Source organism: Bidens hawaiensis, unplaced genomic scaffold, assembly GCF_021521415.1.
Source record: "Bidens hawaiensis isolate Kalapana, Puna unplaced genomic scaffold, B.hawaiensis_p1.1 tig00009343_1, whole genome shotgun sequence".
Classification (NCBI taxonomy): domain Eukaryota; kingdom Viridiplantae; phylum Streptophyta; class Magnoliopsida; order Asterales; family Asteraceae; genus Bidens; species Bidens hawaiensis.
In genome coordinates, this window is record NW_027491689.1 from 831484 (window position 1) to 903572 (window position 72089).

The 72089-nt window shown below is 33.9% G+C and overlaps 5 protein-coding genes across 5 annotated transcripts; 4 read left to right on the forward strand and 1 right to left on the reverse strand.

Moving 5' to 3' along the window:
• Positions 1–5611: 5611 nt before the first annotated feature.
• On the forward strand, positions 5612–6558 carry LOC143532107 (histone acetyltransferase HAC4-like; the record flags this gene model as incomplete). Its single annotated transcript, XM_077027251.1, has 3 exons — positions 5612–5754; positions 6048–6327; positions 6414–6558. Coding segments are annotated over 3 exons (567 nt in total), but the record flags the coding sequence as incomplete, so codon positions are not given.
• A 3369-nt stretch (positions 6559–9927) lies between these two features.
• LOC143532066 (transmembrane ascorbate ferrireductase 2-like) lies at positions 9928–12721 on the forward strand. Its single transcript, XM_077027211.1, has 5 exons — positions 9928–10113; positions 11687–11735; positions 11848–12047; positions 12140–12441; positions 12548–12721. The coding sequence occupies exons 1-5, from the start codon at positions 9970–9972 to the stop codon at positions 12603–12605; spliced, it is 753 nt and encodes a 250-aa protein (XP_076883326.1). The 5' UTR covers positions 9928–9969; the 3' UTR covers positions 12606–12721.
• A 5363-nt stretch (positions 12722–18084) lies between these two features.
• Positions 18085–19035, reverse strand: LOC143532067 (uncharacterized). Its single transcript, XM_077027212.1, has one exon. It carries the CDS (start codon positions 19021–19023, stop codon positions 18091–18093), a length of 933 nt encoding a protein of 310 aa, XP_076883327.1. The 5' UTR covers positions 19024–19035; the 3' UTR covers positions 18085–18090.
• Positions 19036–38433: 19398 nt separating this feature from the next.
• Positions 38434–39849, forward strand: LOC143532068 (uncharacterized). Its single transcript, XM_077027213.1, has 2 exons — positions 38434–38544; positions 39010–39849. Exon 2 carries the CDS (start codon positions 39042–39044, stop codon positions 39693–39695), a length of 654 nt encoding a protein of 217 aa, XP_076883328.1. The 5' UTR covers positions 38434–38544; positions 39010–39041; the 3' UTR covers positions 39696–39849.
• A 16755-nt stretch (positions 39850–56604) lies between these two features.
• LOC143532094 (BEL1-like homeodomain protein 2) lies at positions 56605–65024 on the forward strand. Its single transcript, XM_077027243.1, has 5 exons — positions 56605–56744; positions 56973–58032; positions 58775–59157; positions 59245–59305; positions 63929–65024. Exons 2-5 carry the CDS (start codon positions 57085–57087, stop codon positions 64430–64432), a joined length of 1896 nt encoding a protein of 631 aa, XP_076883358.1. The 5' UTR covers positions 56605–56744; positions 56973–57084; the 3' UTR covers positions 64433–65024.
• The last annotated feature ends 7065 nt before the right edge of the window (positions 65025–72089 follow it).

A 72089-nucleotide genomic window follows, 5' to 3' on the forward strand; every position in this document is an offset into this window, starting at 1 on the left:
ACAGACAAAACACAAGATACTGAACTATTGACATCATGCATCAACATACCGCCAATTCGATATCTATGCCTACTAATTAAATACAACTTTTGCTATTAAAAATAAATAGATCAAAATTTTTTGTTGTGCACGGAATTATGTAAAATCAATTGTAACATTTGTTTTGTTATATTTGTTAAATACTATATACTTAAATAAAGATTAAACTTATTCTGAAAAGTTGTTACAATATTAATTTGGAACCGATTTATCAGATAAACTAATCATGATAAAAATTTGAATAATTTTAAGGCTAGATAATTAAGAGTAATAATAAATAATAACTATCTTTTACTAAAAAAATCAATGTTGTAAAAGTCGCTAGACGGTCCCTAAGCGGCCTACCCCCTTGGAGGGAGTACTCGGAGTACTCGGGGAGTAATCGGAGAGTACTCAGATATGGTAAATATAAAGAAAATTAATATTTCGTTATTATATATATGTCAAATATCATAAGTTTATTAATATTTATAACAAAGTAGGTGAATATCAATATAAATAAAAAAAATACATTTTTAAATATAAAATATTATAAAATTTACTAATCATTAATTAAAAAAATGATATTTGTTCTTTAATATTATTGAAATAACAATTATGTTTTATTTTTTTGAGTCAAAATCGTTCCAAGTTCGCTGATAAGATGTGATTCTGTCTGAGGTTGACCACATTTGACCGATTCTTAGTAACTAGGCGGATTTACAGAAACTCACCTCGGTGACATACCTTGTAGCGAGTACTCGGAGAGTACTCGGCCTTGTAATCCTACTTTTATAATATTGAAAAAATTTTATCTAATAGTAATTCGTTATATCCTGCCCTTTTACTATTATTAATAATGTAAACTTTTAGTTATCATACAACGTTTTATATTATTATACTTAGTCATGTAACAGGCAATTGCTAATTGATTAGATTTATTTTATTTCTTGAGTTTTCTTAAATTTATGGTTCAAAATCTTTTAGATAGTTTATGTAATAAATAGTCTAAATTCATATTTCATATCAATAGATTGTTTCAATCTATCATATCAAATGGTAGTTTCTTTACTTAAGCATTCAAGACACTATGAAATATTTTAGTTTTACTCTACACTTCAACCTATAATAACACTACTAAAATATTATAACATTTGTAGAGTAACCAATTGTCATAACATATGCAAGTAGCTAGACTAGACAAAAACATACACACCCGGTTACAAATTGTGAATTCACTTAATCTAAACTGACTATTTTCACGCTATTCTTAACCCAAAAGAATATGAACCTCTTAATGTCTTCTTTGAGCTGATTGATCGAAACTCGTCTATTATTAAAAATCGCCTCACTCCTTACTTTTCACAAGCACCAACATATAGTAAGGATCACTTCTTGTATTGCTCGCTTTTATATCTTCAAGTACCTGCCTTCTACATAATGCATCTGATGTTGCTATTTTCCCCATTTTCCGCCTTCCACCCAAAATAGATTAACTTTAAATAATACCCACTTGGTCAAACCCAATCCATAACAAGGGTACCCGCCTTCACCTAAGAAACCACCAAACCGCCATCCAGTACAAACCTACCCATAGCCAAGCTGTATGTAGGGTTAGAGAAGGATGACATATAGACATACCGTACCACAATCAATAGAGATTTGCTTCCGATAAAACCCCCAAATTCCAAAACCCATATATGTACAAATTGCTTTAACCCACAAAAGTTTAATCATATTCACTCATTCTTAATAAACAACACACAAACTATCTTTCCACCAAACAATTCATAGACAGTTCACTAACTTCATTTACGCGCTTATAACTCATCACTAGAGGTGGGCAATAAACTGGATTGTAATTTTCTCCACCAAAACCGGTTTCAAACTGTTTAACCGAACCGAAACCGGGCAAATAAACCGGTTAACCGAACCAACCCGAAAACCGAACTAAACCGAACCAGTTTGAAACAGATTATGTAGAAATCAGTTTGGAGCGGATTGAAACCGTAAGTTTGAAACTGGTTTGTAATTTTTCCACCAACACAGGTTCCAAACCGTTTAACCAAACCGAACCGGTCAAAACCGGACAAAAACCGGCCAAAACCCAAACCGAAGGTCCGAAACTAATCAAAAACCGAACCGAAACCGATCGACACTGTTCATGAACCTGTTTCAACCCGAACCGAACCGAAACCGATCATAAACTGGTTTTGATTTTTATTAACCAACCCGAACCGGTTTAAGTTTTTAAACCGGTTTATGCACCTCTAACTTTTTCAACCCATCATCAACTAAATGGGTCTACATAGTTTGAAACCAGTTAACTTTATTATTATACTTCATAGTTATTATTGTTCGAACCCAAGTCAATAAATGTCAATGGAGTTCACCTAGTGGGTCCCACACCCACAAATCCAAAAACCTATAAAAACCCAAAACCCTTGGAGGCCAAGGCTTTTACACCCTCTTCTTCGAATCACTAATTTTTCCTTAATAATAATAATAATAATAATAATACTAGGGTTTTAATCCTAATGTTGTGTTCGTCAAAACCCTCTTCGTTCTTGATCTTCTTGATCATAATTTCACTGTAACATGAATCATAATTCACCTTTTCTTGTCGGTAATCGTCACGGGTCCATCTATAACTTGTTAGTCTTCAATCTTGTCACATCTTTTTTAAAAAAAAAATAAAAATTTATAAACTTTATGTTTTTATGTTTAATGTTAATAAACTTTTTTTTTTGCAGGGATGATATTTGTGAAACTCATCCAATGGTATGACTTATTTTCTTTTACTTTATATAATTCTTGACTTGTATTATTTTATATTATTTTTATATAATTCTTGACCTGTATTATTTTATATAATTTTATATTATTTTTATATAATTCTTGATTTGTATATTAACTTGTTTTTTTTAATATTTTATTAGGGATATGTTACTTATCATAATCCAATGATATCTAATGGAGTTAATCCGGTAAATCTCGGTTACACTGGTTTCAGTTACGGCTCGCTGCCTATTAACATGACAAATCAGCAGTTTTTTGGAGGTTTGTTTATTGTGATCTTTATAATCTTTATAATATAAGTTGTGATTTTTATTTTTATTTTTTATTTTTTTTGGGTATGAATATTAAGGTGCATAATTAATTTCTACAGGTTCTTCGATCAATAATGTTGTTGGTACAAACATGTTTAATAATACAACAGTGACACCTGGGAGTTATCTGCAGTCGGTTGGTCGGTCGAATAATATGGGCTTTTCAATGTCAGCTAATAATGTGCAGCCAAACATTTTGGGAGCTATGTATAATAATCAGGGTGCATATTGTGAGACGTATGTGGGTCCACGAGCTTATGTTGCGGGCCAGTGGGTGAGTCAGCGTTCAGATCAGTCAAACGGGCTCAGTTTAAATAATAACTGTAGTGATTTGAATTATGGTGTTTACGGGCCCGCTGGTTTTGGGATGATGCCGAGAAAAAGAAAGAATAATTTCGGGCCCGTTAATAATGAGTCATTGAGTTATTCGTTTGGGCACGTTAACGGGCTAATGGAATCTAAGAGGCAAAAATATGACACGGGCCCGATAAGTAATTATGAATCTTGGGTTGATAGAGGTACTCTAATGGATGTAGTGATCAACGCTTGTCTGCCTTTTAACCTGCCTGCATTGGAACAATGGCCCAAGAGTGGTGAACTCTCGGGCCCGCTTGAGATGGGAAACGGGCCTGATAGAAAGGAGGTGTTAAGTCAACTACTGGACGCAGATGTAAGTTCTGGTGATCTTATGGATGTTTACAATAGGTTCATGAAATTTTCGGCTGCTAAAAAGGATACCGGGCCCAATAATGAGGATGCATTGTGCTCGGATGTTAACACGGTACCAGATGCATCGGGCCCAAAAGTGATATGCGAGTTAAATGCAGCTGTAGATGATTATGTGGCTGTTTTGGAGTCAATTCTGTTAATGAAACCGACTGTTTCGGAATCTGAGAAAATAACGGGCCCGATTACACCTGTTGAAGAAAACGGGCCCGAGGTGGAGCCCGCTAATGTTTTGAAACCGAATGTCTGTTTGACTGATACTTTTCAAGATAACGAGCCGGAGGTGGAGCCCGCTAATGTTATGAAACCGAGTGTCTGTTTGACTGATTCTTTTCAAGATAACGGGCCAGAGTTACCAAGTGCTGCTTTGGCTGATTCTTTTCAAGATAACGGGCCAGAACCGGAGGCTGCTAATATTAAGAAACCGAGTGCCTCGTTGGCTGACGCTTTCACTGCGGGTCAAATGAAAGAATATTTGTCAAGTTTTATCCAACCTACAAATGACACATCAGCAAACACGACGTCTTCAGAAGGTCAAAAGCCGTGCCAGTTATGCTCCAACTACAAGCTTTTACTCGCTCCCACACCCGTATACTGCTCATCGTGTGACTTGCGCGTCAAAAGAAACGTTAAATATTATCGGTCAACTGAGAACAACACACAGCATTGCATTTGTATGTGCTGCTTTAGAGGCTATCGCGGGTCAACCATCATGACACGTGTCGGTTCGGTTTCAAAAGCCAATCTTCACATTGTAAAAAATGATGAGGAAATCGAAGACTCGGTATGTTAAATAACCTTATGATTTCCATTCAAATATTTACTCATTTCATAATTTTTTGTAATTTTTTAAATTTTTTTTTTTTTTTTTGCAGTGGGTGCAATGTGATACATGTCAAAACTGGCAGCATAGGATATGTGGCTTATACAATAACGAAACCGATTTAGAAGGGAAATCGGAATACGTGTGCCCGAAATGTTACTTAAAAGAAATGGAAAACGGGAAACGAATCCCGTTACCAAACAACGTCACGGGAGCCAAATATTTGCCACGAACGAATCTCAGTGATCACATCGAGCAACGCCTTTTTACACGAATGAAGCAAGAGCGAGAAGAAAGTGCAGCATTTTACGGAACACCATCAGAAAAAGTAAAAAAAAATAAAAAAATTCTATGTATTTTTTTTAAAAATAGTTTATATAAAAAATATATGGTTATTGATATATTTTTATTTTTTAAAATGTTACAGGTACCAGTAGCAGAAGGTCTTGTTGTTAGAGTGGTGGTATCAGTTGACAAAGAGTTGGAAGTGAAAAAAGAATTTAGAGATATATTTAATGGACAATATTATCCAGAAAAAATGGAATATAGATCAAAAGTAAGTTTATTTATATAGACATATTATTACTAAATATGTTAGTGTAATTTAACATCTAACATTTTTTTCATTTTCTTTTGCAAACAGTTAATACTTTTGTTCCAGAAAATAGGAGGTGTGGATGTATGCTTGTTTGGAATGTATGTTCAAGAATTTGGGTCCGAGTGTAACGGGCCGAACAACCGATGCGTTTACATCTCGTACATTGACTCGGTCAAATACTTTCAGCCCGAAAGAAAAACCGCTAGTGGCGAGCCTCTTCGCACCTTCGTTTACCATGAAATATTGGTATAATATTTTTCCTTTACTTTTTTTAGTCTGTTTAATCCGTTTAACTAATTATTATCGTTGTCTGCGATAACTTATTTTTCTTTTTAGATCGGGTACCTTGAGCATTGCAAAAAACGAGGTTTTGCATCGTGTTACATATGGTCGTGTCCGCTTATTAAAGGCGAAGATTATATTTTTTATTGCCATCCCAAAACTCAAAAGACACCCGAGAAGACTAAGCTACGACAATGGTACGTTAATTTATTATTATTATCGTTATTTTAAATTTTTTTTAATAACTATGAGAACCTGTTACAGAAAACTTATATTAAATATATTTTTTTATTTTAAATTTTTAGTAACTATGAGAACCTGTTACTAGAAAAGTTATATTAAATATATATTTTTTTTATTTTACATTTTTTAATAACTATGAGAACCTGTTACGGAAAACTTATATTAAACATATTTTTTTTTTTTAAATTTTTTAATAACTATGAGATCCTGTTACGGAAAACATATATTAAATATGTTTTTTTTGAAGGTACAAGTTAATGATCAAGAAAGCGATGAAAGACGGGATTGCAGTCGACCAGACTAATTTATACAACGAATTCTTTATCCCATCGAATGCTAAAGTAAGTGCATCACGTCTGCCATATTTTCTTGGCGATTGTTGGTCGGATGCGGCTGAAAACATAAGCAAGAAACTTGATGAAGAAGAAAAGTCTGGTGAAAACTTGTTTGCCAAGTCACGAACTAAACGAATCTTGATGGCAAATGGACAAGAACATGTTACAAAGGAGGCTTTAGTGATGCACAGAGTAAATATTACATACTTAATATTAATCTCTTTATGTTTTATACTTTGTAGTACAATATTTATTAATTTTGTTTATTTATGTTGCAGCTTGGTGAAGTAATTATGCCGGATAAAGAAAATTATATGATCGTTCGGTTACAACATGTTTGCACATCCTGCAATGAAGTAATATTATCAGGAAGTAGATGGTTTTGTAAACAATGTAACAAGGTTCAGTTATGTTCAAGGTGAGTATATATATTATATATGTTTTATAAAAAAATTTGTATGTTAATGTTATTTGAGTGTAGTTTTATCACTTTTAATATCTATATATACGATTACAGTTATGAAAATTAGTTTTTACACATATCTAAACTTTTTTTTAATGTATTTATAAATTTGATATTACATAAATTTTTACACATATGTAAACTTATGATTTATATATGTAACAAAAAAATTATATATAAAATATAGTAAAACTAGTCTCAAACAATTTTAATATATATATATATATATATATATATGTATATTCATTTTTATTAACATTAATATTGTTTTAGACTTGAATAATAATCTTTATAACTTTTTTTTTTTTGCAGATGTGTTTGCAGAGTGCACAAATGTGGTTCTTGTGAAGATACTCCACTCTCTAAGGATATAGTGAGTGATATAGCGGTTGATACGAAGGATCATGACGACGTGCTCGTTAACAAGTTCTTCGACACTCGAGATGATTTCTTGAACAAGTGCCAGAATTCTCGATACCAGTTTGATACACTCGGGCACGCTAAATATTCCTCCATGATGATTTTATATCATTTTAAACATAATCTTGTCGTCCAACCAAAAGCTGACACCTGTCCCACCGCAGTTAAAGAGGCCCGAAAAATACCAGTTCAGAGTAAAAACGCAAACACGGTAAGAATTATAACTTTTTTTTTTGTATATAAAATTTAGCTATGCTAACTTTTTTTTTAATAAAATTTAATTTTTTTGTGATGGGCAGTTAAAGAGGCTATTGAATGCTTTAGCGCACGCGAGTGAATGCGAAAGCATGGACGGGTGCTACCCGGATTGTAAAACGGTCAAGATGCTTCTTCAACATTGTTCTAAATGTACTATGGGTAAGCGAAGCGATTGCCAAAAGTGTCGAGGAGCAAAATGGATGTTAAAGAACCACATAAACACATGTACAAAACAAAAGTGTATCGTACCTTACTGCTTGTGAGTCATCTTCTCTTATTATTATTATTATTATTGTACATTTAATTTGAATATTAATAATATTATTTTTTTTGCATTTGTTATTTACTAGGGACATGAAGAAGAAGAAGAAAACAACACATGCTAGAGATAAGATGTCTGCAAAGTAACCAGTTTATATTGTTATATAAAGTAAAGGGCTAACTATATATGAAGAAGAAGTATATTATTAACTTTTTTTTAGCTATGTGAGCGTTATATTTGCATTTTATGGTTTTTGTCTAAATGACCCCCTAAAACGCGAATATGACCGTGGGATTTTGATGGTATAACATGTTTAGTTGCAATAAAAAGATTGTTTTTAATGGTTGGTGTTCATGCTTATAATTTGGTTTTTTAAAGCTAATAATTGTATGCATCATCACTCATCAGAAGTTTTAACGAATCGAGTTCATCTTTCATCAAGGCTCGGGTTCGGGCTCGGGCTCAGCCTCAGGCTCATACTGTCTTCCATGTGTTACAGTTATATTCTCTAAAATGTGACAATCTGTTAATTTGATAAAATGATGTTTGGTTATAAAAAGTTATGGCATAGTGTTTCTGTTGTCTTTTTGTTATTATTATTATCATTTTTTTTACTTTTGTCCTTTTAGCAAGTTTTTAAATTTCATCTTCTATTTGAAAGTTTATTTAATTTAATTTAATTTTTTTTATTTCTTTATTCGACTTTTTTGTTTTATTTTGTTAACAAATCTTCACCATCTAGTTTTATAAACCACAATAAAGTTGCGGCGGGTTTTGTGTAATTTAAAAAACTCATTTTCAACAAATTTCCAACAGTCTTCTCACAAATAATCAATCGGTTGAACCAATAAAACTTCCGATAATAATCGTGTCAAGTTAGAGATTTTACAATAGCTCGAAACTCACTTAAAAGAAAAAACTTACAAAAGCACTCACATAAGTTTTTACCCAAACATAAAAAAAGTATAAAGAATAAATTAAAATTTACCTTGCATTATTTTTGAATGTCATTTATTACATTAGTTTAATATTTACCCTGCTGACATGGCTTTTTTTGCATTTGTTATTTACCATGGGCATAGGCTAAGAGCAACACGTGGCAGGGACCATATGGATGAAGATTTGATGCTTTTTAGTGCAGTTTATATAATAATAATAATAATAATAATAATAATAATAATAAAAAAAGATCTAAGTAATTGTGTGTTATGTTAATTGTTATGGGATTTAGTTATTGGATGTTAACATGTTAACATTCATGTTCATGTTTAGTTGTTATAAAAGTTTGTTTTAATGGTTGGTGTTTGATTGCAAATAGGTAAAGTTTGATGTTTTCTTGTCTATTAAGATTGCGTAACAAACCGAGCTTGATTTCAAAAAAACACGCGTCTTTCAAACCAAGCTCGAGTATCACAAGTCATCATAATATATTAACCAAACGAGCTTGAGTATCAAATGTATCATCACTCGTTTTTCAATTCAATTAACGAAAACTGGATATTGGTTATATATGTACCCTTGATTAACCGAAACCAAAACATTTATATTTTTATATATTTATTTCATGTTTTATACTACAATTTAATTAACTTACACCTTCATTTCATGGATAATTGCATATAGTTAATTCATATATTTTTAATGAAAATTTTAGCCTAGGGAACTAACCGGACCAAATTTTGGTCTAATGGTAGGAAGACTTGGGTGCTCCAATGAAGACCAAAGTTCGATTCTCATTTGTGTCATTTTGGGTAGATATCAGCAATAAAGGATTTGAGCTAGGCCATATAAGGTTGTTCGTTCAAATCCCGAGCCCATCCGGGTTTTCGTCTCACTGTGTGTTACACCAAAGAATCTGCTCTTGTGGTGGCATAACTGTCAAGTAACAACTTGCGATATGGTTTCCTGAGAGAACACCCAAGCCAAACTCTGAATTCAACGTGATCCCGGTTAAGACAACGTAGCCTGGTCATAGTGGGTAACAGAGTTCTCCAAATTGAAAAGTACGGTGACCTAAACACAAAAAAAAAGTCATCGTTCTAAATTAAAAAAAAAAAGAGAAAATTATTATTTTAGTCCCCGTAATTTTTAGGCGGAGTCACTTTTAGTCCCTAAACAAAAAAAATGAACTGTTTAAAGTTTAAACCCCCGTGGTTTAAATTCAACGTATTCGTTCCCCGTTAAACAGTTCATTTGTTCAGGGACTAAAAGTGATTCCGCCTAAAAATCGCGGAGACTAAAACAATAATTTTCTCTTAAAAAAACTAACGTAAGCAAACCGAAAAGTTAACCGAATAAACTGATTAACAGATAACCGAAAACCTATTAATTTAGTTGGCTGTAATAATAATAATAATAACACACTCCTCGTTTCCCGTCATTAAAACTCCGATAACCGTAATTCGAACAAACCCTCAGTCGCCGGCGTAAGATGATCGTTCCGGCGGTCAAATTTCCGACATACTTATGCGTACGGAGCTTAGGAGTATTAATTACTATCTTAGTTCTCATCTGGAACGTCCATTACAGAGGCGGATTAGCTTTATTCTCCGATAACAAAAGCCTACTCTTCAATGTAATAATCATTCTTCTCATTATTATTATTATTATTATTATTATTATTATTTGTGTAATACTCTTCAATTAGGGCTCCGATTTCATTAGCTACTTAATTACCAATCTAGTTTGTTATAGAAATATACCTGATTAATAATAATCAACTGTTTGTTATTACTCTAATTGAGATCGGATCGGTAAAAAGCTCGAAACTAGTCAAGCTTTAACGAGCTCGAGAGTCTCGAATAAAGCTCATTTAGTTATCGAGCCTTGTATTGGAAGCTCGTTTAGGCTCGTTGAGGTTTAGTGATTCTTACTTATGTGTATTAGTTTCACACCGCACAGCTGAGCTTTGACTCGTTTAAAGTTTCTCAAACTATATGAAAATAATTAAAAATGTATATTAATTAAGTGATAAATAATAAACGAGCTTGAAAAAAGGACTCACGAACTGAGCTCTAGCTTTAGAAAAAGAGCTCGAATTGAGCCTAGATCGAGCCTAGTTGAGCTTGGGCTCGGCTCGGCTCAGCTTGGTTCGTTTCTAAGCAGTTAATGCGGAAAAATATCGGATATCGCCATATCGGTCAAGGACTGACATTTGAGATATTAGTAATTTTAATATTATGTAAAATTCATATATTTATATAATTATATATAGCAATTTAACACTAATAATTCAGTACAAATTAACGAGTAGGGCTGTAAACAGACGTAACCGAACCGGACGAGACCTTGTCCGTGTTCGTTCGTTAAGCTTTTGTCGGACAAACGGAAAGTTCACAAATTCTCTACCGAACAAAAATTTGTGGCCGTGTCCGCCCGTTAAGGAATTGAGTTTGCCCGTGTCTGTTTGTTAATATTGTAAACGGACTCTAATGGACAACGAACACTAAGGGACCCTAATGGACACTAATGGGCAAACGAACACACATGCACTAAAAAGCGCTAATGGACAAACAAACGAACGCTAAATGAACAGACGAGCTTTAACGAGCCTGCATGGGAAGCTTGTTTAGGCTCGTTGAGCTTTAACGAGTCTTGTGTATTGGTCTTATATGTATTAGTTTCACACTGCACAGCGAGCTTTGACTCGTTTTATGGTCCTACACGAACTTGTGACGAGCTTAGGCTCGTTTAAGGCTTATCTTAAAATATATAAATTAAAAGCGTACATAAATTAATAAGTAATAACCGAGCCGAGACCGAGCTTGAAAAGAGCTGAAAACGAGCCTAGCTTTCTATCGATCTGATCTAGCTCGATTTGTTTGTAGAAAATGTTTATCGGAAACGTTTCTAGGTAAACACCTGCATCTAGAAATTGGTAACCAAAAACCGAAACTTCGATTTGTGAATTTTTTCAAAACCGTTCAGTTTCGGTTCGTTTTCGGTTTTTTTGGTTTTGCCATTTGAGCTTGGGCTTTTTTGGCCCAAATGATGGAAATTTAGGCCTATATCATTCTGTTAATTAATAACTAATTGATTAATATACATTTAGCTTAAATATTTGATTTACGTATCTATAAAATTCTTAGCTTGGGCTCGGCTTGGCTCGTTTACACACCTCATATTCAACAAAGCTGTGTTTTCTGCAGGTTCATCCTGTTCTGATGGTAATAGGTCTTCTTCTGCTGAATGGTGAAGGTAAACTGACTCTATAATCGGACTTTATATCGTTTCTGCATCAATTATCAAAATTATAATTCATTTTACATTGAAATCTGTTTGTTTATCCACATTTTGGATGGATCAACAGCTATGCTAGCATACAAGACTGCATCAGGAACGAAAAATTATAAAAAGCTGCTTCATCTCACACTCCAATTCTTAGCATTAATATTAGGATTAATCGGTTTATGGGCCGCTTGGAAGTTTCATAATGATAGAGGTATCGACAACTTTTACAGCCTGCATTCATGGCTCGGTTTAGCCTGCTTATTCCTATTCACCATTCAGGTTCTTGATTTGCCCTCTTTTTTTATTCCATAAATTAAAATTTTATTACCAAATAATTAAATATTAAACTTTATAATATTTTTAAACTGTAGTGGGGGGTGGGATTTGCAACATTTTGGTACCTGGGTGGTTCGATACAAAACCGAGCTTCACTGATGCCATGGCATGTGTTACTTGGAGTGTACATATACGCACTTTCGTTAGCTTCTTGCATCACTGGTGTTTTAGAGAAAGTAACATTTCTTCAAACGCATAAAATAATATCACATTATTCGAATGAAGCAATGCTGGTGAATGTTTTGGGTGTGATGATTGTGTTATTGGGCGGTTTTGTTATATTTGGCGTTGTATCTCCATCCAATGGGAAAGGAGACGTTATTCGAGGATCAATCGAGTAAGCGGGAGTTACAAGTTTGATTTAATCTAGATACATTGTTAACAAGTTTAATATTGTAAGTTGTGACATGTGAGTGAAGTTTTTGTTTGGTTTGGTGATTCAGGATGGTAGAAGAACAACCTATGGTATGTTATGATGTTGGAACTACCGACTCGAGTTGATACAATACAAAGCAATGAAATTGAATGATTTTGTTATACATAAATGTAATCAAGTGTTGCAGGGGATTTGAATGTGGTGAGTATAGAAACCGAATAAGCGAACTATGGACAACGACTAAATCAAACGAGAACCTAATTGTTTGGTTACAATTATGGTTTTATAATCGATGTGTATGGTTCGGTAATGGTTATAGTAACAAATGTTGATTATGATTAAAGGTTTTGCCAGTTTTAGGAAATCTGAGCATAGGGTTTACTATTTTTCTTTATAAGTATTTTACAAATTTAACTTTCATTGGTTTTATCATTAGAAAACATAATATTTCTCGTTTCATACTTAAATAATTCCTAACATGTTAAGATATTTGGTTGAGTGCTAAAGAACTCGTAGGAGAATAAACTCACGAAATAAGCTCTTGCGTTTTTGAAAACTCAAGTGTATAAACTAATTGATGCATAAGCAGTGGCGAACCAAGGAATTTTTTATTTTTTTTTGGGAAGGGGGGGGGGGAGGCAATTGGGATTTTTAATTAGGATTGTCATAACATGGGACACGGTACGGTAAGACATGATGATATGTGGTACTAAACACAAACACAATACGATAACTAATTGTGTCATTTTTTTCCAAACACGAACATGTTAACATGTTAAGACATGTTTAAAGACACAAGTAATACACGTGTAATAAACAAAAAGGTTCAAAACGAACTTAAAGGTCTCGATTAATACATAATTCATAATATACCTTAAAAACCCACTAAATTCATAACATAGTTGAAACAAAAGAGCATTCAATCAAATCATAACATCCATTTAAAATATAATATCGGGTTCTGACGGACATGAGTGAAACCTCGTATCTAGGTATGACTTTAGGTTTAGAAGTTAGAACTTTATGAACGTATATTATTATTTTTAATTAAAAATCTTAATATTGGTTAACAGATCTTTAACTTGTTAAGACGCGAATTTAAACATGTCTTAAACAGATCGACATGTTTAAGATATAGGACATATGAAGCTCAAACTCACAGATCGACATGCTTAAGATATAGGACACATGAAGCGCAAACTCAATCCTGTTAAAATCTGTATCGTGTCGTGTTAACATGTTCGTGTTAGAAATATGATAGTTTTTAATATTATATTCACAACTTTTTAAAAGTCACATCACAAGGAACAAAGTTTTTAATTCATGATTCATGATGATACACCTATGTAAACAAATAATATATACCATGCACTTTTACTTCTATCATGAATGCTATAAATTTTACCTTTAAAAAAATGCAAATGCCATAAGACCACTGACCACCTAACGTTTTTGCTATATATTGAAGGTTTGCTTGTAGGCTAAGTCAACTATCTTAATATAAAATTACAATTTTGGACTTTGATGCATTTGAATAATATATTTATAAGAAACTATAAAACTATTTTAAATATGACACATCAATATGCCAATGGTGGTGCCGAAGATCAACCATTGCCTAATGCCTATTTAACACGCATACCACAAATGTATATTAAGTCACACATCAATGTATTGACTTCATAACACTACCGTTTTTCTTTTTTTCAAATCTATAACTTTAACTTTCTTTGCACATAGATTTTCATGTTTTAAAACATTTCGTTTAAAAACAAATATTCATGTGAAACTTAAGATCTTTTGCATAGCCATTCAGACGAGAATTATGGAAATCTCATGCAATTGTTCACACGAAAGTTTAAATTCGTTCGATAATATCACACCTTCGCCTAACCTGTCCTTTCGCGTGAACACCTTGTAGAGCCAAATTATGACTTGCGATATCAATGTGATGAAACGGGTTATATATATATTTGGTTAAATAAATGATTAAAGTGGGAGTGGTTTCCGGATCCTAGATGCAGCTTCGACGCACGTTTAACTTCAACGGGAAAGCTTCTATATTATGTGTGAGCCTATAAATAGAGACTTGTGTTTGTTTAATTATGTGTGTGTTTTGTATGGTGAAATCACCCACCCAATTAAGAGGAGCTCACCTTGGGTGGGATCGGTGTTCTTTAATATTATGAAATCATTTTAAACCGATTTTGAGATCGATCATTTTATATTTTATCTTTATATTATTCGTTCGGTCGTTTAATTTCACACACCCGTCTTGATCGTTCATCAAGAACAAAATCCGTTCGTTTATGTCGGATCCGACATTAGGGGACCTACACACCTTTTCATGTAAAAAAACCCTTTTAATTGAATCCATGTCACTTTGATCATAATTTGTATACGTGATAATACAGTTTAGGATGCTCACATATTTATATTTTGGATTTGGCGTCGTTGTCGTACGAATTTGAATGATATCGACTGAATTTATAAAAAATGAAAATTGTTTGCTAATTTGGTATTTGCTTTATTTAGTATGTTAATTTATTTTATTATAAGCTATAGGATGTCACTACAAATTTTTACGTCAATAACCAACCAAATCCATGCTAATGCACCGCAAGAAGAATGGTAAAAAAAACTATACACATCTTGATATCTTAATATCATAATTTGAAATTTTGTCTTTACGTACCGTGCCATTTTCTTGAAAACGATATTTTTATAACTTTACCTTTTTAGGTCTATATGTGAAGACAAATAAAATAATATAGGGCGATATTCTAACACATGTTTCTTAGGGTTTCATGACTTTTATCATGTATCTAAAGCAAAAAAAAATTGACTTTTGAATCTAGCTTGGTTGCTTTTTTGGAAGATATAATCAGAATATTATATATATAGATTGTGTTTATGAGGTTCCGGTGGACATAGTACCCAGGTTACCCACCACCTTACCTACAAAGAGAAGTGACATCAGTTGGAGTCTTAATATATCACCATACTTTCTCTGCAACTCCTTCACGCAACAGATATCTATCTATGAATCCTATGAAAATAAAATATTCCATTCTCTCATAACATGGCTCATATACATACATATATCTATATCTATATATAATATATATAGACACACATATCGCCCTGCTTGCGGTGCGCGCATATAATGTATTTGTGAACCCTCGGGTGGGAAAAAGTGAAATTGCACTAAATTTGACGTTATTTTACTAATCTCGTGAAAATAACGTTAAAAGTGGCGGAAGGTTAATCAGGCATCATGTGGTGGCGTTGATAGCAGAAAGAGAAGGGTACATGCACCAATCAGTTGTTGATAGATGGTTGAGTGATATGCGCCTTATGCCTAAGGCTTGATGCAAAACTATTATTGAGTCGGGGTCTCACCGGAAGTAGCCTCTCTATTCCTAAATGGTAGAGGTAAGGTTGTCTACATCTTACTCTCTTCAGACCATACCATAGCCTTGCTATTGGTGAGATATACTGAGTACGATAATGATGATGATGATATAGACATACATATAGGGATGTTCAATTAATTCAAAAAACCAGTTTTAAGTAATTAAGAACTCAAGACGCGGATAAATACCCGAACAATTTGCTATAAATGTGATACATAAGTCGGTTATATATATAATGTCTTAATTCACTCGCTATTTTTTAAACTTGTTATGTCTACCATACCATTAATTAGAAGCAACGAATTGTGTGATTCTTGTAGTTCTCTAAACAGTCTCATGTATTTAACGCATTGCATGTGTCGGCATACGTGTATATATGCGTGGACACTATTATTTCAAAAACAATTATACGTTTAGAAAAGAATCGTCACATTTTGTGTAGAAATAATACCGCACAAGAGAAAGTGTGACAGTTACGAAACTATCTCATGTATCACATTCCAAGCACGTTGCGCATACTATACACAACAATAAATGTTCACCCTCACGACTCTCTCAAGTTCCTTTTTGCTCATACGTGGTGATATATGTAGAGACGCCACTCTTACAATATCGATATGTTCTTGATGGTTTAATCGTTTACTTTTGGAAGAATTCTCTCATAAAGAACACAAGAGTTTCTTAATCAAAAGAGATCATATATTTTTATAAAGATTTGAACATTTATGAAACATATATTACAAGTGCAGACAAAAGAAATAAAAATGCTTACAATAGATCTATCTACCGAGATGAATGATGTCTGCATAGTTGATATCATTTTAACAAAAAATAAGGATTGTATCAAGGTGTCAGTACCTAATACCAGATGATGTTCGGCATTCAAATTCAAAGGGTTACATTGTAATTAATGCATGCTGGCAAAAAAATTATTCTACTGTTCATGAAACATCTTGGACCTACTCATATTTAAGATGATATTGGCTTAATTACTTATTTTAGATCACCCAAAAAGACCTAATTTTGGCTTCTAACTTTGCTTATACATAAAGAGCCACATATAACAAAATAATGTGTTCTTGTTATAGGGTTTAATTAATTTGTTTGGTTGAGGTTTACTCTTGCACACCAAGTGTTTTTGCTCATTTTTGAATTATTGTTTTTATAATTACACATAGCAATATCTGAAAAGAAACTAAAACCACCACAATTAGAGCCTAAATGGTGTGGGGCAAACCTAGCTTGTTGTATCGTGGCGATACCGGATTTGAGAAAAAGAATGAGCCTGCTCAAGAACTCATTTTTGAGCTATTGTTTTTATAATTACACGTAGCAATATCTGAAAAGAAACTAAAACCACCACAATTATAGCCTAATTGGTGTGGGGCTAACCTAGCTTGTTGTATCATTGCGATACCGGATTTGAGAAAAAGAGAGCAAAAAACACACAGAAAAAATCTCCTAATTTAGTAAAAATTTTGTAAGAAATTAGATATGAATATAAATCCATATAATGAAATTACATTATGCAAGTAGTTCTTAAAAAACATTTCATGATAAGTATATATAAACATTGTGATAAAGAGCATTGATATTGAATGTACTAGTTTTAAAAATTTTAGCATTAAATCCAAACTCAATGTAATGGTAGTAGTTAATTAAAAAAAGTGCTTAATTTGGGAATTCTTTATCATCTTCAGAAACACATCTATGGAAAGATCATGATAACTATAGCTAATATCAATGTCCACACAAAAGGAAAGTTGTAACATCAACACGAACATCGACCGGTTACATCCATCGCTATATCTAAGAAAACTTCTAAATAAACGATTCGAAACCAAGACAAAAAGGATTATTTCAAAAGTTCATCTCACAAGTATTATATATATCTAGATCGATAGATCGAATTCACGAATCATTACAAACACTCACAACCATAAAATTTATAATCAAATGGATTAATTAACTAAATTAACAAAAATTATAACAAGAATTATGGACTTACATCCTTACTATTATAGATATCACTCCAGCATCCATCAAGTATATATCTTGCACTCATCACTGGATCTAGCTGCTTGTGATGGCTAATATTCAAGAACACATGATTTAATCCTGCCATTAAATTATTATTATTATTTCATTAATCAACTAAAACATATTATGATGGCTAATATAACAATGTACCTTTTTAACAAGTACTGTTCTTAAGCTGAGATCTTGAGTCTTTTGAGTCAACAAAGTTGTGCTGGGAGTTATACAACAAAGAGTAAGGCTTTGGAAGCTTATGAGTCAATGATTCCCCAATTTTCACTTCATGATTACTTTGTGATTGAATCTGGTTCCCACAGTTTGATTGAAGTCCATAGTAATCACCAACAACATTATTCTTGGCATCGTTTTCGAGCTTCTTAAACCGCAGTTTTTCGAGTGTTCGTTCCCTTGCTCTCAATCTTGCTTCAGCCCTTAGCTGACTTCTAGCTTCAAGATTCACATGAACTCCAGATTTATGTTTTTGTGATGTAATTTTCTTCTTCCTTTTGCCACCCTTAGCAACCACCACTTGCTTCTTCTTTCTTCCATTTTTTTCAAGATTATTATTATTATCACTTTTCTCCATGAAAACCTCTTCACATTGATCAGAAAGAGTTGAAGATGAAGTGTGCTTCATTTCTTCAACTAAATCTTTAATAGCAGCCTTGGATCTTGTGAACAACCAATCAAGGGTTTTGCTTGCTTTATCAAACCCTAGCAAATCTTGAAGACCAAAAAACTTTTTTGAAATGTCAATTGACAATCTTACCCTCCTATCTCTTGGACCTTTGGCTGTGAAGATCTTACTATGCCTATCTTTCTTTGAAGCTGCCACTCTCTTTCTTGAGGGAGATATCAATGAATCTGAAAGCTTCAAGTTATTATTATTATTATTATTATTATTATTTTCAGGGTTTTGTAACCCTGAATCTTTAACAGGAGGAGGTGGAGGATGATCAAAAGAATAATATTCTCCAGTGAAAAACTGATGGTGGTTAAAGAAAACACCATCTTCTTCTTGACCAAGAAAAATACTAGAAGGAGGGAGGCCATGGATGGAAGAAGGAAAAGGGTTAGAAGAACTAAACATATTTAGAAACAAATTTAAACTCAAAAAAAAAATTCAAAATTTTTAACTAAATATTCATCTAGTTATATAGATGAAAAGAAACCCTTTTAATGCATCATCTTGAGAGCCATAAATCTTGATCTTTTGAGGCAAAGAATCTAGATTATTAAATAAATATTCATCTAGTTATAAAGATGAAAGAAACCCTTAAATTTCTTCCAAAGGATTTAATGCATCATCTTCAGAGAGAGTCACAAATCTTGATATTTGAGGGTAAAGCATCTAGATTATTTAACCTGGGAAACAAATGCTCATCTTTTAGGGCATAATTAAGTAAACTAGTGGCACTTCCTAAAAAAGAACATTATTTTTCTTCAAAAGATGGAGTGAGTGTGTACCTTCACATGAGATATAGCTAGAAAATAGATACCATTTTAATTTCTTTTAAAATGGGAAAAAAGAAATTATAATGGAGGAAACAGACAAATCCAAATATGGATTATTTGTGGGGAAATCTAATCAGATACAATCATTTGATTTTTTTATTTTCTCCTGGTCATTGGTCAAAGCCAAAGGTGTATTTGTATGAAGAAAATCGTGCATCTAGGGTTATCAATGTGGCATTTTATAGACAGGGATACTTGTACGTGCATGTATTACATATATTATTCAAATTTTATTTGTACATTGATAAATCCTGAAGTGTTTTTAATTCCCTACCAAATATTATCTTAAATATACTACCAATCCAATCCAATCCAATCCAATCCAATCCAAATCATTATGATCATTACTCTATTTATAATATTACAGGAATAATTAATAAGTATATTTTGAAGTAATTTCAAGAGATTATTGATGCAAATCTAATTATGCATTGGGAAAATGTTGTACCAGACTATAATTTATAAGCTAGCTCCATGAACTATTCTTTTTACCATGAATCGATTTTAAAATGAGAGCATGTATGGGTTTATATATATGCGTATTCCATTTTCTCACATTTTAGCTAGTGAGATCGTTGGTTTGATAAGTTGTTTGGCCAGTGTTAGGTTTGAAGTTGAGAAAGCCGAAGTAAAACAATGGAAAACCTGAAAACGACCTGTATATTAACCCATGCAAAGGCATCAATCATATCCTGGAAAGTCTATAGCTTAAACTTGTAATCCGACATAACCCGTGTAACCATTTACTTAAACATGTCAAACGGGTTACCAAATTGTATTGCTCTAGTTACAATAAAGTTGTGATCGAGTTGAACTTAAAAACTATCTATATACATACATTTTTATTTTTTTATACTTTCAAAGAAATTGTAGGGTCAACCAGTTGAATTTTAATACAAGCCAAACAAGATCCGTTTGATTTAAAACAAATTAAACATATGTATAAGTATATGAACCTTAATTTCATTCTGTCTTGTGTTGTGTTTATACTCTATGTTGTGTTAGGGTTTGAAATGTTTAAATGACACCCAATATTTGTTTTCTGTTTAAATCTTAGCTAAAGTAACTTATGCCAATGCATTTAATTCTAATCAAATAGCAGAGTTCTTTAAGTAATGTGATCTATTCTAAAATTTATTTGTTTGGAACATATTGTCACACCCTCAAATTTCGTCTAACGGAGTTTAACTGCAAGGCGTGTGACATACCAGGATCTTGCTCATTTGTTATACCGAATATCGAATTTTAAAATATTCAAAACATTATTTAAGTCTTTTTGAATATTTTGAATTGGATGTTTGGTTTGTTTTTTGTTTTTTCATGTTTGAATGAGACTTAAATAATGTTTTGAATATTTTGAATTGGATGTTCGGTATAACAAATGAGCTAGATTCTGATATATCACACGCATCACGGTTAAACTTCGTTAGTCGAAATTTGATGGTGTGCCAGATGAGTATAACAAATGAGCTAGATCTTGGTATGTCACACGGCTCGCGGTTAAACTCTATTAGTCGAAATTTGAGGATGTGACACATATAATATTGCACACCTAATTTTACTTGTAAATTTTCACATTTGTGCAACATCGGATTAAAACCCTCAACTATTTAGAAAGAGACATACGTAAATATATGGATACCGTTATGCTACTAACCTTTAAATATTTAATTTGTTACAAGGCATATTTTATAATTAGAGGATGGAGAAAATATAGTTAGATTACATCATTTCAAAAGTGGCAAAAGATTTTAATGTACTATAAAGTGTTCATTAAATAGAAAGTAGAAACTTGACAAATATTTTATAATTTGTTTATGTTATAGATTTATTAAAACTGAGAAATAATACTAACTACCAGTACTATATTAATTAAATAAGATTAGTTTCTTAAAATTCAAATCCTAGAGGCTATGTTTATGAGTACTATCTATTTGGTAAAGGAGGTGACAGCCAATTGCCCACCTGAGGCTAAGGGGTGTGGGGCTTCAGCGGGGGCGCGAGAGCCCATCCGCTCGCGCCCTGGGGCGCGAGCACCACACCACCGAGGCGCGAGAGGGGCGCGAGAGGGGCGCGAGCGCGGAATTCAAAGCAGGCGCAAGGCCGGTAGCGGGAGAAAGGTGGCGTAAAGGAGCATTGGGGTGCGTGAAGGAGCCGTTGGGATGAATAAAAGAGCCGTTGGGCTCTTTAATTTTATTAAAAAAAAATCTGTTTTTCCTATATATAAATCTAAACCAATTACCACACCCAAAATCACATACCACACCCAAAATCACATAAAACAATTACCACAACTTCAAAAAAAACCCAAAATCAACCCATCTTCCAAACCTTTTTTTTAAAACATGGCTGGAAATTGGTACCCAAACCTAGATTCAGGTTATAGTTACGATGATTTATGGTCGTCACCAGACCAATCGATGTTTTTTTCGGGGTCGCAAGAAACATCCGGCTTTCAACCATCCAACATACAACCATCTCCTAACTTTGTTGTTCCGGAGACACAAGAATCACAAGGTGATGCTACGGGAGTCGGTGGTCCGAAATCAGAAAATTTGTCGGCTTGTTTACTAATCTTTTCAACAGGAACGCCGGTCGTATGAGACCAAGTGGCAGTGATGATTTGGCGGTTTACAATTTCACTGTCGAATAGTGGAAGCAGGAGTGTCTGCGGAGGTATGGGACGGTGAAGACGTGGGACGATGTAAAGTTGTGGGAGAGGTTGAAAAGGTGTTCCAAGTGGGTTGAGCTGGTGGCGCCGGACCATGATGCGGAAGTAGGGCCGAAACGGACTAAAACTAGTTCGTCTGGAGCGTATAGCACTTCTGCCGCGTCGGATTGCCGCGTTGGATTCAACCTAAACATTGCGGGGGAGGAAACGTCTTCACCGCCGAGGAGGCGGCCATTGGGACGGGACGCCAAGGGGAAAAACCGGCTGAGGGGGGAGCCGTAAACATCGTCGATCTTGTTGAATCCCTCAATAAATTCAACAAAACCATGGAGGTGGTCTCTAATGACAAAAAGGAAAAAAGTCGAATGAGAGATTTGGACTTCCTTACAAGAGACTTCAGTAACCTAAATCCGGTCGATCAAATGCTGATGGAAAAGCAAAAGGAACGTATCCGAAAGAGGTTGATCGAAGAAGACCAAGCCGAAGAATAAGAATAATGTTTTTTTAGTACTTTAATTTTTATTTTATTTTTAGATATTAATGTTTTTTTTAATGTGTGTTTTTTTTAATAATTTATGAGTTTTTTTTAATAATACGTTTTTTGAATATATTTATAAAAAAATAATAAAAAAAATCCGCTGGAGCCCCTGCTCGCGCCCCTCCACACCAGGGCCAGGGGCTCCAGCGGGGGCTCCAACACCCATCTTATCCAGTTTCTCTCTCTGCCACACGTCACAATATTATTGGCTGGAGCCCCCACTCGCGCCCCCGTTAGAGCCCCCCACACCCCTCAGCCTGACAGACCAATACACCCCCAAATGCAAAGCAATTTTTAGGTCTGGCTGTGCTTTTCGGATTATCTGCTAATAGAACAATTTTCATTATAAAATTTATAAGACTTTATTTACACTTTTTAATATAAGTATTATGCATACAAATTATTCTTTTTTATTATAATATGGGTTATTCATCTCCCTGGGAGCTTCCTTCGAGATGTAAACTTTTCTTAATCTTTTCCATCGTACTTCAATTTGATCTTTTGATTTACCCATTCGATATGGTCGTTCCCTTGATGGTGCGCGACGAGGTAAACATTTTTTGCATCTGTCGTTCACGAACAGTTCCTTCAGGGTTTTATTCGCGAACGGGCAGCCAATATCATTAACTATGTACATTGAGTGGCTAAAATGACATATGAGATGTTCCCATAAGACCTTCTTGATGCTTGTGGCTAAGGGTTTAGCTTTTATGCAATTTGTGAAATAATCATTTGCGACTATTAAAATTTCACTTGACGTTAGTTTATGAAAATGACCGTACATTGTGACTGGGATCAAGTCGTTCTTGGGTTGTAGGTCCAGTGCCGCACACCTCTAGCAACTTTTGTACTTCCTAATTTTTTCAACAAGGGATCGATGTGTTCCTGGTCAGTGTTATCCGACGTTTATTATCTTTGCTACTATGAACTTAGGTCATATGAATTTGCCTAAGCAGATAATCAACAGCTTCAAGTTTAACACATCTGAGAAGTCGTCGTGAAAAGGATTTCTTATAAAGAATGTTGAGATTTGGCTTGTATATTGATTTGCAATTGTTGTGCCTTACCTTGGCTAGAAGGTAAAATGTGTTCGCATGTGCCTAGCACCTATTTTTCAAAGAGAGGTGTAATCTTGCTAATCAAGTCCCGTATCGATAATCAACACGCAAATTAAACGAATAACTATCGTTTATATTAATCAGAAAATCTCACTCTAAAAACTGATTACAAATCTCTCAAACCCTAACTCGGTTTGACTCTTGATGAACCGTAACTTGGTTACACCAACCTCACCCTAGATGAACCCTAACTCGGGTACATCTCGTTTGTGTCTCCAGATGAACCCTAACTCGGTTGCACCTCACACCACACTCTATAATGTCAAACCATGCATCGGTTTATATAGACTAACCTAACTTGCTAGCCAAGACATTACCTATTATAATTACAATACAATTAGGAAACATGCTATAATTATGAAACATAACCAACTATGACCTACTTGTCAATATTGGTCCCTCAAGTTCACCGACTTGTGACTTGGAGTCTGAAATTACTTCCAACAGCTAAAAGTGCCTTGCACTCGGCCTCATTGTTATAACTCTTTAACTTTAATATGAGCGTGTAGGTTAGCACGACTTCATTCAGAGTAATTAATATTAGTTGTGCTCATGCGCTTTTGTAATTCGACATGTCATCGGTATGTAGGTTCCAGGTGTCGTTCGTGGCACTTGTGTGAGGCTCTTCGTTTAATATTTTTGATGCTTCTATTTGTTCTCCTTCTAGGAATTGTGCCAAGAAGTGCGCTATCATATGTCCTGTTATGGAAAACCTTTTCTTATGCATGATTCCATATGCGCATACTCGATCGTTCATTTGCTTAACTATCCTAAGATTTCTGGCCTACTCAATATCCGTTGGACCCCTAACTTGTAAGTGGCCATGTTGGTTTCGATCTTAATACATGATATGTTGTTCCGATCAAACCTACAAAATAAATGTCCTTAGCTTTGGTACATGAGAGTATGGCACTTTGTGATCATCATCCGATGTGATAACAAGTACCGGGTTTCTAAGAGAAAACGAATTATGAAATTGCCAAGTACGAAATAGAGTGTAAGTGAATGAATGGATCCATTATCTCAAGGTAATGTGCTTATATATTTAAAGGGAATTAGGGATTGATATCACCATCGCAATTCGCAAGGATTAATAATTCCCTATTCATGTTTAATCGATTTGACAATGGCACAATTAATTCTATGTAAGGGAATAGAACATTCCCTGTGTTATGTTGTAGTATCATTGTCACATAGATATAATATGAATGATATAATACGATCCCATCTGATCAAACTGAGTCTTCTGAGTTTTCTAAAACGAATCTGGTCATACCTCTTCAAAAATTATAATTAAATCGTTAGGTAGTTTTCCTAATCTTTTTAACATTTTTTACAAGAAATTTGATAATTTAAATTTAATGTAAAAGCGGTAAAGATAGCATGGGGCCAATCACAATCGTTTTGTTTGTATGCTCGACATGATTTTGTTTTGCATTCATCAACTTGTGTCCTCTTTGTTCCCTCCCATCTCCTAAAAGGAAAATTTTTAAAATCCTATCATTATACATAAAAGACATTAATCACACGATTATTGTATGTTATTTTCATTAATATCTATATTTATATACTAAAATTTTGTTAGAATACATGTTTTCAAAATGGTTATTATAAATTAAGCAATAAAATCTAAATTATGCAATAAATATCAATGTTGTAAAAGTAGGTTTACAATGTCGAGTACTCGCCCGAGTACTCGATACATAGTATGGTACCGATGCGAGTTTCTTTAACTCCGTCTAGTTATTAATAATTGATCAAATGTGGTCAACCTCAGCTAGAATCACATCTAGTCGGTTAACTTGGACCTATTTAACTAAAAAAATAAACATAATTCACATTTCTATAATATTAAAAAATAATCACTTTTTTAAACGATTAGCAAATTTTAGAATAATTTAATACTTAAAAATGATTTATCTTATTTATATTAATATTCACTTATTTTGATATAAATGTTAGTAAACTTATGTCATTTGACATATATAATATCCAAAAATTAGTTTTCTTTATATTTACCATTTATGAGTAGTCTCAAAGTACCTCACGAATAGAGGTGCACAAATCGGTTTTTTTAAAAAAACCGGTTCGGTTATTAACCGGACCGGTTTTTTTTTGCCCGAAAAAAACCGGTTCGGTTAATAACCGGACCGGTTAATAACCGGTTTTTGTATGTCAAAACCCTAACCGGTCTAACCGGTTAGGACCGGTTTAGAAACCGGTTAATAACCGGTTAACCGGTTTTTTTTTTAAAATAACCGGTTAATAACCGGTTTTTTTCATAATAACCGGTTTTAAAAAAACCGGTTTTTCCATTAACCGGTTTGTTAACCGGTTTTGGCTCTAAAACTTGTAACCGAAATACGAACCGGCGGTTTGTAAATCGGTTTTTAAAAAACCGGTTTTCGTAAAAACCTGTTTCCGGTTTAAACCGGTAAACCGGTTCCCGGACCGGTTTTTTTGACCATCTCTACTCACGAATACTCCGAGAGCACCTAACTACCTAGTCGACCGTCTAGGGTGAGCTTAACTAAATGGATATTATTGATTGATTCAATTAAATACGAGCTTCATTTTGTATAAAATTAGTAAATAGGATGAATCACTTAAAAACAATACAAGCAATATGAACAAAATAGAGACATTTATCGACCACTAATATTATAAAAGTTGATAATTAAATCCTTATGTTGTCATTGTCTCATTGTCGTTTTATATGTTTTTAGGCAAACCTTCATATTCAACTAAATATTTGAGTGTTGCACACATAGTTTGGTCAAGGTTTTTTGCTCGATTGGATCCAACCCGAAACATGAGAGTCATCAAAACCATAAGGTATGTATTCGCTAGAATGGTTAATGTTTGACGAACCGCGTATTTTATACATGTGTATACATAAACTTGCATTTTATGTTTCATGTCACATTATTAATCAGAGCCGACACTGTTCCTTCTATTGATGCAAGCAACCATTGCGGCAAAAACACCCATAAATGGTCCTTTTTAGGTGCGGGGTCCAGACTCATTTGAGGTAGATCATGAGCTTGTCTTTGAGAAGAGATTGTGGTTCACATAGTTAGGTACTTAAATTAGATCATGCATTATACCACTAATTGATTTGGTTATTAATTAAGGAAATATATATATTTTTAAAACTAATTAATTAGATGTTTTAGGACAAAGTGGTGGTGGTGGTGTGGCCACGACAATGAAATTAGGATCAACAAAATGAAAGTGGGGGAAGGTGGTGATTAGATTGGTGTCAAGTCGATGAACACACAAAACATTAAGGAGTAGAAAACTTGTTCTAATCACATGTAGATGTTGTTTCGTACGTAAATATTGTCATGTTGCTTGTTGTCTTCTTATATTGCTTTGGTGCATTGTAATAATAATAACAATTATTGTGTTGGTTAAATGAGAAAGTTTCATATCATAACAATTTCATTTCATGTACATGTGTTACACTATAGTAAGTTTGTGAAACAACTTTTACTCGTGTATTGTTGATATTGTACATAGGATAGGAAGTGACGGTGCTAGGAATGTTATTCACCGAGGCCTCTGTGTTTGGCCTTCAACCGTCTATTAATTAATCTGATACACAAATTTTTCGATTTTTCTTCATCATGTTGTCATTTTAACATACGTAATATAAATACTGTGCTATTTGAAGATACATAATAAAACTACAATATCATTAGAAATGAAAAAAATAAAGAGTAATACCATTTAATAATTTGTCTCTACAAAGTTTCAACCTCTGAAACATGCAATTGCATATCTGTTCGGAACCTTTGTAAGTAACTTTTTTCCCCAATATAACAAAAACAATAAACACTCATAAAATCATCAACACTCATAAAATCATCAAATTCACTGAAGTTGAAGATTTCCTAATCAGTTAAACAAATGATAAGTTCAATAAACACTATATAGGTACGAATTGTCATTCCTTGTTTCCATTATCAAATTTTACAAGTTTAAACACATTATCCCAATAGGCAAATCTTTTATTTTGTTTCACATTTGTTGGGAGTTCAAACACAAGTTTGTGTTTCTCGTTAGAATCAAAATCCTTTGACGTATCAAACATCATAAAAACGATCACAATAACTCAAAAGTCCCCATACACATAAGCAGTTTCTGGTTGTTAGGAACAAAGCGGCGCGCGGAAGCGAAACAGCACACACATGCACAACGATAAACACGCATAAACGAAAAATATAAACGACACAAGAATTTAACGTGGTTCGGTCCCCGCGAGGGGACCTACGTCCACGGGCTGCAACTAGGTTTTCTTATTAGCTCAGAACCAAGATTACAATTACATGATGGGATATATATAATAAACAAGATTAGGGTTAAACATAATTAGGAGCCAAAACCGGGCCTCCTAATAAAACCGGCCCAAAGGCCTTCATAACCCAACAATCTCCCACTTGAAGGCCTTGCGATAAATTCCAGCCTGCCATCCAAGTAAATATGACAATCTCATTCATCCAGTAACTCTAGTAATCTTCAGTAATAGAAATCTACCAAGCCTCCAGTTCCAAGAACAAGCTAAAACTTCAACAAAAGAAGTTCTCCAAGCCTCCAGTTCTCTAGGAACAAACTAAGATTTCTACCAATCCACACCCTAATCCACACCCTGGTTGCATCCGCCCTTCTCATCAGTTACCTGAAAGGCCTATTGAAGCTCCCGAGAACTCCAATCCGGTCATCCCAGACCCAGCCATGACAAAACTCGCCAATGACTCATCCTCAATCTTAACCGACCCTCACTTACTCACACAACCGGCTTCAAAGACTTCCAGAGGATAAACACTCTCCAAATCAGCAGACTATACCAGGAGAGATTTTCACATTCGGATTCCTGGTCCTCCGAACCCAACGTCCCTTTGGAAACAAACCTAGAACACACCTGCGTGCTCCCACTGTTACCAAAACCCCGAACATGTTCAGACCTCCGAATACGCTCAAGCTGACATCCTCGTGGCTCTAGGCTTCATGTCTGCAAACTGAAACCCCTTAGCTCTACCCGATTCAGCGAGCCAAGACCTTATAACTCGGAAGTTGGTTCACTTCTTCCGACGATACAGAGACCGTATCTTCCAAAGTCTTTAACTAAAAGATTCAACAATGCTTCATTGAAGTGAGTAACAAGAAATAAAGCATACCATAATCTTGAACCCAAGAGTCGTCACCGCTTTCACTGAGTCCCAATGCATCAACCTCAGATACATTCTCAAAAGCAGAATTCCAAATCATTCGACATCGACTCTTAAAATGTCTCACCTCTACGCAACCTACCAAGTCGACTATGCCCAGCTCCCACTGTCTCTGTTATCCCAATCCATGCCACACCAACACTCCATGAGATGAACCCCACTCGTACTATCCCGGCAAATAACTTTACCCAACACGAGATTATGAACCTCTCAAATGGTGTACCACTGATCACCACCAAACAAGATATAACTTCACAATTCCAAACGAACAAGAAGTAATAATCACAGTTTCGAACCAGCTAACAGGCAAACAGCTATAACAACAGTAGAACTTTCATGAAATCAAGCGGTACCAAGGGTTCTATGACCGTACACACGATCAGTTAACTCAAACCCTAACCGAAAGATCATCCAAACGAGCAATAGTTTACATGACTTGCCACTAACCTCATTTTTTTTTTCACTTATGCCGTCACCAGCACACCCGCTGGTTCCATTTTCTCCAAGTTTATCCATCACCAGTACTATATCCAAGTTCACATGACAAACCAATCAACCAAAATCCATAACCGTCAACATTCCGATCATAACCACCTCGTCTTCAGTTATAACAATAACAAACGAGAACAAATCGAAAACAGTGAACAGACACAAGGGCACGGGCCTAAACTTGACGATTGTTCAACAGAACACTGCCAAATAAACCGATTTGCTCTTGCAATAACCGATAAATCAACTAACTGTAAATAAACTATATAAAGTTACCTCAGACTAATCTCTTGCAAACAAATCTGAACCCGAACCTAAATGGTCTTCACAAAACCCGGTTCCCTAATTTACGGTTGATAATAAATAGTCAAACCCTAACTCAGCCTGACAGCCACCAATCTTGACTGATCACTGATGAACACGAACCAGAAATTAACCCTGCGATCTCCAAGAGTTATTCACGGTGACGGACCTACCCAACCCTAATCACCAAAAAACAGATTCGAACCAAAACCTTCTGCGAAATCGTTACCAGTGCAACGAACCGTGTGTCCAACAAGCCAAAGCTCTGATACCACTTGTTAGGAACAAAGCGGCGCGCGGAAGCGAAACAGCACACACATGCACAACGATAAACACGCATAAACGAAAAATATAAACGACACAAGAATTTAACGTGGTTCGGTCCCCGCGAGGGGACCTACGTCCACGGGCTGCAACTAGGTTTTCTTATTAGCTCAGAACCAAGATTACAATTACATGATGGGATATATATAATAAACAAGATTAGGGTTAAACATAATTAGGAGCCAAAACCGGGCCTCCTAATAAAACCGGCCCAAAGGCCTTCATAACCCAACACTGGTTAGCTCATCAAAATGATCGTCACACTCTTCGCGTGCATATCTATCAATAAGTTGTGACAGTCAAACTCATAATAATCATGATAAGTGATATTAGTCATTTGTCTTTGACTTTGACTTTTCAGGTTAATGTAATTTCCATCCATGCTGACCATTGCAATGCAGTTTTTACAAAAATATTAACTACATGCTTTTTTTCTTTGAACAACTTGATACAATATATTTGTGACTCCTAAAATGTGCATCATCAAGTGTAAAGTAAAATACGAATATCAAATGACTTGAAACACACCTAAAGTCTATTTACTTTCTTTTGGCTATCCACTATAGTATTACTTTCTAATGTTTACATGAAAAAACAAACCACATTCATCAAAACCTCTTATATCATTTCAAAAGGATTCCATGATACTTTTACCATACTATTATTTAAGTTTGAAATCTGCCCATTTCTCTAAAAGTTTGAAATCAATTAAATTAATAACAATGTAAAAATATTTGTTAAGAAAGAAGGAAAGACTACGGCTTAGTGGAAGCACATAAATTTGTCATGTTTTGTTATTTATGTATTGACACACCTTTTAAATCACATGCTATGATGACAGTCAACAGTTGGATATCACACTAATGTTTCTTCACATATGTTACATATGATATAACACTAATTTTTTTAACTACTTTAATTAGTATATGATTTCTTTTAATTGCTTGTCATGTTGTTGAAACATGAGCGTAGCCAGGCTTGGCTTGGGCTCGAAAGTATATGTGAAAGATCGGCTCAGCTTGAAATCCTTTACCATGCTAAAATTTTGACTTGGACTCGGCCTGCTTACAACCTTGAGATTGGCTCGATGAGCTAACTGGGAATCGAGGAATGAGGTGAGAAGAGATATGTGGAAACAAAGCATGTAGACAACCTTTATAAGCCTAGAAATAGTCCCAATTAGGCCTAAGAGATAATGTAGATTAATCGTCCAACATTTATAATCTGGTGTGTGTGTGTATGCGTGTGTAGACATACACTCACGATTATATGAAATGGACAAAGATATAGAGTATTATCTTGTCACCTTTTCCTACAAAACATCCATTAATAACACGAATAAAAGAAGTCAATATTATTTTAACATTAAAAATGTGGAGTTCTACTCTTATCAATAGTCAATGCACCAAGACGCGTTAGTAATACTTGACCCTTGTCAAACAAATTGGCCATATTAGTTAGCTCATGTAATAACTTCATACAAATGGGACTCTTGTAAAACATGAACATTGACATATAAGCCAAGATTTGCTTTCAACTACAAAAGATGCAATATCGGCCATTTGGCCTACCAATTGGCTTACATTTTACAAAAATAACATTTACACATTTGGAGTCACTAGTCTAGTAATATTGGAAGCCTAATAAACAAAACAAACCTTGATCACATATATAGATAATAGTACTACTCACCCGCATTCTAAAGACCCATGTTCGAATTTCTCCCATCGGTTTGGAACATCGTTACAAAAAATATGTTGGTCTAGTCATGCCAGCAAAGTAGCATTACCACACATCTCTTCATAATATAAAGCCTTCCTCTTTGTTGTTTAAGAAACTTGCAAAGTCTTGTGCATTTTAGTCTTCCTGTTGACCTTTGACTTTTGTTGAAGTCACACATTTATTGGTTTAGACTTTAGAGTTTAGAGAATGAATGGAGTGTAAAGAATACAGAGAGAGGGAAATAAGGGGTAGTATGGGACTATAGTCCAAGTAAAAAAAGCTATATAAGCAATGGGCTATAGCATGGGCCTTGTCCATTTGTCATCTCTTGATCAATAAGCATTTATGTGGTTTATACATCATTTGCTTCAAAAAAGTTGGTCGGCCATTAAAGTGGTTGTTCATGGTAAAATGTGGATTTTGTTATTTGATTCCCTTTAGAAATTCAAGAAATCTAGGGTGAATATTGTTTCCATGTGAATGATGAATTGGTTCAAGTTCTTGTGCTCCTTCATGTTTCTCTTTTAATTCGTAGAAACCGAACCTGTTAATGATGTTTGATACTTTGACGACGGTGTATGCTTTATTTGATATTGTGTATATACTGTGGTTGATTTGATTAGGTTATAGTGATGTGACAAAAGATTGTAAAATCATTTTTACCTTTTGAAATAAGTGAGCATTAAGAAGTTAGTGACATTTGCATGTGTATGTATGCATTATCATTAAATCTTACAATACTAATAAACAAAAATAATGATGCTTAGGTGTCCTAACCATATTCATTCCTAGATTAAAATTCCATACTAATCTTCCAATCTCTCTTCTCCTTAATCCATGCTATCCATGGGTCATTGGTGAAAATGGTTTGACCCATGAGTTACATATCAAGATATAATGCATACATTAATGACTATTTACAATAATATAAAACCTAAAACATAATTTAGCTCAATGTACACATTACTTTTTTTTAAAAAAAAGTCAACACATGTTTTAACAATAACGACTCGTGAATTCAGTTTGAATTATGCGAGACTTCTCACTTCATATATATAAATTTTTAATTATTCTATTTAATTTAAATTTCCAATTAATGTGATTATTAATTTTGTATCTTTAATTTAATATTATAAACGTTGTCATACTAAAAAAAAGTTTAAGCATTAAAACAATGATCAGTTATACCTAAAGAAATTTGGAGTCCTGTAATTCAGATTTTGTTCTAAAAAGTTAAAAAACCGAATTCTTTGTTTTTTGGAAACTGTAAAATTTTATTTTTTTATTTCATAAACATTTATTACATAATTAATTTCAACAAAACAAACTCTACTAATTAAAAAAAGTGTTGATGCTTAGGTGTCAAGCCTACATTCACTCATAGCCTAATTTTCATCATAATTCATAATATCTCATCTCATTTATCCTAATTATCCATAGTCAAAACCATTTTATCGATTGGGTTATAACATAGTTAGATGGATTTTATTAACTATTTAAAGGTGTATAAATGTCACGTTTATAATCACCATTCAAGAAGAATTGATGCTAGATATAATCAATTATTGAGTTGGTTGTGGTTTTTCAACATCGCATAAAGTAAGATTAAAATTCCATACTAATCTTCCAATCTCTCTTCTCCTTAATCCATGCTATCCATGGGTCATTGGTGAAAATGGTTTGACCCATGAGTTACATATCAAGATATAATGCATACATTAATGACTATTTACAATAATATAAAACCTAAAACATAATTTAGCTCAATGTACACATTACTTTTTTTTAAAAAAAAGTCAACACATGTTTTAACAATAACGACTCGTGAATTCAGTTTGAATTATGCGAGACTTCTCACTTCATATATATAAATTTTTAATTATTCTATTTAATTTAAATTTCCAATTAATGTGATTATTAATTTTGTATCTTTAATTTAATATTATAAACGTTGTCATACTAAAAAAAAGTTTAAGCATTAAAACAATGATCAGTTATACCTAAAGAAATTTGGAGTCCTGTAATTCAGATTTTGTTCTAAAAAGTTAAAAAACCGAATTCTTTGTTTTTTGGAAACTGTAAAATTTTATTTTTTTATTTCATAAACATTTATTACATAATTAATTTCAACAAAACAAACTCTACTAATTAAAAAAAGTGTTGATGCTTAGGTGTCAAGCCTACATTCACTCATAGCCTAATTTTCATCATAATTCATAATATCTCATCTCATTTATCCTAATTATCCATAGTCAAAACCATTTTATCGATTGGGTTATAACATAGTTAGATGGATTTTATTAACTATTTAAAGGTGTATAAATGTCACGTTTATAATCACCATTCAAGAAGAATTGATGCTAGATATAATCAATTATTGAGTTGGTTGTGGTTTTTCAACATCGCATAAAGTATATATTTAGGTGTGCATATATGTAATCTGATAACATTATACTCAAGATTATTGTCTATATGCACATTGATCATCATCTTTTAAACATTGCTACATGAAAAATTACATTAAGTTCATATTATCCACCATGTGTAGTACACATAGTGAAACATGAAGAAGATACATTTTATAAGTCATGAAACGTGAAAATTTTATAATTCATAAATCGTATACTTTTTTTAATACATTAATTTACATGGTAAATGAGACCTTAAAGTGATGATTACAAATTCAAAAATACTTCTTTGTATATAAAATTTGTATCATATGTTGCGTTTAATATGAAGACACCTTTCGGACATGCAATCCCATTACCAAATTGTGTTTTTCGCATTTCGAACTACAATTGTATCACATGTTTCGTTCTGATTTGACATGAGGCAATCATCAAATACCTATGGGTCATTTTAAAAATGGTGACTTTGGTTCATTTCAATACAACTTCAATAAAAACTAATATAGCCGTAAAGGCTTGTGGAGGACCTTGCATTTAAAGCAACTCAGTTTATTATACGGTATGTTAAGCTACACGTATTATCAATCATGAGAAGTATTTTAAGAATCACAATTAAAATATCATATCTGATTTATTTAATTTATTTTACCTTTCATTTTGTTTATTTTTTTAGATAACAGAATTTATTTATTTTTGTCATTTGACAAATCTCGTGTAATACACGGGTTCAAAATCTAGTAACTTTTATATATTAAAATAACTATTGTCTCTAAATTTATTTTGTGTTTCTATACAAAATTTATTCATGTATTAATAGTTGAGGCTGCTAAAGTCCATAAGTAAATAGTATTACACAAAAAAAAGTACATGATGCCGCTGCCAGGGATCGAACCCGGGTCACCAGGGTGACAGGCGGGAATACTTAACACTATACTACCACGCTTTGATGTTTAATTATATAAAACTACAGATCCACATATAAGTAGAGTATACTAAATGTCCAAAAGCATTGACAACAAAAGGTATAATGTTTCAAATAATATATGGTTTTGCTAGTTTAAAAGATTTCAGTTATTACTAACATGAGGTATCTAAACACAAAATTATCACACATAAAACCAACTATTATGTAAATAAGACATTGGCTTAAGTCGGTGCAAACCCTTTTTTCCACATAGGTAGGTGATTCCAATTATACGTCTTTTTTGATATTATGGAGTTTTCATGAATGATTGGACGATATGGTGTAACGTAGTATTGTTGGTGCCTTTCATCATCTTGCATTGATTCACCAAGATATTACTTATAATGTTATTATGGTTTCACAATTTCTACATAATAAACTATCACATGCTCGCTTTAGGTTTTTGGTACGTTCACTACGCTAGTACTTAAGGGGTTGATTTATCTTTTGGTCTACCAGTGTTTTCATTCATGCCAATTGAAATCGTTGTGCGTATGACTGTCAATCGAATAGGGTGGACGGGCTATATTTTTGGTTTGCAGATAAAAAATGATTAATTGATCATTTCACATTGACCTTAATGTTCATTTTCAGTGTTGATTAGACACCAAACATGTTATAAGGCTATATACAGATAGAAACAAATCCACGACTTTCACATTATTTTCACAACTATAATAAAAAACTTTAATTTTTATAATAATATGTCAACCATGAGTACTAACCAAACACCACCTAAGTAACTCAAGTCACCAAATAAGAATTCAACACATGTTTTAAAATAACTATCTTTTAGTTAAATAATAAAGCATCTATAGTAATGACAAACTAATCAAAGTTTGTAATAAATATAAGTTAACCCTTGTCAAGGGTTAGACGCATTCTTATCAAATTAAATTGAAAGAGTTGGTTTACATTGTGGAAAAAAGACATGTATATGTGATATTAGATATTGACTAGTTATATACGAGCTAAAGATATATCTAATTTTCCCTACTAATCGAATGTGAATGTAGATGGGGATTCTATAGATTTTTTCTTAAAATATTAATAAAGAAAAACTTAGGATGACCATTGACCAAGACACAACAAATCTTTTGGTTCCATCGTTAAAAACATTGAGACCCAAGTTTGCTAGATTAGTGTTCAGTTCACAGTTTAATTATTAGCCTTAATTAAATTAATAAATTGGTTTTCGGTTTATTGATCCAGTTTATTTAGTTAGTTTTATGTTTGTTTTGGTTCTGTAAAAACCAAAATTAAACTTGAGCTAATATTTTCCTTAGAAATACATTAAATAGATTCAAAATTAAAGTTGTTCAAAAAGTTCGCGCCTCGAAGCTTGGGCTCGTGACTCGTTTGATAATAACTCGAATAAAACTAGCTAAAAAAGCATTGATTTGAAAAATCAAGCTCGAGCTCTACTCATTTTTGTAACAACGTTAGACACGTCCTAAGCTCAGCTTAGGTCTTGGTTCAGCTCGTTGGCTCGATCTTAGGCTCGTTTAACTTCAAAACTCGAGCCTAGCTGAGTTGTGTCGTTTAATTTCAAGCTCGACTTTAAACCCACCCTAGCTTGACTCGTGAACAACCCTATGCAATGTTATAATTATATGAAAATATGAATCGATAGATTCAATTAACTAAAGGTATAAAAAAACCGATAACTAATTTTTGATTATTTTCAGTTCGATTTCGTCAGTTTTCGATAGGGTTGTTCATGAACCGAACCGAACGCGGACATGCTCACACTTGGTTTGGTTTGAAAGCGATCCGAACCGAGCGGGTTGAATTAAAAGAAACGAGCGATATCTTTATGCTTGAACTTGATTTGGTTTTAAACCGAGCGGCTTGTTTTGCTTGATTTCATGTAAAGTTTTCAATATTAAATTTCTAAAACCTTAAATTATCATTAATTCAAGACTTTCAACTCTAAGTTGTAACTTCCATCTTAAAAATGTATAAAACTCAAAGTTTACAACAAAACACATATAAAACGAGCGGCTAAAGTTTAAATTTGAGCTTTGAATTCAACACAAAATAGGGAAATTTTAAAAACTTTAAAAAAAATAATAAACTTTTATGTATATAACTAAAGTTTATATATAATACTAATAAATAAAAAATAATTCGAGCAAAATGAACTAAACCAAACCGAGCAAGGCTTTGCTCGTGCTTGGATTGTTTTTAAACCGAACCGAGCTAAACAACACTTCCAAACCGAGCCGAAATTAAACAAACATTTTTTAAGCAATTTTCAAACGAGCGATGAGCAGTTTAAACAACTCTAGTTTTCGATTAGGGATGGCAATGGGTCGGGTCTAGATATTCCCAGACCCGAACCCGATTATAAAAACCCGTCCCAGACCCGCTCCAAACCCGTCGGGTTTTTATCGGGTAATTACCCATTGGGTATCGGGCATACCCGCGGGTTTCGGGCGTACCCGCTAGTTTATTAAAATTACCTGTCGGGCACACCCGACATTAAACCAATCGGGTTTCTATCGGGCTTTGACAATATATATAACTAATCAATTACAAAAATTGATCACCGTAAATTAATCCAAATCAACCAAAACGATATAGTATTCTTTTAGTTTTATGATACATTTAATTAAAAAAATATACAATTCTACCATAAAAAAATACTAGCAAAAAAGTGGGCATGTTATGTTAGCTAGTGTAACAAATAAATCAATTAGTTATTATGAATTTGATCAGAAAGTGAATTGCCAAATTATTTTAATTGATATATATATATATATATATATATATAATAAATATAATAGAGTATACTATTTTTTAATGTTACTGTATCTTTTAGTCAATTAGTTGAACGGCACCACCTCATCGGTTAACAAAAAATCAAAAATACTACTTTAATATTACTATGTTAAAGTATTTATATATGTATAACAAATATATACAAAAAATTATGTCGGGTATATAATCGGGTAAATGGGTCAATGTTATCGGGTAACTGTGCCGAGTAAACGGGTATTTTATAAATCCCAAACCCGTTTCAGACCCGCGAAAAATTTCAAAACTAATCTCAAACCCGTCCCAAACCCTAATGGGACGGGTAATACCCACCCCAATTATGTCGGGTTTCAGGTATTCCCGTCGAGTCCGGGTTTGACTGACATCCCTATTTTCGATTCCGGTCTGTTTACGCCCCATTGTCTTGACTCCATTTGCACTCCAAACCGAATCAAATACCAAACTAAACTCACTCTTCTTATTATTCTTCTTCTTTGTTGACTCTTTCTCTCTCTTAATATTCACAAACCCTAAGTCACTCCAATCCAATTCAATCCATTCTTCACAGGTAACTAATTACATTAATAATTTGATTTAGTTCATTGTTCTTGATCATCTATGCTTATATATTAGCTTATTTAATATTATTATTATTATTAATATTAATATTACCCAATTTTGAATTTCCAATTTGTGCTGCTTGTTATTCATCATTAGATTCATCAAATTCAAGTTAGATCTTTATTATTATTATTATTATTATTATTATTATGTTATGTTATGTTTATATGTTATAATTAGGGATAATTGGGTGTTGAATGATTATGTAAAATTGGGTGTTGAATGATTATTATTATTATTATTATTATTATTATTTATTAATATGTTATGTTTATATGTTATAATCAGGGATAATTGGGTGTTGAATGATTATGTAAAATTGGGTGTTGAATGATGATGATGATTATTATTATTATTATTATTATTATTATTATTATTTTATTAATATGTTATGTTTATATGTTATAATCAGGGATAATTGGGTGTTGAATGATTATGTAAAACATGTCGAGTAGCGTAAACGAATCACTACGCGAAACCGGTGGCACCGATGCCGGTGATTTCGAGTGTAATATCTGCTTTGAGTTAGCCGAAGACCCGATTGTAACCCTCTGCGGTCACTTGTTTTGCTGGCCATGTCTTTACAAATGGCTAAACATACATTCGCAGTCGCATGAATGCCCCGTGTGTAAAGCGGTAATCCATGAACAGAAGCTGATTCCGTTATACGGCCGAGGGAAGACGCAAACCGACCCGAGGGCAAAACCGGTACATGGTTTCGACAACGACATTGATATACCACATAGGCCAGCTGGACAACGACCCGCAACCGCTCCTCCACCTGATAGTAACACGTTCCCGAATTCCATGTTTGGAGGGTTTGGTGTAGGTCCGACGGCGTCTGCGAGATTTGGGAATTTCGCGTTTTCTAGTGGGATAGGGGGGTTATTTCCGTCTTTAGCGGATATGAACGTGCACGGGTTTCAGAACCCGTTGCAGTATGGGCCGAGGCATGCGTACGGGCCGAGGTTTGGGTTTCATGGGGGTCATCATGTTCATGAGTATTTTCACCCGAGGCGTGGGAGTCAAGAGAATAATCTTGTGAAGACGTTTCTTTTGATGTTCGGGATTTTCTTCGTGCTCGTGATGATCATGTAGATTGATGATCATCATAATGTTGGTGGTTATTGTTGAATGTTGATGATAGTGTGTTCATAACTTGATATAATACTTTGTAATTGCACTTTATAATGGTTCTACATTTGTTGGCAATGTGGAATGAGCATGTATTTTTAGCTGATGAAGTGTGCAATATAGACATAATTCACGAATACACGACACGAACTTACACAACGTTAACAGGTTTCCTGTACTAAGCAAGTGGACACGAATTGATAAGTTAGTTTTTGTGTCTAAATAGGTAAAATAACAGTTTAACTTAAAGCCAAAGCTGCTTTAAGGTGGGTGCATATATAATCTTCTCTAGGGGTGCAAACGAGATGAGTCTAAGCTCGACTAGGCTCGAGCTCAGCTCGTTTAACTTACACAGAGCTCGAGCTCGGCTCATGAGTAGATTTTCAAGCTCGAGCTCGGCTCGGGCTCGACTCGTTTACCGTATATCAATTATTTTATATAATTTTTTTATTATAATTTTATGTATAAAATAATATGTATTATTTAGTTAGTTTTATTTATTTTTTTTCATAATATTATGTATATATATTAATTAATATTTATTAAATATATATTATAAAAAAATTATATAAATGACAGGCTCGTTTAGGCTCGCGGGTCGGCTCGAGCTCGATAAGTGAAGCTTGGGCTCGTTTATTAAATGAGCTTACTGTTAGGCTTGAGCTCGGGCTCGATTAAGCTCGGCTCGATCGAGCTTTTTAACGAGCCGAACTCGAGTAGCTCGGTTCGTTTGCATCCATTACATATATAGTTGGTCATCTCATTCTCATAAGAGCTATGTAATAGAGAAAACTAGGGGTGACTGTTTAAAGGGTGGTAATTAACGGGTTAAAACATGTCGTGAACGAGCTAGGAGGCTGATGTTGTTAAGAAACACAAGCTACGGGTTAAATAGATCAACCCCGTAACGAGCTGTAAGTCAAGGGTGATGCCGATTAGTTAAGGTAGGAAATTTGGTCTATTATGCAAGTAGTCACAAAAGTGATGAAATGATCATATTTGACATATATTAAATTACAATTTGCTATTGAAAAGACATGATTTGTAGACTAAGTAAATCACAGATGAGTCAGTAGTGTTTTAAAATCTGAGTACATATTTAAATGAAGTGCTAAAATAGAAGGAAAAAAAAAATACAAAAATCATCAGAAATGCTTGAATTCTGCAAATGAGACTATTTGGGGGTTAAAATCTGTATTAGTGAGAATATTATTATTTTACCATTACAAAAAGTAAAAAAAGTACCACTGACGACCGGTTGTTAATGACTAATGAGAATATTATCTCAGTATTGACGGAAAACCCAAAACTAAAAAATTACCATGTTTAGAAATTTAGCACTATATATCAAACACGGTCGGTTTGGTGAGAAAGCATCGCTGATGTAGAATCGCTTGGTTAGTCTTTTGTAATTTTTTTTTTTATTTTTCCGTTAAGACGCTACCCATACTTTTTAGGCGTTTGTTGGTGTGGGCCTAGGATCCTTCAGTGACCCATAGGCCATAGCTATTTCATTGGTAAACAAGAGATTGATTTCCGATAAGATTCCCACTAGACTTTTTAAAAAAGTGATTTATGATATATGTATGTGTAAGCGTATGCATTTGTTGTCGTCAAAATTGTCACCTCCAACGTCATTGGTCGCATCCACCATATCCACTTCACGACACCCACTACCACCGACGATACATCACCACACCATCACCCTGTTCGGCGTAGCCACAAGCCACTATAAAAACAATTATAGTATGAATGACGAACCTATTTTTATAACCATTTACAACCTTGAATTTATTTTAGCTAAAAATCATTTTGACCCGAATCAAATTGATAGTTTCCTGATAGGCCAACCTGCCAATAGGCAATAACGTGTGTTCATATTTATAAATTTGTATATATTGTTTAATCAAATTAAATACCCTTCCCTTGAAAGTTGAAATAACACTTAATACCTAGATTGGCCCATGTTTTGGCCCACTATGTGAAGTATGTTTTAGCCCACTATGTGAAGTATGTTTGTTATCTAAGCCCATGCCCATAAACCACAACTCATAATAATTTTTATCCACTTTGTTTTCTGAAAGCCTATCCGACAAACGTATTAGTAAATTTAGATTCAGCGACTAATTTAAATGATTTATAACTATAGGTTATATCATCTTTAAATTACTATTTATTTATTACGATTACAAAATTTCAGGGTACTAACTTTCAGTCATAGTTTATTAAAATCGAGTTATAAACCTATGTATTATACGAGTTAATTAAAGAGAATATCAACTCTTTTTTTAATGACAAACTAACATACTCCTATAAATCATCTATACATGCATCTTGTAGGATTAGAACAATCCATCTCTAGTATAAACTGTACAGGAAAGACACCAAATCAATAATAAAGTTTTAGAAATTAGAAAATGATATTTTGAGATAACTTATATTAAAATTATGAATAAGTTATTATTTAATAGTTTATATATTGAAGCCAAATATGCCACATAATTTACTAGATATAATTTAACATATATAGTATACTAGGTTTTACTACTATAAAATACGAAGGGATGGAATAAGAAAGCGGATTTTTTTTTTGGCTTAAATCAATGTGACACATGACGCAACCAATTACTTATATAGGTGAATAAATGAACATTAAATAGTTCTTAATGAGAATATTTGAGATTAAATCACATGTAAGTCAGCAACTCGTATATTATATAGGTGAATATATGATGTTTTAATATAATAGATACTTGGTTGGATCAAGGTCTCTACCTACAACTAATGCCGGTCACTAAAGCAGCTCGTTGAGCTACCCGATAGGATGGAGTTACTGAAAGATAAAAGAAACAGGTGGTTCAAGCAATGACTGTGACTACATGTTGAGTGATTTAGAGATCAGGGAATAAAGTCATTCTCAACAACAAACGATAACACAAAATCAAGTTTGGTGGGTAACACTAAGGCAACCTTATTCCTTTGGGTCAAACAACGAACTTCTCTATTTTGGATTGTGAGAAGTGGCGTGACTTCAATTTAATAACTTTCTCATTGTAATCATTTTTCTTTTCCAACTTGTTGCAACCTTCCAAGCTCCTTGCTTGGTTTTTAATGCAACATGTCGTTTAAAAGAAATATAACAGGCCGGGTGAAATAAGAAGCAGAAAAAGAATTTTTGGCTTATAGAATTGTGACACGTGACGTAACAGCTACTTATTTAATAATAATTTCATGTTTGATCATAATATGACATTAAATTAGTGGGTGTCCTACGATTAAGTTATGTTATATACCTGGTTAAGTGCATGCCGTAATAAAAAGGAAGATTCAAGTTTGTCTTTGGGAGCATAAAATGACATTTGAAAGTTGAAACATAACAATCTAAACATATATGTTCTTGGATCCCTTGTAATTAATATACATCTCATAAATAATATGTTGCAGCTCCAACTGAGTTCTAATCTTTCTTGTTTTGTTTTTAGGCCATCGTGCTATTTAAATTGGAAAGCTCTGCTACTCCACTCTTGTTAGATTATGTTATCTTAACTGGGCTCATGTTGGCTTCAGATTTTAGCTCGGGCGTTCCCCCGGAAAACCATACCGTCAGCTGCCACCTGACAGTTGTTATGCCACCATAAGAGCAAAACTCTCTGACATCACACACCGTAAGACAAAACCCGAGTGGTCACGAAATTCGAACTAACAACCTTACACAACGCATAACTCAAATCCTTAATTCATCGCCTTAATCCCCCAAGAGTAACATAAGTGGGAATTGAACCCGAGTCTTTATTGAATAACCAAAACCTCATACCACTATCTCACATTATAATTTATGAGGAGATAAAAATAACAAAAGAAATAATATTTTTGGAATACGTCATATTAGGGGTCCACACTGATTTTAGAGTTTGGCTTGCGCATTTCCTCGGGAAACCATATTGTCGGTTACCACTCGACACTCGTTATGCCACCATAAGAGCAGAATTCTCTAACGTAACACACTATAGGACGAAAACCCAGGTAAGCTCGTGATTCAAACTTAAAACCTTACACAAGACCTAATTCAGATAATTTATTGTCTTAATCCACTAAGAATGATGTAAGTTTAGATTAAACTTGGGTTTTCAGTGAAGAACCAAGACCTTTTACCACCATACTCCCGTTTTATAAATTATGAGAAGACAAAAATAACAAAAGAAATAATACTTTTGGAATATGTAAGAAGTTAATATTAAAGCCTAGATAGGTATGAATAATGATATTAAGCAACCATGCATGCCCTTTCTTCTTCACCACAGCCTGTCAGTTATCGATCAACGTGTCACCCCCTTTTGGACCACTTTCACCCTCGTGCCCACGGCCACCCTTTGCCGGTTTTTTCCTATATCATACATACATACATACATACATACATATGCATGCATATATGGAAAAAAGATACAATACAATGTTTCACGTACAAAATACAAGAATACTTATTTTTCATGAAATCGATTAATTAAATCACATCACAAGATCTCGAAATCGTCAATATATATCCAATTAATCATTGGTTCACCGAAATAAACAGTTTTGGATCGTTAATCGATCAATTTTTTAACTTTTTTTCACGAAAACCGTTTTTGAACGTTTTAGTTTTAGGCAGAGCGTTTTAGGTTTTTGGTTGAACGTTTTGAGCGTTTTACTATTTTTGCCTTTTGAGCGTCTCGCATACCTATCGTATGTTAAGACATTATTGTACAGTATCTCGACCCTGCATATATGTATGATGTATATGTATATGTATATGCTATTATTATCAAGGACCACTATGCAGATATACCTGTATACAGGTTTCTTTTAAAATGTACATGTTGTGAAAATTGAGGTTTTCCATACTTTTCGTGTACATGATGTGATCGATCAACAATAACTTTTCAATTTAGGTTGATACTTCATCTGTATGATGATATGATCGATCTATTATAGGCTTCATTTTTTTATTTTCTGATATTATGTATCCAATAAATTTTAAGGTAGGGTGCACAGTTTTTTAATCATCAGGTGTCCTTTGGTGGGATTTTTCTTTATTTATGGCTTGGGACATGTATATAAACAGGCTCGGAAATACAAACTTAGTAACTTATATATGTATAGGGAAAAGTTAACGTACAAATTAAATTAACGTGCCAATTGTGAGAATCAAGTACAATGTAATAACATATACAAATAGTGTAATTGTGCTGTAATTATACTATGTTGTATATATAATTAAACAACTTGTTTAATTATCACAATTAACACGTTAATTTAATTTGTATTTGATTTAAACTATATATATAATTTAGATAAATCTTATAACAATAACCCACTTATTTAAAAGTATTTTAGATATTACCTGAGGTCAGTCATTTGGTTTGTCACGGTCAGAGTCGGTCACTCAGAGCTGGATGACCAGTCGGCGACCTTCTAGCTTCAGCAAGCGTCTCTGTTCCGGTGGTTCTGTGAGCGTACATCGTACAATAGTAAAGGGCTGGCTATTTCTTTTTTTATCTTGTTAAATGTTAATGGGTGCTAGGCTTAATTAAATTATTCAATGAGCTTAATTAATCAAAGACTCAAAATGAGTTTTATTTTTCAAGCGAGCATAAAAAATTGGTTCTTGAAGCTAGTGTATGCATAAAAAGTTAAAAACAAAATAAAAACTATATATAGTCATATATTTAAAAAATACTCGGGCTCCATGATATAGACCGGGCCTTTGGTGGTCGCCGGCCTCCTCATGGGCCGGCTATGGGAGGCCCTAACCAAAATTTTGTGATAGATCATAGAATTGTGTGGGGAGATGTAGGTCCTTTGGACGGATCTAACAACAAAACAACTAGTCTACTTGGATCAACCTCTACACTAGCTAGCGGAAATAATTAGTGAGGACCGAGATCTCGGATCTTGTTTGATTATATTTATGTCCGTGAGGGAGGAGAGGGAAGAGAGAATAAAAAGAACTTGTAGATAAGAAAATTGGCAAAATGTTATGTTAGTATGTGCATGATTCACCTTAAATAGGTGAAGCAATGCCATGCTATCTTTTATTATTAACGGCCCAATTAATGGGCTTCACTACACATGGCCCCGGCCCAATCATACAAATAAATATAAACCGACTAGCTAACATACATAGACGATTAAGTACAAACAAATACAAAAGACTAAACCAGAACGTGCCTAACAGGAGATGGTATCATGTCTAAATTTGTGCTGCATATATTCGACTGTTTCTATTTTATAGGAAAAGTTTTCAAACATTTCACATACACATTTAGCAATTTACAAGAAAATTTGAAGGTGGGGCTGGGGCCTGAGGGGCAACCAAACTTGCTATATTTACAAAAAGTCGGGTGAGAGAACTACACTTTCTACCTTTTAACTTCTATGGTTGCAACCAACATGTGTTCCTTTGCAGATCACTTTCAATAATTTTTTAACTTCCAATTATTTAGTAGGCGCCTAGGCGGACCTAAAATATGTGTAGTATTGTTTTTGGCACAATTAAAAATAATCAGCCATACGCCTAACCTATGTCGTGTACACATTGAGAGCATGTTTGAGATTGAATTTCAAAACAACTTATTGACATACTGGCTTTTTCAAAAAGCTATTTTAAAAAGTCAGGATTTGAATCTTTTAGAAAACACATTTTTTAACCATTTTAAAAAGCTAAAATAAGAAAGATTTTTGTAGTTGTCAAACATTTTTATAACTTAATTATTTCCTTTTGAAACGACCAATAATGCAGTAAGTTGTTTTCAAACTTAATTCCAAACATGCTCTGAGTTTCATGATGTATAAGTTCTTCCGTAGGTTAAATAGAACTACAACCGTCAAGCATTTGTATGTATTTGGATATAGTAATACATGATCTACTTATGTGTATCTCTATGTACAGTAAAGAAGTGTGTGGTCAAGAACCTCTCCACGTCACCCCTAAGAGAACGATCAAGCAGAAAGAGCATAAGGAAGGTACAACCCAACTATGAGGTACATCAGATAAACAACCTTTACTTAACCAACCTATTTTACTGAAGCAACGACAGTTCATGGAATCTTCTAGAGATTCCCAAAGTTTATTCTTCCTCTCCACGCACAGGCAGATCTTAGGCTTTCTGTTCTTTGGTCGTTTCATTATGCCAGCTAATCTAGTTAACTGATGCTTTTTAGTAAGCTAAGTTGTTCACCTCAGTAACGCGTGGGAATCTGCCGAACTTATTACAAGAAAACCCCTTCTTTATGTTTACTTCGGGGAGCTCCAAGACGTTGGTCTCTAACTAGAAAAGTAAATGCTTGAGCTTGAGAAGCTTCTGGTCCAGTGGGTCCATAAAACTCATTAGGATAAGCCGTATTATTGAACCAGACAAAACAACAAGCAATGAAACCAAAGACAGATATAGCCGCTAAACTATAAGATAAGTAAGCCTCTCCAGACCATACAAGTGCACGTCGAGCCCATGCGAAGGGTTTGGTTAAGATATGCCAAATTCCACCAAGTATACAAATGGAACCTAACCATACATGGCCTCCGATTATATCTTTCAAATCGTCTACACTAACAATCCATCCTTCCCCCCCCCCCCCAAAGGGCGATTTTAGTAAATAACCAAATATGATACTTGGGCTAAGTGTCTGTAAAATGTTTGCGGTCTGCGGATCATATTTGTAGACATCAGTAGCAGAAGAGGTGGACCAAACCTATCTGAACACTTTAAAATAACTTAAAATAGTTAAAAGGTAATTACAAAGTAGAACAAATATTAAAATGCTCCTTACAATTGAAAATTGAAATAGTTAAAGAAAGCTAAGAGTGATGAAGAACAAGGTTGTAGCAAAGGCTACTTTATGTCACAATTTTCTTAAAACAAATTTCACATATCTATTATAAATACGTTGCTGGGTACAACAACCTAAGCAGTTTATAATCTCATAATTCACCATTGAGTCTAAATGTGTCTTAACAAATTTATGCCTTTAGTTGCTAGAACCGTTTGTGTGTTTTTGTTGTGAATAATAATGTTCGAAGTGTTTATGAGTATGCTCCAACTTATAAGGTAACACCTTAGTTCTAGCTAGAGTCATAAGAAACTAACTACATTAAGCGTTCTTAGTAGCAATTTAACCGATAATAATAAATATGGTTTGTCTTAATGACTTGTTACACTTTTTAGATAGTTGCGAGCGTCTTTGAATACTGCTTAAGAGACTGACATGAATGATTGATATCTTATACATCTAAGACACGTTTAAAACCTATTTGATTCTTTGAGAAACTCTCATATATAATAAGTCCAGTAAATTATAACTAAATTAATCATAGTTACATATACTTATTTATGTTCACACTTCATTTTAAATGTTAAAAAAACTTATTTTTATTGATTTTTTAACATGTATGTATGTATGCATGCATCCATATATGGAATGGTCCTATCTATGGATGTATACATGTGTACATGATGATGAAGTGCTTTTGCTTTGAATTATTTGAAGTCGTTTTCCATAGAGAGGGGGGCCATGCATCCCTTAAAGTTGTCCAAGCTTCTCTCTATAAAGAAATAAAGTTGTACCAAGCAACACACACCCACCTAATTTTTTTTCTTTTAATGCTATTCCTTCCTTTTCTTTTGCATGTTCTGTTATTACATTACACATATACATATACTTTATCAACCCTAATAAAGTGGTAAAATTTAAAAAGTTCAGAAAATAAAAAAAGTCAAAATTGAAATTCATTGTCAGTCAACAGTGAATGAGTGTAAATAAACATACAAGTTTTCCTATTAAAAAAATGTACATGAAAAGTGGACCCATACCATGAGAATGTTGGTTCTTTACTTAATGAAGGGAAACTGACCCTAATGACTCATGAGAAAGACATGGCCTGTTTTTGTTCCTCAATCCCTAGGTAATACATGACCATAATAAACAAGTGCTCCCCACCCCCCCTGGAAGGTAACTTTTTTCCTCTTTGTTATCTTACTTAGGCTGAGGGGTGTGGGGCTTCAACGGGGGCGCTAGAGCCCCTCCGCTCGCGCCTCCAGGCGCGACCACCACACCACCAGGCGCTAACGGGGCGCGAGCACGAAAATCCAAGCAGGCGTGATGGGGTTAGCGGCAGAGGAGGGCATAAAGTGGCATAGGGGAGTGTGCAAAGACCCGTTGGTGGTGTTTCAAAGAACCTTTGGCTCTTATTTATTTAAAAAAAAAACCTTTTTTTCATCTATAAAATACCCCATTTCACCCATATCAATCACCACAACTTCAAAATAAAACCCAAAATCAACCCATCTTCCCAACTTTTTTTTAAAAAAATGGCTGGAAATTGGTACCCAAACCTAGATTCAGATTATATTGACGACGATTTATGGTCGTCACCGCACCAACCGATGTTTTATTCGGAGCCGCAAGAATCATTCGGCTTTCAACCATCCAACATACAACCGTCTCCTAACTTTGTTGTTCCGGAGACACAAGAATCACACGGTGAAGCTACGGGACCAAGAAGACGCGTCCACCGGAAAAAACAAGTTGCAACGGACGGGTCGGGACCGCTTCGACTCCGAGGACGAAACGGAAAACCACTCCGTGGTCATCGGATGAGAAGGAAGCCTTGTGTCGGGCTTGGATAGTCATTTCTGAGGATCGGCGTTGCGGTAATTGTTTTAACGTTTTTAAAAATGATTTTTAATAAAAAAGTTAAATAAAAAAGTTAAATGGAAATCTAATTTATTTATTCATTTTGCAGCCGACTACCAAAAGAGCAAGATTTTTTGGACAAAGGTTAGGGAGACGTTCTATACGCTCGTTGGGAGTACAGAGCGGAACGCCGATATGATTTCGGGTCGGTGGTCCGAAATCAGAAAATTTGTCGGCTTGTTTACTAATCTTTTCAACAGGAACAGCGGTCGTATGAGAACAAGTGGCAGTGATGATTTGACGGTTTACAATTTCACGGTCGAAGAGTGGAAGCAGGAGTGTTTGCGGAGGTATGGGACGGTGAAGACGTGGGACGATTTAAAGTTGTGGGAGAGGTTGAAAAGGTGTTCCAAGTGGGTTGAGCTGTTGGCGCCGGACGTTGATGCGGAAGTACGGCCGAAACGGACTAAAACTAGTTCGTCAGGAGCGTATAGCACTTCAATCGGGTCGGATTGCCGCGTTGGATTCGACCTAAACATTGCGGAGGAGGAAACGTCTTCACCGCCGAGGAGGCGGCCATTGGGAAGGGACGCCAAGGGGAAAAAACCGGCTGAGGGGGAAGCCGTAAACATCGCCAATCTTGTTGAATCCCTCAATAAATTCAACAAAACCATGGAGGTGGTCTCTAATGACAAAAAGGAAAAAAGTCGAATGAGAGATTTGGACTTCCTTACTAGAGACTTCAGTAACCTAAATCCGGTCGATCAAATACTAATGGAAAAGCAAAAGGAACGTATCCGAAAGAGGTTGATCGAAGAAGACCAAGCCGAAGAATAAGAATAATGTTTTTTTTTAGTACTTTTATTTTTATTTTATTTTTAGATATTAATGTGTTTTTTTTATTAATGTGTGTTTTTTTAATAATTTATGAGTTTTTTTAATAATATGTTGTTTGAATATATTTATAAAAAAATAAAAAAAAAATTCGCTGGAGCCCCTGCTGGAGCCCCTCCACACCAGGGCCAGGGGCTCCAACGGGGGCTCCAACACCCCCCTTATCCAGTTTCTCTCTCTGCCACACGTCATAATATTATTGGCTGGAGCCCCCACTAAAGCCCCCATTAGAGCCCCCACACCCCTCAGCCTTAGACAAGTCTTCTTGTAATAATTGTTAGCACATTTAATAATTGGATATTTAACCATTACATTATTAGTTTGACTAACATTTTCCTTTTTGGCCCCTATCCTACTGAACTCCATAATTCAACGTTTTTTTCTTTATAACTAAGACTAAGGGGTGTGGGGGCTTTAGTGGGGGCTCCAGCAGAGCCAAGAACCAATAATATTATGACGTGTGGCAGAGAGAGAAACTGGATAAGGGGGTGTTGGAGCCCCTGGCCCCTAGTGTGGGTAGCGCCCCTCTAGCGCCCACATCCTCTCTCTCTTCTCCCGCTACCATGCTCACGGGTGATATTTGCGCCTCGATAGCGCCCCCTCTAGCGCCCCCTTGGTGTGGTATTAGCGCCTGGGGGCGCGAGCGGAGGGGCTCTAGCGCCCCCTTTGAAGCCCCCACACCCCTCAGTCTAAGTGGTACTTGAGAAATTAATATATTGTATGGGAATTCATGATCTAGTAGTAATAGTAATGTACATGGATAAACTCCAACACTAGTGATGGTGGGGCATTATGTTCATGTATTAGTGTGTTAATTGTGTAGTTTTATTGAGTTTATTGTTTAAACTTTGATACTTCATACGTGCTTTTGTATTTCAGATCATTGATCGTTAATGATGCTAAATTGAAGGCTTATACGAGCATGAGACGATATCTCGGGAAGACCAGTGCATGATTTGAAGTCTTGGGAAATATTAGAAGGATCCGGGAAGATTTTAGATAATAAACTATATGCCGACGCTAAAAATAAACAAGATATATGGGTTGACTGCAAAACGTCAAGAAGTAAAACGGGTATATCCTGGGCTAGAAATTGAGTTACAAGACCCATAATGTATGTATTTTAGGTTTCTCGACGAGAGGAATCCAAAAATGAGGTCTTCATTGGTCGCGTATCGTGAGATAATGAGTACATGTCCATCGAGTATCGTGATGGGAATAAAAAACGTGAAACGTGTCTATATGTTTGCCAATTGTTGTGAAACATATAGGTTTCTTGACTTATATGTTCTCTTTTACGAACCCTAATTAGATATTTTCACTTGCATCCGACTTGGGACGCCATGGGGCGATTCCGGGAGCCCTAGATCACCTCCAATCACTTCGGGGTTCGTAGTTCATCATCTTGAATCAATAGCCGAACACTAATCGAAGATCATAAGTGGTTGAATCCTCTTGAATCATTCATGGGATGTAAAGTATCATAACTTTTCAGAATTTTCTCATGTATTAGAACTGAATGATTGTAGTTATTGATTTATGATTTATGAACATTGATGTTTGGTATTGTTGAACATTCAGTCGGTTTAGGTTTATTTCAATCAGAACGATTAATTTGTCAATTGCCGTGATACGTGTCTCATAGGGTTTTCTGTTTAGTTTAGGTCAAAAAAGCATGCAATTGCCCTTAGTTAAGTCACGTTGACTGGGACCATTTGATCAAGTGCCACATGTTATCGATTATTGATGTCTAAGAATAGATTAATCAGTAAACCAATTTTTTTATCATTAACTAATGTGTTAAATAACATGAGATTACTGTTTAGTTGCATGCTTGAACCCTAGGTGTGGTTCTGTTCTCGTTAACTGTTAAACTCATTTAAGTGTTCGTTGCTTCCAAACAAAACCTGCTAGTGTGATAAGCACTCAAAAATTTTCATAGGTGTTTCTTTATAATTGTTTTGTAAATATAGTTAAATAAACGAACAAACGTATGGCATTGACCACATGCTCCTCAGGATTCGATACCTAACTTACCCTGTCCATAGATAAAATTAGGTTTTTGCAAGATCAGTACGACACGTTCATCAAAGTGGCGTCGTTACCGGGAAGTAAATGCTTAGTGTTATATTGTGTGTGTATCTTTTCAAATAATATTAATAATAATAACACTCACTATCTACATAGGCGAATGAGAAGTCTTCCTTTTTGTGTCATCCTTATGAGAACTACAAACACGTTATATCAACTAATCAGGGTAGTTTTCACAAAATCCAGTCTACCAAGTCTTATCATAAACTCCTTTGGTTCACCAACTTTATAGTGTAACATTAGTTCTCTCATGCAATCATGCATCCATGAATTTCATAATGATGACGACGAGTTTTTTTTTTATCTTGAGGTAACTTAGGAATGAGATGGAAGAGTGCACAATGAAGGCGATTGTTAGGTGAACTAATATTTATATTCCAGCTGCTGTAATATCTGATTATCTGTTTAGACAATGAATACATAAATTATGAAGTGACTTGTGAGGAACACTATGTAACATTTCAGATTTTCATAATTGTATTCTTTGTGTTTACCCGTCCCAGGAATGTAATTCGGATCTTTCGTACTAATAAAAAAAACTTGTATTTATTAATATTTAACTTGGTTTAACTTACTTTATGTTCTCATAACTTTCAAACTCGTCAAACAACTCATAGAAACCCTTAAAATCGCTTAAAACGGCAAAAAATCGCATTAATAGAAGTACATGGACTATTTTTGCCAAAAATAAAGAAACGTAAGCCCCATGATCAATCATATGATGCTATAATGTGTCTAAATTCGTTCCCTTTATTACAAACGAAATCTTCAGGTTATGAGGCTCGATTTCGTCATTGATTGGTTATTTTGTTTCCTAAATAAGTTTGTCTACTAAATAAACAAATCCTAACATTTATTATATAAACTAAACTATCATAAAACCCTAAACACATATGCAAAACTCAGCCTCCATCACCGATTTCTTGACTCAGTGCTTATGTTGATGAATTCTTGATGAATTCTTCCAAGTTCCTGATTCTTCGGTTTGACTTTGGTGCTTCAACACTCTTTAACTCGTATTTTCTCATCGTTTCTTAATCTTTCCGGGTAAGTTGTCTTCTGATAAAATGTTTGTTTTCATCTAAATAACAAAAGCCATCAATCAATTTTATAGATTGATGGGATTTTGTCGGTCAATTTCTCTCCGACCCGTTTAGGGTTAAAAAAGTCATTTTTTTGGCATTGTTTTCAATTACTATGCCTTCTAGTCAAAACTAGTTTCCAGTCCAGAAGATATGTTTGTTTTCATATTTTGAGTGTAATATTTAGAACCCGACTCCCAATACGAAGTTCGGATTTTGAACAATACCAGCTCGCTTAAACGTTAAAAATCTCAAATCATGAGTTTTATTCATCCATTTAACTTAATTCCAGCGGATATGTTCTCGTTTTTAATCTACTTTACTGTATTAGGTTCATTTGTGTCAGATCAGTCAGCACATTAAAGACTCGAGCTTCGTTTAATTCTTTGTTGTTATTTCTATCTAACCTAATTACTAAGGTGAGTAATATCCATAACTAGCAAGTCATAATTTTCTGTGTTGAACAATCCAATGCTTATATGCTACATTCTTATTTGCTTATTTGTTTATTTTATTGCACTTTGAGAGATTTTTCATTAAAGTCTTTCATTCGAGGTCTGTCATACGCAGTCTTAGTAGCCAAAGTCCGATTCGCAAGGCAATGATCAAGAGACACAAACTATTTGCCTTTAATTTAATTGTGGATGCTCACAATAATGGTTTGCGTATTTCTTACATATATTATATTTAGCGTCAAAATCTGGTGATTACTTACTCAACCTCGTGTTGACAAATATATTATATTTTGTACGCATATTGCAGGTTATTCTTTGGTTTAAAGTGAATGTTGAAGATCACATAGAATGAGCTTTAGGTTATAAATAAAAAAAAAAGTTGTTCTTACATTATTTGTTTTGATCTTATTTGTAAGACTTGTGTACTTGATTTGAAATTACTAAAGTAATTTTAAATATTGTCATTTAAATTGTATGATAGTGTCTTGTGAGTTGTGAACCAACATCGCGCGCTCCAACATATTTCGCCGTAGGTTGGAGTGTGACACACTAAAGTTACGCCTTATCATCATGAAACCATGCATCAGATGTTAGTGTACTACGTATGGTGACTCCTAAATTTTTATCGTGTGAACATTCTAGTAGTAGATGGTTTGTTTTTCGGTCCTCTCATGTTCTTTTGTCCAAAATATTTGTTTTATATATGGTTACGAACATACTCTTTCTTAAGGATGACAATCGATCTCGAACTCAATGGGAAAACTCGAAACTCGAAATATATGAAATCCTAAATCGGTTATGGTATTGGTTTCAAAACAATTCATGTGTTTGCAACATTTGTATTAGATGATACTAGCCTTATTACCCAAACTCGAAATCAAAATATTAATAGTGTGAATTGTTAAGAGCGTGGCTAAAGCCTAATAGCGAATTTGGGGTAATGGACATCCCAATGGATAACTTTAACTACACAAGATAAATCTGCGTGTATTCTCGTGAACCTTATGGGTATTGAGTACCAAGTACTCGATGGGTACGAGGTCAGGTATAGGATATCGTTTATTTTTAATATGGGACTAGGATTATCAATACTTGTCTCATACTTGCTCATTGCCATCCATACCCAAAAATTTCATGATTTACTATTAATTAGCAGTCTAGCAACATTCCCCTATTATCGTGAGGTTAGCGTAAACACGTACATACAAGTTAGTAGTGCTCGTTGCCAGGGAGGTGTGGAAAACATTTGAACTAAGGTTACAGTAGCGGCTTTGATGGCTTGCCAGTACTCCATTAGATGGAAGGGTTGTTTGGAAGACTTTGTTAGGATCCTCACGCGGCAAATTGACGATTGTACCCAGGTGTATAAGAACACGTATAACAAATTATTAGTAATAAGTTTTCACGGATATTATAAGCAAGCGTATTTATCTACTACATTTTGAGGTTGAGGTATATAATGTGAGGAAGCTAAGCGTTCTTACCATCCTTGCATATTGAAAACATGATAAGATCTTAATGGTTGAGATGTATGTTAGAGACAAACCACTCTTTATTAGTGTGTAGTCCCACGATCTTTATTTGCCTTATATTCGGATGTTGTCATTACTAGGTCACAAAGGATGTGTCATTGATCAGTCCTACCATTTCCAAAGAGCCCATTGATAGCCATCTATGCACAATGGGTGGGGCACACTCAACTTGGTTTTATCTATAGGACAATGGATTTTAACCCAACACGGTTAGCCGAAATCAAAATAATCATTTTTTTAACATGTTTGAACCAGGGGCTCCTCTCTAATAGACATATGTCTCTATCAAGTGGGTAGCCCCACATTGGCCGAAAATAAAATTGTCGGTCAAGTAATTGAAAGAAACGTTTCTCCCTTGGTCATCCAAAGCGCGCAAGTTGGTTCCTACCTTAATGACGTTGAAATTTCGTTATTTTTAGAGTCATGCCTTGTTACTTGTTAGTGCCCCTTCTGGTTTTCGTGTGTACAGTGTTGTTACTAGGTTTGGTCTATGCCTATTTTCTTATGGTCCATAAATTCAAGGCTTTTTGTCATGGATGTGTTTAGGTGTCTTATTATTTGGATGGTCTTATTGGAATGTTTCTTAGGTGTTGTTTGATGGTGTCCCTCTACCATCTTGCGCCTCGTTTTTTTTTCATATATTATAGAACATATACATATAACCAAGTAACATATAATATAAGTTTGTCAAAAAAAATAAATTGATTTATATAATATATTTGAGGCAATTAGTTACATGATTAAAATGCAGGCAATTGTGATGAAGACACCAAATCTTTTTTTTTTTTTTTATGATTTTCCCTTTTACCTACTTCCATATAAATTTCAGCCTTTTTGGACATAAATGTAATTTCATCTTCATAATAATTCTACTCTATTATTTAAGCACACATATATAAATGAAATTGTGGGGTTTTAGATGTTATTTGTCAAATTAAACCAACATTAATTTACAATTTGTACATAAACAAATAAATATATAAAGAAATAAATAAAGAAATAAAACAATTGTGTTGAGTACATAAGAGGGCGTTGAAGAACAGCGACTGCTTCAAGTGTAATCAATTACTTTCGATCTAAATATCTTATCACACACACACACACACATATATATATATACTACAAATATAGATCGTCTCTTTCTCTCTCTATCGACAAGACTATTGCAGAGAACACTCACTAGTGTGTGTGAGAGAGAGAAAGAGGTTTAATTTGTTTGTTCAAGAACTAAAGAAAACGATATCTAACCCTCAATCTCTTTTTCACAACAACAACATAAGAGGTTTGTTTGTTTAGTATACTATATTACTATATATTATATATTGTTGTATTCATACTTTTCATTTCATTATTAAAAAAAGTTACACAATTATTTATTCATTTTGCATAAACTTGACAAAAAGCTTATCATTTGATGCTTTGTGAGTTTGTGCTATAAGTTTTTCCCTTTTTATTTTTGTCTTTAATTATCTCCAATATCATTAATCTTCAATATCATTAATTCTCAATCTATGCAAGGTTCTATTATTGTACAACAACAACATGTTTGAGATAATATCATGGAAGTAGTAAGTTCAAGAATTAAACCTGTCTTAAAGCTGCAACCTAGCCAATTCAAGAATAATATTCTATGTCACAAGATTATATTTTCAATTTCTCACATGGGTCGGCTCAAGATCAGATCCGGCGGCCGCCGTCGTCACTCGTCGGGTTAGAAGAAATCGATGGACACGGTGGGTTACCGACGGTGTTCGAGACAGGAGCCGGAATGTTATCCGAGATGTTTAATTACACAACTGGTGGATCCAACATATCCAGTGGTTCTGAATGGCATGGAAATAATAATAATAATAATAATAATAATAATACTGCTCAAGCAGCCATGCAACTTTTCTTGACGAACCCATCACATAATATTAATAATCAATCTTCTTCATCATCAACCCTACATATGTTACTTCCCAATTCTACCCTTGACCATCAACAAAGCTTTAGTAGTACGAACGAACCCGAACAAGGGCATTTCGGTCCTTCGACACAATTCACATGGACTGGTGCATCAACACATGAAGGTGAAACAGTAAGTGGATTTGAAGGGTTGTCACTTTCATTATCTTCAACTTTACAGCACCTGGAAGCAGCTAAAGTTGAGGATATGAGGATAGGAGATCATGATTCCACTGGAATGATATACTTTAATCAAGTACCTGGTTCCGATCCTTACCGGAATTTGCATATGCAAGGGGGTGGAGTTATCGGTCCGGCCGGACACCATCTGATCCATATTGGGTATGGATCTTCTAGTTTAGGAGTTGTGAAAGTTTTAAGGAATTCAAGGTATGCAAAAGCAGCTCAAGAGTTGTTGGAAGAGTTTTGTAGTGTTGGAAGAGGTAATTTTAAGAAAAATAAGTCATCATTAAGACATAATAATTCGAATCAGAATCCGAGTAATATCGGTGGTGGTGGCGGTGGCGGTGGTGGTGCATCTTCTTCCTCTAAAGATCTCCCTCCTTTGTCATCAACTGAGAGAACTGAGCATCAAAGAAGAAAGGTCAAACTCTCTTCTATGCTTGATGAGGTAAGTCAACTCTCTCTCTCTCTCTCTTGCCGGCGAAACAATTCGGTGACTAGTATTCAAGGTTGTAAAAGTCGTGCAATAACACAGATCGATTAAGGAGTTGCAAGTACTTAATCTGGTTAGGGATTACTCGTTAAGTACTGAACCGTCTAGATCGATTTTTACAACACTGATACCACCGTTATTCTCTTGAAAAAAGCCGGCCGAAGAAATTGGTTCTTCACTGACAGAATATGCTAAGTTTGCTTACATCCAAATTCTATATTTTATAAATATTAGTAATATAATCAGCAAATATAATTTGGATTTGGTAAAACCTTGACAAGCTACTTACATAGTATAATGATACTAGACTATTATTAGGGTTATAGCTTGCTTGGATTTTAAATTCATCATAAAATTAATGTATTATTTTTTCTTCTTTGAAAATTCATACCTATGATTGGAAATTTAAAATTTACATAAATTATAACAAGTCATGGTGTTTAATTAATAGTATAAAATAATTAAACAGCTAATCTTTGGCCTTATTCAGAAGAAAAAGTTAACATTTGGAAACAGAAAATCTTGTTGGTGTGATGGTGTCAACTGTCATCAACAGTGATGCTCTTATAGCTCAATAATTATTCTTGAATCTTGATCTAGTACAAGCTCTACTCATTAATTAGTCCATGTATATGGTTTGTATTTTGTTGTCAAAAAGAAGTTAATGTGTTTTGACTGGATTTATGATCAATTATAGGTGGATAGGAGATACAATCACTATTGTGAGCAGATGCAAATGGTGGTGAATTCTTTCGATTTAGTGATGGGGTTTGGAGCGGCAGCTCCATACACTGCGTTAGCTCGAAAGGCTATGTCGCGTCATTTTAGGTGTTTAAAAGACGCGATATCAAGCCAGTTGAACCATAGTTGTGAATTATTGGGAGAGAAAAATCCTACTTCTTCTGGTGTCACAAAAGGTGAGACACCAAGGCTTAAATTGTTGGAACAAAGCCTTAGACAACAAAGGGCATTCCATCAAATGGGCATGATGGAACAAGAAGCTTGGAGACCCCAAAGAGGTTTGCCGGAACGATCTGTAAACATTTTAAGAGCTTGGCTTTTCGAACATTTTTTACACCCGTAAGTACTTTCTTTTTCTTCTTCTGATTATCAAATACTATCATTTGATCTTAATGGTTTCTTAATATATGTTGAAATGATTGTCAGGTACCCAAGTGATGCGGATAAACATTTGTTGGCTCGACAAACTGGACTATCGCGAAATCAGGTTTGTTAATTATATTAACTTCTCATCTTTCTACATCTCAATTTGGCACTCTCATGCATTCATAAACTAATGGATATATATGAAGTGAAAGATACATGACATGTCTGTGTTAAGATGCTAAAAAGAATGCACATAAAGAGTATTGGAAAAGAGAAATAATAATTAGATGACATAAAAGCCATTATAATAGTTTAGAGACTTTGATTTTTCTTCAATTTTTTATCCATTTTTGTGTAGGAGAGATGTCAACTTCTTTCAGGATAGAAAATAATAATTTTGATTTTCAAGATTGTTCTTATTTTGACTTTATAACAATATATGGATTATAAGTTACATGACAAAAATATTTTGAGCCAATAAATATTTTATTTTCTATAAAATTCGAAAGTATTATATAAAGTTAATAACCAAACAAAATTGTTAAAATCCAATTCTGTATTTTAATCAAAGGTGTGCTCCTAAAATGAGTTTCATATGCTATAATATATAATGACTATTGTAATAACAGCTATAAAAAATTATTTCAATAATAAATATTATGATTCATTAGCATTTCTTATTCTTTTTATTAACTCAAAACATATTACCTACCTAAAAATGTCTATGTAGACGTTATGTTTCATTTCAAATTTATTTAATTACCTTGTTCTTGGAAAAAAAAAGCAAAATAAATAAATAAATACAGTGATAATTTGATTCTTCGTCATCGTAATAAATAAGAGAGAAATTATAATTTCTTTCGTTGTCTTTATCAAAAAGAAAAGGAATGAAGTCGTGACATGTTCGCGTTAAAAGTTATTACTTGATATATATAAATAAATAATAATTTCATTAATCAACTGTGATGTCCAATGTCCGATAATGAACGAGGGTGAAAACCCACCGTCTTTTCATGCAAGTCAATTTAAACATTTGGTGAGAGATCACATATGATGAATTTCGCTATACAAGTGAAAAACATTTAATCTAACGGTTAAATATATTTTTTATGCGTGTTTATTGAACAATATACTAAAAAATAGATCGATTTTTTAGATTTGCATGTTGATAAAAGTATTATTTTTTACATTAAAATATCAATAAATGATGTACAAAAAGTTTTATGTAGTATATTAAGTGATACCCAAACTAAATTCGAGTATTCCACCATCTTTTAATCCTTAATATTGTCATATTAAATAAATAATTGATACCCAAATAGATAATAATATACAATTTCTACACTCAAATAACTCATTAATTATTTTGTATTGTTCTCAGATTAAAAAAATGATAGGCGAATAAGTAAATACGCTACAACTATAGTAGTGAAATTGCTATGAAAAAATAAACATAGGGTTATTTTTATGATTTTCTCATAAATAAATACAATTACTTAAATTAGAAAGAAAAGAATTAGGCTTGGGTTAGTACCAAAAACCAAGATGTTGCAGCTAGAGATGGTCAAAAAAACCGGTTGGGGAACCGGTTTGCCGGTTTAAACCGGAAACCGGTTTTTACGAAAACCGGTTTGACCGGTTTAAAAACCGCCGGTTCGTATTTCGGTTACAAGTTTTAGATCCAAAACCGGTTAACGAACCAGTTAATGGAAAAACCGGTTTTTTTTTAAAACCGGTTATTATGAAAAAAACCGGTTATTAACCGGTTATTTTTAAAAAAAAACCGGTTAACCGGTTATTAACCGGTTCTAACCGGTTTCTAAACCGGTCCTAACCGGTTAGACCGGTTAGGGTTTTGACATACAAAAACCGGTTATTAACCGATCCGGTTATTAACCGAACCGGTTTTTTTCCGGGCCAAAAAAAACCGGTCCGGTTAATAACCGAACCGGTTTTTTTAAAAAAACCGATTTGTGCACCTCTAGTTGCAGCAGTGAGCACTGAAGTAGACAGTGCATCTAATTGAGAGATCGTAAGTACACTTGAGACAAGACGTCTGATTTCGTTTACAGCTATTTGCACACAGCCACTGTTTTAGGTATTTGTGTACATCAAATATAACAACTGCTTCCTTTGCTTTCTGGTACATGTCCACTGTTTAACTATTTTTAAAAAAAAAAAAAATGTTACGTATTACAGAGATTAATCGTTCGAACTCCTGTTCTACGCTCTACGTCTTTAACCAATTCCGCGTTGTCTTTTTAATATTATTTCTATACTTTTAATTGAAGTAATCTTCATAATTCAACTAATATGAATATATGTTGATTAAAGTTCATATAATAGTAATTTCAAAATATTATCTACCGGTATACTTATCTTCTATAGTTTTAACATCAACTTTTAATTTAATACCTTTTTTTAATTAAATCCAAAAACTTGCATTTCTACCAAATACGATGTGACATACCACCATCTAATTGAATATTTTACTTGTCATATTGGCCTATTTATTAAAAAGAAACCATGTTGCATTATTAAATTAATCTTATTTATAAGAAGATTATTTTATTTACTTTTATATATATATAAAAGAAACCATCTAATTATATATATATATATATATTCATGTAAAAAATACATTTTCATAGAACTCTTCAATTTATATGTAAAAAAATACAAAAGAAATACATTTTCATGTAATAAAACACATTTTTACATAATTTTTTAGAGCTTTTACATATAAACACATGAAGAAGTCGTTTTTTTTTAAATATTTTCAGTTATCTCTTTTACATGTAATTTATAAGAAAATAATCTAAAAAAGTTTATGCTAAAACTAATTTTTTTTACATTTTAAATCGAGTTTTATATTATTTTTAAGATGTAAGATGAAAAGTTCCTCACTTTTTTTGAGTTCCATTTTAAATATTTTTATTAACTGAATAAATCAAGTTCTAGAACACTGGCCCTTTTTAGTATGTGACTAGAGAAGCATCATACATTTCTAAAAAAAAGTAGAAATAAAAGTGATTGGGTTAACAATATTTTATATTTTTTTAGCAAGAAATTGAAGTAAAACTATATAACCTCAAGTTAATCTCAACGTAACCAAACTTTAAAATGAAATTTAAGATATTTAAAAATATTAAGGTTAAATGTTTTTCATTATTTTGTTTATTAGTTAATTTGTACGTGTAGTGTATCAATTATCAAAGATTCATAATTGTGCATGAATTATAAATCGTCCTATCTCTCTTTTTTATATAACATAGTAAATATGAAAAATCTTAATTGATTGACAATACAAACGAGTAAATTAATTTATTTTATCGTATTTAAAAGTGTGTTATTTTGTTTCGAGTAACTCTATAACTTTTAGACTTATTAAGACTAAACACTCATAAAATTGATTATGGTTTTGCTATACGTGAGATATTACTAGATATGGTTGTTTTGTATATATATACACATACTTATACACACATTGATAAACATGCACACATATATGTATATGCATTAATTGTGTAGGATTAATAATATATGGAAAATTAGAAAGCACCCTTGGCTTTGTCATTAAGTCAGAAGAAAATGACTGTAGGAAAGCAAAAGTCTTTGTCAATGAACAGTTTATGATGACACTATCTATGTCGACTTCACCTTGGCTTTTAACCTTCGATCAGCAATGTACATGTACAACTTGGTTTTTCTTGTGTTTTTATTCACAACTCTTTATGGAATAATATTACTGTTAGATTCATAGTTTTGAACAGTTTAGGATTAGCTTTTCTGTTTGATGTTAGAAATAGATTTTTTGTGAATCTTTAGTATTAGACATTGGAGTATATTGTTAGATATCAAACAATAAATAGCTCATGGGAACATGAATTTGACCATGTAATTTACGTTGGTACTATATTGTTACGAATTTATATTCTAGTAACAAGCTCCTAACTTTTATGTTTAGTGCCAACTATCAATTGATTTGCATCAAGCAGTATCAAACCATGTAACAAACATGTTAATTCTTTTAAGAGATTAATGGCTCAACAATACAACAGAATACGATTTTGCGACGATATATTGCCTAAACTCATCACAATTCACAATTTTGCGACTAATTCGTTTTACCAAGAATTTTAACACCAAACTTAGTTTGGGTAGTGGTACAAAGCTTACCTGAGATTAAAGTGAAATTTGTTATATAATTTTTTTCTTATTGGAAATATTAAGTTCAACACTTTCGTAATTTTTTTAACAGCAACTCACAAGCATTTTAACTCTGAATTTAAATTACCCTTTTTTACAACTATGGGACTTAACCCACACCTGTGAAGACAATTCTTTATTCAGCTATTAAATACCACTAAGCTAAATACCCTTAGATAACTTATGTTTCGTAATATGGCAAAAGATCATAAAAAAATATACGCAATTTTGATGTCTTAGGATTGGATAAAATATGTTAATATTGTGAGACACTTGAAACTAAGTATTAATAGTTTTGTCTACATGTGTGTGCCATTTCTGTTTTTTAACACAAAATTTTCTTATAAAATAAGATTTGGGTGACCTTCTTTGAATATATGCTAATAAAACAAAAATATAGTATATTAAAAACAAAACTTAAAACCATAAATCTTTTGACATGTAATTAATAGTATCTTCTTACCCATGCATGTCCTACTCATATCCAAACAAATTATTATTAATGTCATATTTGTATTTTGTGTGTGGTTTGCAGGTTTCAAATTGGTTCATTAACGCTAGAGTCCGGTTGTGGAAACCCATGGTGGAAGAAATGTACCAACAAGAAAGCACAGAAGAAGGTGACCACCATCAAGATATTGAAAACTTGGATCATGAAGACCACAACAACAACAACAATAATAATAATAATAATAATAATAATAATAATAATAATAATAATCAACACAAAAATGGTCCCTCATCATCATCATCATCATCATCATCATCATCATCTTCTGCAGTGGCACAAACTCCAATGCCTCCATTACCACCACACACCACCACTTCAACAACCGAAATCAATGACCCTGAAAACAACCCCTCAACTTTTCTTCTAGATCCGTCGACATCCTTTCCGTCAGCACATGATGCTGACGACATGGGAGCAACAATGATAAAGTTCGGTGCCACTACGGGTGATGTTTCGCTCACTTTAGGGTTACGTCAAGCCGGAAACCAACCGGAGAAGAATTCAGTTAGAGACTTTGGAGGGTGCTAAAGGTGTTACGTGTTTATAAGTACATGAAAATAATTTTTTTTGCCATTGTTATACCATGAAGCTAATAAATTCATTAACTTTCTTTTTTATTAGTTTTATATTCTATTTATAAAACATGAAATTTTACACGATGATAAAACGTAGTGTTGTATTGGTAGTATCATTTTATTTGGTGTTGTCTAATTGTATAGTATGTACCATGTATATTATTTCATGTTATTGATCTTGTGTTAAATGTCAACAATTGTCTCTAGTAAAAGTGCAAATTATTATTTATTTTGAAATGAAACATTTTTAATTGTTTTTCTTTGGTAATGATACACAAGGCTAATAGGTAATAAAAGTTAGGAGCCGTTAATTAATATTGGAAAAGAAAAATCACAAGAGATTGAGATGGTTGGGACATGTAAAGAGAAAGAGCAGTGGAAACCCTCACGGTGCAAACCCAAAATGACTTGGAATGAACGAATTAGACAGTTTGCTAGAGTTGAACCTTTCTAAGGACATGATCCAGGATAGACGCTCGTGGAAACGTAGAATTCGGGAACTTTAAGAAAAATGTAATAATGTGTCGACTTAGCTTTGTTTTAGGGACCTACGTTTTCGTACAGTTTAGACGGACCTTCATGTGATTGTCTGTATGTATAATTAATGTTATATATGTTTCAATTTGTTTTGATTATTTTCTACGGCTTGTTTTTTGTATCGGGAGTCTCTGGAAGCAGTATCTATATCCTTATATTAGACGTAAAGTTTGCCTACATCCTATCGTCCGCAAACCTTGCGAATAACTATGCTAAATGTGGAATTTACTGGGCATGGTTTTATTTGTAGATTAACTTCGAAAGCCATATCTTTTGTAGTGTAGGGCCAAATGATTAGATGAAGACGAGTAATTAACGATGAACTTAAGAATATTTCAAATGAGCTAGTGACAAGTATCAAGAGTGTTACAACTAATTAGATCATATTAGTATTAATTAATACTTGAAAAGCTGATATAATGATATATAAGCAAAATATGATCTTACCATAGGTTATTTATTTGCACCTAATTTATGATTTCCTAATTTAGGTAAAGTTGCTAAATAAGGTTAAGGTAAAATCCTAAAGCAATCTTCCAAGTTGTCTTTTGTTTTACTTTCATTTCCATGATAGCTATCTGTCATTGTCTCTTTTACAAAAATTCCCATGACAGGTTGTTTTAAATACGTTAGAACCATGTGTTATGCTGGGTTTAATTTGAGAAAGTTTGAGGTAAAGTCTTGTCCCATAATCCTTAGCAACTACATGAACGACTTACCAATATTGTTCTAGTTTAGTTGCGTCAAGAAACATGAATCAAATGCGACCTTTAAATCCCTCAAGTACACGTGACTGTTTTATTTTCACTTGATTCTTGAGATGTTTTAAAACACCACTTTAATGAATGCCATAAGAATTTGCATTAGTATATGTTTAAACAAGATTACTTAAGATAAATTAATTTAAGATCAGTAAATAGATGAGATGATTCTATTTCTTTTCATCTCGTATTTGTCTTAGGGGTCAGGCTATACACACACCGACTAGTTTGCAAATCAACCCTTAACGATTTGACCACCAAATACGTGTATATAGGGATCTTCCGCTACTAAACGTTTGTTTATCAGGCACGCTTTCTCGTATTTAGTCACTTTACATAAAACAACTTTTAAGGCGGCCTAACCCATATATAGCGGAAACACTTCTTTTCAAGCCTACAAGAAGTGAAACTTCTGTTGGGTTCACACATGCATTTTCCTACTATCCATCTAAAGACCAAAATGTCAGCCAACTCGTGTTTTTTCTTTTGCTTTTGATATTTTAGGTTTTCTCGCATATCAGGTTGTGGGGGCATATGGGGCTACTTAGCTGAGTCCAGCGTGTTATGCTGGTAATGTTCTGACTCCAACATCAATTAATGTACGTAGTTTATAATAAACATGGTTTTGCAATCCAAAAGAGGCTAGCGGCGCAACTTGTTACCCGTTTGTCTTCTATTGCGATGTAAAAGAATTTAAACATTCCATCGTTGGAATTTACCCGCAAGATGATCGTTTACAAAGGATCCACCCACCTAGACGCTCGTATACATACATATCACCAATTGTTAAAAACATGTTTACATAAAAATCATCAAACTTATACGTCGCTATACATGTGATCAACGCTTATGTGACGGGTGAGAGTGTGTGGATATAGAGTACACCACAATTAAAAAAAGTTGTGTAGATGCATAAATTACACTCTTGGTATATAGACGTTCTGACAGAGGGTGAAGATGGGGACAATCGCATTGATCATATTATGAATGTAGTTCTCTTACCCCATTTGTGATGATATGGATGCCGCATGAGATGCGTGTGATGTTGAGCCATGGCTGTGTTTGGAGGTTCATATATCCCTAGCTGCATGCGACCTGTTTATATTTATTTATTTATATTGACTCAAAATCGCTCATATTTTATGTATTAAAAAGTGGGGAAAGGATATGTATGGTAGTTTTGAGTTAAATAAGTTTGTGGGAGAATAAGTTCAAAGCTGATGTAGCACATTAACTAGGCTTGAATGTGGAAAGGATGGTCTCCTGCGTTGCGAACAACCTTATTCATTATAAACAACTATAAATACCAAAATATGCATTTTATCGCTACATAATAATACGGTATATATCCTCTTAATATAATGTGTTACAAAAGATTTGCATATGTTCATTTATCCATCTCAAATGAACATAAGAAAAGCAACTTCATTTAAGTCTCAAAGTGAATGCATTTCATTGTATGAAAGAAAAAATGACAATATATGGAGTTGTCATCCTCATTGATGAAGGACCACCTATTTTATTTTTTTGGAAAAAGATGTGCGTGTTTGTATTGTCGTGTATATATATGGTTTATGACATCTCAAATGGGTTTATAATTATTGGTGTTACTTTCATATTGGTGTCACTTGGACCATATGCGCGATCGAAAAGAGATATGGTACACAACATTTATGATGAAAACATACCAACATGAGTTGTTATTTGGATTGATTCTTGAATGTTAAAAGAATACGTCTCTATTTGTGTAGGAATTTTTACTTACTCATTAAACTTTTGGATGTAAACCCTTTTGGATTATATTGAGTACTAAACTACCTACCAATGAAGTTATAGACATCTCAACTGTTTTTCATTCGTAAGAAGCCAATGGAAAACACACATGAAGATGACATTGAATGGACTTGAAACCCTTGTTCCACATTTTAAACAAGTTGTCTACCTTGTGTCCATGATCTAGACTTTTGATATTGGTCTTATAATGAAATTTTGTTCTAAAAAAAAGTATACGGAAAAAAACTTCAAGTGTACAAAATTCATATCTACGCGTTAACGACTACTAGCTAGGCACTAGTCCTACACAATCTTCAGAACTTTTTTTTGAACGAATATGTATTTAAAACAAGACCCAGAGTTTGGCCCACAACGGAACCAAACAAGAAGCCAAAAACAAAATATGCGTACAAAAAATTACAAGATTATCAAACTATTAGATCTAGTTGTAAGCCAAAGTGTAGTATCTTCCTTGATAGTGTCATGCCCCGTTACGTTGTAGTGAATCACATTATATTATAGCATCCAATAACACATCATGCATGTCATAAACACATTTAGTCTTAGTAGCTCTTAATGTCCATTATTATGTCATAATAGCCCTTAGGTTGAAAATTGGTCAACATTGTTTTTGGAATATATGTGTAGAAAATTAACTAGTTTAAGTTATACAAATTTTATCATAACTTTAAAAAAGTAGAAACATATAAGATAGTCGATTCCAATCTTTAAGAAGATTAAAAATACATAATAAACTCACTCATGATGCTTTCAATAATATTTAAGAATAAGTTCAATGAGAATGTGACCAAACACGGTTAGTCTTGGTCAAGCATAGACGTGCACAAAAAAACCGGTTCTGGAACCTAACTGGTGGAACCGAACTGGAACCGGTTCCAGTTCCTACCCGGTTGGCCCAATACCCGGTTTGGGTATTTTTGTACCCGAAAATCGTACCCGGTTCTCCTATTTGTATGTCCCCATCGGTTCCAACCCGGTTCCTACCCGGTTCTTAATTGTAACCGGTTCGGTTCCTACCCGAAAAAACCGGTTCCGGCGGGTTTTTTTGAAAAGTCAAACACATGTCAGACTAGCCGTTGGAACCGGTTCCAACGGTAATATAGCCGTTGGAACCGGTTTTTGAGACACCAAAAAGCCGTTGTAACCGGTTCCAACGGTAATATAGCCGTTGGAACCGGTTTTTGAGAGAGAATAGAGCCGTTGGAACCGGTTCCAACGGTAATATAGCCGTTGGAACCGGTTTTTGATGCTCGAAACCTATATATAACTTGTTTTCCACCACTTGTTTCAACACCAAACTCAAAAACAAACTAAAATACTACTCCTTTAGCAAACCCGTTCCGTTACCCGACCATCCAACTAAATATTATTATGGCACCCATCAAAAAAACTAACAAGAAGGCTAAGAAGAGTGTTTTTGTTGCCCCCGTTCCTTCTACGGAGGACCCAAGGGTTGTTACGGTAGTCGACCATAACCGCAACGAAGACATATGGAAGAATTGGGATTTGATTGTGGATGACGAAGGTTATCAAAAGGCTCGTTGCAAACTATGTGGTTCACTATTAAAGCACGATTCCAACTCTACATTGAGAAAGCACATCAAGAAGCCATATTGCAGGGCGCAACGGTCGACGAAATTCGCAATATTGATTTGTTGGCTTGATGGAAAGGTAAACAAAACGAATTTCCCATTCTATCCGCCATGGCTCGTGATTTGCTTGGCGTACAAGCCTCAACGGTTTCTTCCGAATCGGTTTTTTCTCTTAGTGGGAGGGTGTTATCTATGCGAAGAACAAAATTAACTCCCGAGTCTCTAGAGGTTTGCATTTGCCTAAAGGACCATTTGGATGCAGTGGATTGTGTACAACACAAGGCGAACTTTGAAGACGAAATACCAATAGAGCGTCATATTCATGATGAGGAGGCGGAGGACGGGGTTTCTTCCGATAACGAAGACGAGGGTGAAGACGAGAATGAAGACGAAGAAGAGTTGTAATTTGTGTTTTTTATTTGTTTTAGTAAAATTATTTGTAACTTGTTCAACTAATATTTAGTTTTGATTTGTTTAATTATAATTACTTTTGTTACTCATGATTAATTTTTTGTTACTTTTTTAATAACGACGAACATTTTATTTATTTAAACAATAACTATTACAAACATTATTAAAACATAAACGATACTAAACATAACAACTAAAACTTAAAAAACAAAGTCCGTCGTTTTAATTCGGGAATACTTAATTTTGGGTTGTAGAGCCGGACGATTCTCCCACTTCCGCTTTTTTAGCATCCAAACTTCTTTTCTCTCGACAATAATTATTCGTATGTTTTCGTAATGTCGAGTTGGACCCTGCTTTAAGAAACTTCAAGCAATATTTGCAACGTGTCATCTCATGTGAGTCGGTCACTAGACACAAATCGTAATGAACCCAAACATCGGGGCATCTTGTTGTTTCGATCACCATAACAACGTCGTCATTAGTTGTCATTTGTTGTCGGTTTAAGCTTAATTGTGTTTTGAAGTGTGTTTTATAGTTTTGGAAGTGGTTTAACAAGTACACACTCATACATTGATATTTATAGGATGAAAAATGGCTAAATATAGTAATAAAACCGGTTCCAACGGTCAAAAACGGCTATATAGCCGTTGGAACCGGTTTCTAACGGCTATATTGTTTGAATTTCAAAAAAAAAACGATGGAACCGGTTTTTACGTAATAATCGGTCCGGTTCCAACCCTACCCCGTTCCTAAAAGTTTGCATTTCTGGGCATCGGTTCGGGTCGGGAACCGAACCGGTTCCTGACTGGAACCGGTGTCATTTTCTACCCGGTTTGAAAAAAATCGGTTCCGAACCGGTTCGGGTTTTCAAGGTGAACCCGATTTGTGCACGTCTAGTCAAGCATGATCAATATTGGTTAAATCATAAATAAATTGAGGTGAAATTAGGCCAATCATTGTCTGGTAGAGTGAATAATGGTCAAACATGAATATAGTTAAGCCGACCCGAACCGGTTCCTGACTGGAACCGGTGTCATTTTCTACCCAGTTTGAAAAAAACCGGTTCCGAACCGGTTCGGGTTTTCAAGGTGAACCCGAGTTGTGCACGTCTAGTCAAGCATGATCAATATTAGTTAAATCAAAAATAAATTGAGGTGAAATTAGGCCAATCATTGTCTGGTAGAGTGAATAATGGTCAAACATGAATATAGTTAAGCCATTACCACTCACTATGGCACATTAAAATCTATCATAACTCATTATTATTACTCATTGTGATGTACTAACACTATAAATGATCAGTGAGTCATCATAAGTCAAAATAATTAATAAGGGGTCACAATATGACTTAAATGGGTGATCACAATAAGTTTTAACAGAACACAAGAAGTCTTAATGCTTCATATAGTGTGTTATGGGTGACAATGTTCATGTTAACCATAATTGATCTACTTCTTATGATTGATTTGTGTTTTAATAACCATAGTTAACAATGACTAAAATTTTTTATTACATATTTATATGTTCAGCAAACTTTTATATAAACTTAATGAAAGTATTGCGATTGAATTTGCGATACATTTAATTCTTATGTATTTTTGAATTTTTTTAAAGCAATTAAATATTAAACCATCTTACTTTTTAAAGTAAACAAAATATGTAGAATTGTAATTTTTTGTTATTATTAGAGTTGTATTATTTTTTATAGATTGCAAGTGTTTTGTTTACATATAAGTTGCCAAGTTGGTTTCTTTATAAAAGTTGTAGCCCAAATTCTTTAATCATCAAATATGTAGCCCAAGTTCATGATAATTAGGTCCAGAGGAATGACACAAAATCAAAAATGAAGCCCATCTTATTAAACCGAAATACGGCTCAATTAAATAAACTAGTGTTATTAAAGACCAATTACAATTTTATTGCGTTTAACTGATTAGACAATTTTATGTTGGCATAACTATGAGACTAAGGTTATTGTCTTAGTTCTAGTAATTAAAGTACTTTTCAGGCAATGATTTGGAATTCGGAAACAAACGGAATTCGTTGCTAAACACGTCCATAAACTCGACAATCAACACACCTAAACCTTTACAATAACCGGATATTTATATACTAAGTCAATACTAATCTAACATAACTCCGCTTAATTAAATAAACTAATAAATCAAACTTGATAAACCTAATATATTAAATCCAAACTTTAACTTTATCTCATTGGTTTATCTTGAAAATTCTGATTCAAATTAGTCCAAGGAGAACACGAGGAACGCAAGAGTTCACCAATGAGGATAGAATTTAAGAGAAGTGCCACAAAATTCCATCAACTACGACAGACTCTTTTCATGAGTAACTTTAGGCTAGTTGGTCGTCTCAGTATGTACAACTACAGTTTCGACTGTTTCACCCTTACTAAATATAATTTCAAAATTATTGTAATTTGATTCATAGAGAGTATTATGCATATCGATTTTATGTACATGTGCATTACATGTTATTCTAACCTCTGTGGTGCTAA

Bases quoted from the DNA above. Each gene is read 5' to 3' on its own strand.
- LOC143532094 (XM_077027243.1), top strand. From the start codon at position 57,085: ATGTCACAAGATTATATTTTCAATTTCTCACATGGGTCGGCTCAAGAT. The intron at 59,158-59,244 runs GTAAGTACTTTC...AATGATTGTCAG, and splicing joins TTCGAACATTTTTTACACCC to GTACCCAAGTGATGCGGATA. The intron at 59,306-63,928 runs GTTTGTTAATTA...TGTGGTTTGCAG, and splicing joins CTGGACTATCGCGAAATCAG to GTTTCAAATTGGTTCATTAA.
- LOC143532067 (XM_077027212.1), bottom strand. From the start codon at position 19,023: ATGTTTAGTTCTTCTAACCCTTTTCCTTCTTCCATCCATGGCCTCCCT.
- LOC143532068 (XM_077027213.1), top strand. From the start codon at position 39,042: ATGTCGAGTAGCGTAAACGAATCACTACGCGAAACCGGTGGCACCGAT.
- LOC143532066 (XM_077027211.1), top strand. From the start codon at position 9,970: ATGATCGTTCCGGCGGTCAAATTTCCGACATACTTATGCGTACGGAGC. The intron at 10,114-11,686 runs GTAATAATCATT...TGTTTTCTGCAG, and splicing joins ACAAAAGCCTACTCTTCAAT to GTTCATCCTGTTCTGATGGT. The intron at 12,048-12,139 runs GTTCTTGATTTG...TTTAAACTGTAG, and splicing joins TATTCCTATTCACCATTCAG to TGGGGGGTGGGATTTGCAAC.